Below are 72,089 nucleotides of genomic sequence, written 5' to 3' on the forward strand. Positions count from 1 at the left end.
ATTACGTTAACCTAGGCATTCATAAAACAAGGTACACCTGTAGAAAGGTTTGCTCATGAGCTATCAGAGAGATCTCTCTCTAGCTCAGTGTAGTTTCCGTGTCTGTATCCTACAATTAAGATATCACATAGGGAGTGCATTGTTTTTGAGTCAGTGAAATCATTGACTTACTTTGTGAAGTGGCCCAATGAAGTACAACAATGAGGTAGTAGGAAGCAGAGCCACTGTATAGGATGAGGAAATATAGCAAACTATGTATAGAAATTGTAACATATGAACAGATGCTAAGAACTTCATATTATTAACATCAAGCTTATTTCTTTTCCATGTGTATTTTAAAGCTTTGAAAAGACTATACATTCCCCTTTAAAAAGTAATATGCACATTGTTGCGTTGTTTATGCCCCTTTACCCTGTGTTACTTTTTCAGACTTCTCAGCTCAACGTCTACCTGCCGTGATGTCTCAGTGTTGTTTATGTTTATCTGTAAACTAACAAAAAAAATAAGAGCACAACGAATTTATTAACATCTTTTGTTATATTACACAACAAATTAATCCTTCTACTTATTTGCTGAAAAATGCAGGCTGACCAAAGAATACCAATGGAAAAAAATTGCTGCCAACATCCCTTACGCAGCCAATGACTGTCACCTAGTACAGTCATTTAAATTTTTCAAACTTCTCTCAATTATTGCCAATTACTTGGGAGAACGTTGCTCGAGCGGGTAAGAAAACTCCATAAGAAGCAGTGTTGGAAGCATGTACCTGCGCTTTTTCTCCTCCTCCCCCCTATACTCTGCATTGAAATAATCTTTTTAGGTTGACAACGCTAGCCTTGGAAGTTTTTGGGTAGCTCTGCAGTGCTTAAAAGATTTGAATCATGCATATCCAACCTCTCTCTAAGAGCTCTGGACAGCCCAAGGGATCAGATCCAGATCATCCAAAAGGCAATCTGGTCAGGAGCACAAGACTCAATGGATGTCCAGGGCCCAGCAACAGCCTTTGGGCTTCTGCAATAATCAGAGGAATAATGCAGTTGGTAAAAACTGTGTGCCTGCCTGTCACTTTGTAATGGAGGATGCACTGGAAGGCAACTGGTGTCTGATGGGGCAGGCTATGCCAGTGCAGGCAGTGCAAGTCCCCCTACTTATTTGTGGTTATTACATTCCGTATCAATCTCAAATTAACCTCCCTGGCGGTATGATTATTTCAGATTTTTGGTGCTGAAAGTGGTACCATTATTTTGCATGGAAATTTGGCGTTTTATATTGTAGGCCTGTAATTCTTAGGAATAACTCACTGAAATCTGTCCGAACAAGAGTCTAGTAAACATCCCGGGTAGGATAAAACTTGAAACACGAAATCATAAATTATAATTTAATAAATAATCATAAAAAATAATAATATAATAATAAATTTAATTCAATAATATAATCAAACCAAAAACACTGAAAGTTGAAATATAGCGCCAAGTTCGCACATCACTGAGCAAAGTCGCAAAATCGTTTTCAGTGTCTGATGACGAATTTCCCCACGAATCATTATCACTCAATTCTGCAAGTGGTTCTAATTTACTATCGCTGTTCTCTAGCCGGTCTAAAACCGCTTTTGACCTAAAGGAATGCTTTTCGGATGCCATGGACATTTCTCAGTTTCCAGGTAGAAAGAACAGTAAAAATGAAGGCAGGGCACAGGACAAAGCACTCGGGACAAAATGTATGTGAAATGGTTTGATACAGTAATGTTTTGCTATGTGATATTAGTGATTTTTGTGAATGTCGCTTTTTGTCATTTTCAAATTTCCCGCTGTTCTGTCCCCCGTACGTCCCGACGCTCGCAGGGGACGGAACCCAGATGACAGATGCCGGCATCCGCCGGATTACATTGCCAGGGACACTGCAGGAGGGACATCACGGGAGCGCAGGACAAGGTAAGTGACCGAGGGATTGCGGAGCAGAGCCGCATGGTAAGCCCAAGTGTAGCTCGGGGTTACCGTTTGTGGCGCTGAAACTTTACCCCGAGCTACAGGGGGGTGGGGAGATTTGAATCTGCTGCCTTGGCTTTAGCTCCATTCTACCTTTATCCAACTCTGTAAGGAATATAAGCCAAATGATTTATCCAACCTGGACTTACAGTTAATGAATATATGAAGCATGAGCAGACAGGGATTTAACCTTCCAGAATTGATATTTTGGGCTTTGCAAATGAAGTACTTACTGAATCTTTTGGACAGTTACAATTTTTGTTATTGCATCTGATGCATTTCTCACTGGGCCTACGTTTCTGGGGAGACCAATGAGTCCTCTGAGGATTTAGGAAACCCGTTGTTGAGGTTTCTTCTATATTGTGCTGTTTCATAGCTGGAATCTACCTTGTTACTAGATACTTATATTTACTTATATTTCTGCTGCTTGCACAAAACAGCCCCATTGTGTTTTATCACACCAAGGAGGGTATTCAGTAAACTCTGTCAAGTGGAATTGAGGTATACTAATGTCACTGACCAATCTTACCCAAGAGTTCGTCCGTACTCTTTCTTGTACTCTTTTGTGTTTCTCAGGCGCATCCTCTTCGTTTATGTACCAGCAGTCTGCCATTTGAGAAAGTTTGTGTCTGATAGATATAATGCCTATTCCAAACACACACAGTTCCTGACCTACATTTCTGAAGTCTTGTAATAACTAATTAATGGTTCAGAGAGGGTGGATTGATGCTAGTCTACTGAAGGGACATGAAAAATTAGTTTCCACTTTTTTGTTAAAAGTGGAAAACCTCTTTAAATAAGTTAAAGCTGAATTCCGGATGAACAGCTAAATACAGAGCTAAAATACATACATTGTGTATCAAATGCATTACCTGCCATAATATTTGAAATTCGTTTTGCCCTGTGATCTAGGCACCCTTGCCAAACAGCATAGCCAGGTCGCTGTACTCGCACTACTTCACTGTTGATAAGTAATATAGCTTTGCCATTAACATTTCCCTAATCTGCTGAATGAATAATAAGGGAGCAATGGCACATTTTGTAATTACTTTTCTTTCTCATCTGTCTTCATATGTCAACAAGCTTCCATTCCATTGTTAAGTCACTGCCCAAGGTAACAGAGCTTTGACTGGCTCCTTGTGCTGCCCTTACTTCAGTCTTAAGGCTGCTCCTCGGAGACTTAGAGAGCCAATATGGAAACAGATTTAGGCACTAATAGTAGCTGTAGTATAAATAAAACTCAATTTACCTTTTCTTTCAGGTTTTCATTTTTGTCTGTGACTGCATTGGGAAAAATTACCTTTGCTTCCTATTCCTGTGACACCCATTCAAGAAATTGGGGCAGGGTGCAATTGTCATTGCAACAGCATGGCATGGAGAGCGATGAACACCTTGTTTAGAAGTTCTAAGTCTTCCTCACTATATTAAAAATGTGGTCCTGTTTTTGTCCCCATTGGATATTAGCCATTACTACCTGTTCTGACAGGAAGTGAGGGTAAATCTCCCCAGTAAGACACATAGAGTATTATAAAGCTGCCAGATGATCTAAAATTTTCCAATAAGGAATAAAATATTTGGGCTTGAATTGGAGAAAAATAATTAGATTAAGAAGTGATCTAATATATATATATATATATATATATATATATATATATATATATTAACAATTAGATAAATGAAAACATGGTGTTCATGGAGTTAGAAAATAAAATTCAGTTTTTATTCAAGCACTGTAAGAGCATGGAATTTGCAAAGTAATGTGACAAGACAAAGAATGTGCGAACCCAACATTTAATATTCCTGATATGTGCCTGCTGTACCATATATGTGTATGAACACGTATCCTGTTATCTTTGTATTGCTTCCTTTGTGTGAAATTCCTGGTGTTCAAGCCAGTCCCTTTTGCGTTTCAAAAATTGACCACACTAGGCATGAGGGCACAGTGTAGACAGTTTTCTGGCTGTGCTGGGAGCTAATCCAGTGACCAGGCTTGTGCTGACACACCCCCTCTACTCAGCTATTCACTGGGAAGATCAATGTCTGCTGTTTCTCCTCCCTAAGCTTCTTATGCAGCTGAGAACAGAGGTGATGTGATGATCACTTATAACAAAAAGGGAAAAAAGGTATTTCTATTGATTTTTTTTATATCTTTTCTGTCCAGTATGACTGTGCCTCTGTGCACAAAGCCAGTCCCTAAAGATATGGTTTGATGAGTTTGGTATGGAGGTCAGCACAGAGCCTTGGTCTCAATCCTATTAAACCCCTTTGGAGGAATTAGAACATTGAATGGCACCCAACATTATCTGACCTCAGAAATGCTTCTTTGGCAGTAAAGTACACATGCCCAAAAACACACTTCAAAGTCTTGTGGAAAGCCTTCCCAGAGGATGGAATTTGTTACAACTGCAAAGCAGAAAATCTCATTCCGAAACCATAAACATTGATATGGAATCCCCCTGGTTGTTACAGCCTCCACTCTACGGAGATTTTGGACAGCATCTGTGGAAATGAACGCCCATTTAGCCAAAAAAATCATTTGTAAGGTCAAGGACTGATGTTGGACAAGAAGACCTGGTACACAACCGTCGTTCTGATTCATCCCAATTGTGTTAAATGTGGTTGAGGAGAGGGCTTTGTGCAGTCCACTTGAGGTTCTCCACATCAAACTATGCCTTGGTGGAGCTGACTTTTTGCACTGAGCACACAATGTTGCCACAAGGTTGGAAGTCCTAGATTTTGAAAAATGTCTTTCTATTCTGTAGTGTTAAAAGCACCATTTATTGGAAGCAATAGATTTCCTATGTCACCTGCAAAACTGATATCAGTTAAACCTGGTATAGCCCCTGAACTATTTCTGTTGAATGTACTATTGTGATTGTATAGTTTTACTGAGGCCATTAGTTAACTGATACATTATTAGTGACTTGATCTAAATGATTCAGTGTCTAGAATGTACATCATTATTAGTAGTTTACTTGGAACATTTGCAGGCTTCCGCCGGTGATTTCTTCAGCACTTTATTGGCTCTTTTAGCAAATGGGTTGCCAGATAAAGGTACATTATTCATATAGATCATCCTACTGACCTTCATTTCATCTCTTATACAGTAAATCACTTAATCACATACTACAGAAATTACATACATATATCCAAGCATAGTTTTAGCACAGCAGACACTAAGAGCAAACATGAATTCTATTCACAGGAACAATGTTTTTAAACATTTCATATGCAAATACAAAGCCTCCTCATGAATCTAATAAGGTTGTCTTTGTAAATCCATCATGTTCAATGACTGATGCTCCATACTGTATTGGGATAAGCTGTGAACTTTGTATCATTCAAGGTGGCTACACATAGATGTATTCATCCAAAGCTGTACATTTTTGGATATGTAGGGAGGAATGACTGGTACAAAAGTTCATCTCACTTGAAGGACTTTTTTAAACATTTAAATACAGCCAATGAGTTTCCTAGGGAAAAAAAACTCTCCCTTCTTCATGGCTTGAGCAGTTGATGTTAATAAAATCACGACTGAATGCACTAAGGGTTAAGGCATGATGAAGACTACCGTCTTCTGACAACACTAGTAGCAGCTGGATGAATGTTCATCTAAAATTGAGGAACAGTCATAGAGCAAATGCTTTATAATTTATACATTGTCAGTCAAGAAAGGGTAAGTCATTTGTGATGCTGACCAAACGCTGTCCATAGTTCAGTTAAAACTGCACCCCTTGTCAACCAGGGCTGGATCTAGGGGGGTGCTGGGGTGGGCTGTGCCCACCAAGATTTTAGCTGTGCCCACCCAGGTCTCTGAAAGTGCATCCACTAATGCATGAGGCAGTCTGATGCAGACATTTGATGTAATGAAGCATTATGATGGTAACAATCCATGTAAGGGGGGTACACTGATGGGGACACCTGATATAAGGGGGCAATCTGATTGAGATGATCATATGTAAAGGTCCACTCTGTTGGGGATAATTGATGTAAAAAGGCACTCTGATAGGACACCTGATGTAAGGGGGCACTCTGATGGGGGCTCTGATGTAAAAGGGCACTCTGATTGGACACCTGATATAAGGGAGTACTCTGATAGGGACTATGATATAAGGGGGCACTCTGATAGGACACCTGATGTAAGGGGGCACTCTAGTGGGGACCCTGATGTAAGGGGGTACTCTGGGGACTATGATGTAAGATGGCACTCTGTTGGGGACACCTGAGGTAAGGGGAACTCTGATGTGGCACCTGATGTAAGGGAGCACTCTTCTGGGGACTATTGATGTAAGGGGGCACTCTGCTGGGGACAATTGATGTAAGGGGAAACTCTGATGGATGCACTGTGATGGAGACACCTGATGTAAGGGGGCAAGCAGATGGGAACCCAATGTAAATGGGGACTCTGATGAGGACTCCTGATTTAAAAGGGGATTCTGATAGGGACATCTGATATAAGGACAGGTCCTGTGTCATCCTAATACATACCAGTGTTTTGCTGTCTGTGTGACAGACTCTCAGTGACTCCCACACAGTGTTGGCACTATGCCCCCTGACTTTTTTTTTTACTGCACCCCCAGACCAGATAGGCTAGATCCGGCCCTGTTGTCAACGTGTCCTTTCTCTTTTGGTGAAAGAATTGGGACAGTCCTGCCTAAGGAAGGTAGTTAGGAGGTCTAAATAATGTTTGTGCCAAGAACTATCATAGTAAACAAACAAAAAAATGTATCGGTTACATTAAGAGTTTTCATCTCTTCCTGTGTAAAAAGCACCTGTAATAAAAAAAAATCATCTCATTTACCATTTATTATCCCTTTCATAAGATATAGTATGTGCAGATAATGTGCCAGGCGTATTAAGGAACTCATGACGTTTGGACCATATCTAATGAATAAACACAGTTCTATGTCTATAATCACCTTTACTGCATAGAGGTAAATTTCCCAATACTAGTAATTTTACAAACACAAAAGCATATAGTAGCAATTCCTGCCTAGAATGTTCTACAACATAATTTAAATATATAGACACTAATATCTAAAAATCTATATTTAGTCTAAAAAAACATTTTTTTCTTAATAGGAAGATTTGTAATGCCCAATAGTGATAAAGTGAAAATCTATTTCTGAGTTTTTGTATTATGTGGTCAATTTACAGACTTATTAAAAAAATAAGTAAACGTAATTGTAATGTCTCCAGTTCTTGTCAGCCTCACTAATACCCTCAGTGCAGTACTGTGATGTCCCTGGTGCTTGTTCAGATTAAATTTCAATGTATTTTTTACCTAAATGCAGAGAATGCGTTAAAAACCTTCTGTGTGATCCCCCAACCCCCTCTTACCATACTTACCAGAGCCCGATCTTGATTCAATGTTGTTCCCTAGAGCAGTGGCTCTCTCTGCTCTCTCTCCTCACTGGACATTGAGGCAGCAGTGGGAGCCATTGGCTGTCAATCAAATCCTGTGAGGAGAGAGCTGGGGGGGGGGGGGGAGGGGCTGAGCTGCACTGTGTGTGTGTCAATTGACACACAGAGCACATCTCAGGATCAAGCCCAAACAAATGCCTCCATAGCAAGCTGCTTGCTATAGGGGCACTTAGCAGGGAGGAAGATCCCGGAGCAGTGGCAGGGGGCCCCAAAAAAGGATTGGGGCTGCTCTGTGCAAAACCATTGCAAAGAGCAGGTAAGTATGTCATGTTTGTTATTTAAAAAAAAAATGTTTACAATCATGTTCCTGTACCTAGTGATGTTGTCTGATTTACTAATAGATACATCATTGTAATATCCCTGGTAACTATCAAATTCACTATTAATAAACTGACTACAAAATTGTGCTGTCTCTGCTGACTGTCAGATTTATTATTAATGCCCTCTGCACAGTATTGTACTGTCTCTGTGTTCACTAAGTATATCATTGTGATGTTTCGAAGCTTGATAGATTCATTGATAATGCACTCAGCCATTGTGATGTCTCTTATGATTGCCAGATTCACTATAAATACATTGAGTATAACGTGATGTTTTGGAGCTTTTCAAATTCACTCATAATGTACTCAGTCACTGTGATGTCTCTGGCGATGATCAGATTCACTACAAAAGACACACCATTGTCTCGCCCATGCAGGGTACAGTGATAGTCGCTGCAAAGGGACCTCCACCCCCTTTTACTCAGCTAAGTAGAGTTACCCCACCACTCCTTCCTCCATTGCAGCTGATGACACTACTGGGGCTTTCAAGTTTGGGGGAGAATGTGACCTCCTCCCTGTGACAATACTTGGGCCTTGCAACCAATTGCTATGCCTGAGCACTTTTAAATGACAGAGTAAACTCACTGCTTCCTCTGGTCACCAACACTGGTAATTTCAGTGCTGGCTTAGATGGAGGAAGAAGCGATGAGGGAGTGCAGGCATGGTGAGTATAAGGGGTTTGGGAATGTGGAGGGTCCTTTGCAGGAACACTGTGACTTCGCCCTGCCTGGTCTATTTAATACACTAGGTAAGGCACTGTGGTGTCTCTGGTGCACTGATTATAGCCCTGTGAAATCAGATTTAATAATAATGCGATGTCTTTATTGATTGTGTGATGCACCAATTCCAGCATCTGTGTCTGTGGGATTTTTGTTAATGCACTCATTACAGAATTGTACTATATTTGGTGCTTGTTTAGATTCACTATTAATGCACCCTTTACATCATTGTGATATTGGTGCTTGTCAGATGCACATTTAGTCCACTTGATATAACAGCTGCCTGGCCTGCCATTTTATATATCTTGACACCATAGCAGCTGTAGCATCTAGATCACCATGCATGACATACATTTTAGATGTAATGTCCAAAATGTATTTACATCAACTAGATATGTTTCAAAGCAACAGCGATGATGACCTGTAGTCCAAGGCAACCATATCTTTTTGGGATATTGCTTTTAATAGTCAGAGTCTAGTGATTAGTAACTATTGGTTGACATAAAAGATGAAAAAAAAGATAGTTTTCTTAATTTGCAAATCAGATGTTACATCTATTTTGAAGCGAAAGCTCTGCTGCTACTTAATATCGTTACTTTTTGCTACTTCATCAGTTTTTACATATATTTAAAAAAATAACCAACCACCATATCCCTCATAAAAGTCTAAAAATAAAAATGTACCTGCCATGATACCAAAATCTACATCCATACCTTATGTTAATAACCCAAAATTATCTAAATTCAGCTACCTGAAATGAAAATCTGAACTGATTTCTTGAATGGCTGTGTAAAGTGCAGATGGGTGGACAAGTAATATTTCCATAAAAATTGTACACTGTAGTAGCAAAATATAATTTTGAATATTTAGTAGTTCTGAAAATGTACCTAGTATCAAAGTATATAAAGTATTCCGGATCTATCAACTGCCCTGCCTAAAGCTGTGGATTTGTGTGGAGTATTTTTCTAAGTGTTCATCATTGTCCTCTTCTCCATGTTGTTGCTGGTAATGCTGGTAAAACTTACTGCCACTGCCATCAGAGCCGGTGTCCTGGCCAGCGGGCAAGCTTCTGCTGGACATGTTCAGTATGGTAGCAGTTAATGTGTTGATGTAATTTTTAGCTAAAGTTAGCGTCTCAATTTTGGAGAGTTTCTTTTCTGCTCTGACATGTGGAATGACCTCTCTAAGTGCTTGAAATGCGTTGTTCAGTTTATGCATCCTTTGTCTTTCCCGTTCATTGCTCTCCAGCCTCCGGATGCTATGTTCCTTCCCTTGTGACATCTGCCTTCTTCTCCTTGTGCTCTTCCCGGACTCCGAACTCTTCCCTTTACTCCTCTCTTTATACACAAAACACTTATCATTATCATCCTCACTTGACGTCTGCTGTGCCACACTTTCATCCTCGTCGTCCAGGTCAATCTCCAGCCTTCGTCTTGCTGCTCTTGCCTTTGTCTTCATATTGCCGTAGAAGCAAGAGCGAAATTGACGAAAGCTTTTCTTAGAATGTTTCTGCTGGCTCTATGCATGAAAATTCTGTGGAAAGCAGAATGAGAGAATTAGAAACAGTCTCTTGAAACTTGGTACATTTTGCGAGAATTGTTGCACCTGTTTCAAGATGACAGAAAAGTTTCACAGTTCAGTAGCACAAAATACAATTCTGAAACTAAAACTTATGCATATGTGTGCTTACTAGTTCTGTAACCACTTAATGACCTGGGCTGTTTCATTTTTTTTTTTTCAAAACTGGGACAAATTTGCCATTTTGCAGTATGTAGAATAGATTAAACTTCTTTTTTTTAAGTATTTCTTAAAAAAATGTTTACTTTTTCTTGGGGACAGATGTGGATTTTTTTTGGCAGCATTGTAATGATGTTTACTAATGATATAAAAGTGAACAAAAAAGCAATTTTCATTAAATCTGCCCCTTTAAAGGAGCGACAGTGCCATTTAATAGCTCACCTATTAACCCCATGGCAAGGCATACTCATTGATCTGTGCTCCCTAGTCAGCTCCCTACTCCATTGTGGACCTAGCTCCTTTGCTCTGAGTGGGGTTCCTTGGAATGGAGAAGCACATGATCTGCTCTATGTGGCAGTGTTTGGTCCTGAGTGGTTAATCGCCGGGTCCTAACCCTGCAGGGGTTCCAACCTCCTGAAGTGAAATTTACTGACTTGACACACATTTTACTGACAGAGACTCTTTTTTTTTTACTGACAGTTCAACCCTGTCATGTGGAGGAAGGAGCACCTGACTAAGCTCTGACACCATCCCACATAGGAGATTGACAAAAAGAGCACCAGATACTTGTCTATTGAGACTAATAATGCTCCTCTTTTCATATAGAACACTTTCCAGAAGCGTTTATAGTTCTAAAGAAAGCATTTCTATTTCTTATTCAAGCCCAGATGAAGGGGGATTGTTTGGCTACCATGCTGGTTACCTCTAATCTTTCTGTTGTCTCAATTTCATTATTAATATTATTATACAGGATTTATATAGCACCAACAGTTTGCTCAGCGATTTACAATATAACAGGAGACAATACAGCAACAATACAGTTCAATACAAGAGGGTTAGGAGGGCCCTGCCTCTTGGAGCTTACAATCTAAGAGGGAGGGGCCAGTTGTACAAAAGGTAATAACTGTGGGGGATGGACTGGTAGGACGAATAGATGATTCCATTGTTAGCTGAGGGCAGGATAGGCTTCCCTGAAGAGATAGGTTTTCAGAGATCGCCTAAATGTGAGTAGAGTAGGTGATAGTCTGATAAATTGGGGTAGAGAGTTCCATAGGATGCGGGAAGCTCTGGAGAAGTTCTGGAGACGAGCATGGGAGGAGGAGACAAGGGAGCTAGAGAGCAAGAGGTCATGTGAGGAGCGGAGAGTACGGTCTGGGTGATATTTGGAGACAAGATTGGTGATGTAATTTGGAAAAATAATTTTATGTTCAATAAATGTTTATGAACCCATAAAACAAATGTCAGGTGCTCTATTTGTAAATTTCATGTGAATTTCTCAGTGGAGTCATTTTTTCCTTTTGGGGGTGGGGAGCGCTCTTTGTGATGAAGCTGTCTAGGTTCAGTCATCAAATCCAGCTAATGCTCCCTAACTGACAAACATTCCAAGTCTAGCACCTCATAACCACCTTTTTTCTTTTGGGCTATCCCACTAAGGAGTTTGCTTAGGGTCAACTTTGCTTAGGGTCATACTTTTTCACAGGCTTTGTGCTGCTAGCTAGATTTCCCTTCACTTTTGGTTCTGGAGGCCCAACAGGAAGTTAAAGTTAATTTCTACAAAGCAAGGTAAATTCCCCTCTGAGACCATTGTCACCAGAATATATGTCCCTATTGGAAGATTTGTCCCCGCCTCTTTCTAAATGAATGGATTTCACCTCACCTTGTCTAGCGTAAACACAGACAGCAATAGAAACTTGGAAGAGGGCCTAACCCTTCCCCACTCTATGTAAAACTAAAAAAAAAAAATGTTACTTAAAATACTTTAAGCGTTTTCTTTTGCAGGTTGCTTTTTTTTATCTTATTTTTTGTTTCTGTAGCGACAATGTCACTTTAAAGAATATATAAACCCTAACAACGAACTTCTGTTATTTGCTCCTTTTAGTCTGTTAAGTATACCATTAGAAGTGTTTTGTTTGTTGAAGCGGAGTTCCACTCACCCTGTCAAAAAATAAAACAAAAACTGTAGCTGCTGACTTTTAAAAAACAGCCACTTACCTGTCCCTCGGTCCCATGGTGTGTCTCCTACAGCCCGTTTCACCGGCTGTCCTGTATTCCAGGAGGCTGGTATCTTCAGTGCGGGCACCCGGCTGTGATAGCTTGCGGCTTCACAGCCAGGTACCCATTGCGCATGCGCGAGTAGTGCTGCGTTTCATGAATGGTTCTGTAGTCTTCTGGGACCTGTCACATGTCCCAAAAGACTACAGGGAGGGAGGGAGGACACCTTCCGTTTCCGATCGCCTAGGCGATCGGTCCGGACGTGGGAGCTGGTACCTGTCAAATCTGGGTACACGCTCCCGCCCCTGCCCCCCAAAGGTGCCAATCCTTAATGGGGAGCAGTCCTTAATGCGGAACTTCACCTTTTGGGTGGAGCTCCGCTTTAAGTGCAAAAGTTACCTGTTGAGCCGCTACAAATCCAGTGAGCTGATACCTTCCTGTGTGCTCTGCCTGTACTACACTGTTATGAGTTACATTGTTCCCAGCACTCTCTGTGAACTACGACTACTTCCCCTATTTTATTTAGAAGAGGAGAGTGACAAGGGTGACAACACTGCTCTTCTATAGCTACAGTACAGTGAATGAGCATTGTCACCCTAGGACAGGAAGTGTACTACTGGCAGGATCAGCTGGTGAAAGAAAAAAATGAAACTAATGCAGCCTCCATTTTTAATGACTGTTAAGCAGCACTATAATAAAAGTTTTTGTTATTGGGTTTAGATACACTTTAACCACTTGTCCTCCTGAAGAGTAACCCCCCTTCCTGACCAGGCCATTTTTTGCGTTACGGCACTGTTACTTACAGTAAAAATCAAATTTCATCATAAATTTAGGCCAAAATGTATTCTGCTACATGTCTTTGCTGAAAAAAAAGTCTCAATACATGTAAATTAATTGGTTTATGTGAAAATTTTAGCACTTACAAATGGTATAGACACTAGAATTTTTTTTTTAATCTTTACTAGTAATCGATCAGCGACTTATAGTGGGACTGCTGCGGACATTCTGACACTGGGGGGGAACTGACTTGGGGTCACTGACATCCCCAGTAACACCAATACAGTGATCAGTGCTAAAAAAAAACCACTGAGACTGTACTAATGGCACTGGGCAGGAAGGGGTTAACATGAGGGGCAATTAAAAGGTTAACTGTGAGTGTTTTACATAGGGGGCCGTGTCAGTGTGCGTCACTGTAAGCACACTGCTTTGGATAGCCATCCAAAGCAGTGTGCCCAAGCTGACAGGGAGGAGAACTGTTAGTAAACAAAACAGTTCTCCCCCCCCCCTGTCAGAGATCGTCGGAAATCACTGGGCGCCCTGGAATAGCAGCGCAGGTAGCGCGTGCGCGTGGCTCACGCATGCCCCCATCCCGGAAATGCAAAATCACGTATACATACGTGATTTTGCGCATACGTGCCGCCCTGTAGCAGTATTTCTGCTATAGGGCTGACGGGAAGCCGTTAATGGATAAGTTCATGTCTGCACCTTCTTCCCCCAATTCCCCCCCCCTCCATATGACAGTGGGTGGGGGATCTTCTCCCTGTCACATTTTGAAAACAGTGCTCCCGTGCAGGGCTCCACCCATGTGACTGCATCATATTTTCACAGTTTCCTGTGAATGAATAGACTACTAGCACCATTAACCATTGCAGCCGACAGCTTGTAGTTCTCAATGAACTGCAAGGGCGCTAGTGATCGCTCTCATAGTTCATTGATCTTCCTGCTCTCAAGTGACTGCCTGCCCATATGGGAGATACGAATGGCAGACAGCTATCCTGAAGGTCTGCAGGAGGCCTGACATTGCATCTGTAATCTGCAGATTGTGGGTGCAGTGCTCTGCAGGCTCCTTAGAAAAAAAAATGCAAATTTTTTCACCAGCAAAAAAATGTGCATTTATTTTATATTATTTTTTTCAAGAGGCGAACTTAGCCTTTAATTTATCACCGTGTTTCAACATTGCTGCAAGCTACACAGCAATTATGTATGAGGATATGGTGATACAAAGTAAGTACAGTGCTGTCACATAGTCTATATGGCACTTTAGATCCTTAATGGGACCAAAAGCTACTTGAGAGCCTTTAGAAAATACACACGGAGAGAATAAACAGAACAATGGATGAAAGGCGGCTTCTGTAAAACAAGAAAGGTGAGAAAAATTATTATTTTTACTATTATTATTATTATTAGGCACAATGGTATTTAAGTAGGATGCATTACAAATGTGATGATTCTCTTCTAGTGAATAGCTGTAAATACATGTTTAGGTTTTCTGGCTTTCACTGTGTTGTTTAATAATGATTCTTAATCTGCAGACTGTGTATTCAGCACTGGAGCCTCAAGACTTCAGATAAGAAACATGAGATCCATTGTGACAAGTAAAGTGCAAATATACATCAGTGCGCCGCGTCACTAAGCTTTCACAATATATGTAAAATAGAGAGTGCTAAACTGGCCATACACTTGAAGAATTTCCTTCGAAAATGTTTGTTTCAGAAACTTTTGTTCAGTTTTCATAATATTTCTTTTTTTTTGGCCCATAGTGACTAAATTTGCAAGAGCAGGATGGGAAAATTTTCTTGAATTAACTAATTTCTAACCGTGAATTTGGTTTTGGTTCAGGAAATTCCATTATTCCAAAATGTATGCTAAAAGCAAACGTTTGAACTATTTTCAAATGATGTTCTTTAAGTCATCTAATGCACTGATGAGAGTTTTCACATGAATGTTCATCCCTAAATCTTCTAATGTTTGGCCAGCTTTAAAAAAGAGCCAATGTAAATGTATACTAAAGGTGACATGGCTTGAACAAGAGAAAAACAAAAGATCAGATCATTCTCCTATCTACACGAACAGCATGGATCGAAGAATCGCCATTGCTGGTTTTTGTAAGTAGGCAACTATGACAGATAGTGGTGCTGCTGAAGAGTGATTGCATCTGACATGATACAGAAACCGTTCGCATGATAATTTTCCACCGGGCTCATTCAATTTTTAAATCGACTTTTATCAAGCCATTTAATGCTTGCAGGGCCATTCACGGCTCATATTTCGACTGATTCAGCAGGACCAGCAGCCCACTTGGGACCAGGTGGTATCTAGGGGAGTGTCATGACCCAGGTTGATGCTCCCAGGGCCTTTAAGCTAGGTTCACACTCATGCGGTGCGGTACATCGAATGTGATTTGCACAGGAACTGCACTGCATTCCTGTGCAAATCACATGCGAATTGTGTGCGGTGCGATTTGAGCCATACATTATGCATCCGCACCAAAAAAGTGAAGGACCCTTTTTTTGGTCCGCACTAGAATCGGATCGCATGGGTGTTCAACCTATGTGATCTGATTCTGCACATCGCACTGCGTTTTGTGGACCGATTTCGGAATGTTGTTAACATACACACCCATAGTGGTTCGCATGAACGGGGTGCAATTCTGATGCGGTGCAGAATTTGTACAGAAACCGCTGCGAATTCCTGACCATATCAGTGTGAACCAGGGCTAAAGGCAGGAATACAACAACTTGTGTTAAAGTGATGCATGGCTCTGAAGTAAGCCTATAGCATCTGCCATGGCACAGTTAGGCTCCTTCTACACGGGCAGCAAGGGGGGGCATAAAAGCAGATGGTTGATCCACAGCTTTACTGCCCCCTTACTGCCTACCTACAAGAGGACGTGGTGCCACTTGGGTGAATGATCAGGTCCACAGCAAATGTGGACCACCCTGGCAAAGCAGCTTGTCTCTGTGTTGATGAGGACAATAGCCTCTTCCCCACCATCCTGGCCTAGGCAGGGAAGTTTTCAGAATCTGAAAGCCCCCTTTAACATTAGGGGGGCCTCCAGATACTGCCTCCACCACCATATGAATGAGTAAGCGGTACATAGTACACCCGCTCTATGCTTTGTCCCAATGGTGCTGTGTCCCAAGATCACACTGTTTCAAGTTACTGTGCATGCGCTGTAACTCCAAAAAAAATATTACTGAGTGGATTGTGAGTGAGCAGTTCCTTCATAATAAGGAGCAGGCTGGTCTGGAAAATGGGAGTGATCTGCTCATGTCTTCCCAGAGGGAGGATGTGACAAGTGAAGAAGGATATTTTTTTCTGCCTGGAGTGGCAATTAAAAGTCTCTCTAAAGCTGACATTTTGTTTGGTTTTAGATAGACTATAGAAGTGCCAAAATATCTTTCACATTTTTAATGCCATTTGGATCCCAACTCTGGAGCTTTACACTGTTTACTTGTTCTTGTGTCTATTGTTACTAAAGCAGAAAATTATGAGAAATCCCAAATTTCCCAAAGGTCACGGAAAATATTCCAAGAGTGATACTTGTGGAGAAAACGCACTTTAGAGAGATTTTCTTTCACTTCCTTTTTTGTCTCCAGAACAGGAAGTAAAAGAAATATCTCCAGACAGGTCACAGACAGCAAAATAAAAAAAAGCAGAGACAGATTTTAACCTTCCTAACTCTATCCAAAAGTAATGAAAAAGGTTTGAGTATAGAAATACTTTAAAAAAAACTTGTGTTTTAGAATTGGCAAGACAAAGATGTGATCACAATCTCACCCCAATGTGATCTGAAGCAGGTAATTCAAGCCAGATGTTAGAAATAAATTACATAAACTAATGCTGTTTTATATACTAGAATGTCTTACTGTAGGTATGATCAGTAGCCACACATAAGGAGACAAATAGCTTTAGAACATTCATTAAAAAAAGGAAAAAAACTGTGTATGAGCATTTGCACAAAAGTCACAAATGCTACGCTTGCTTTTTAATATGTTTTTAATATTATGTTCAATAAGTTATTTTCTGTTATTTACATTGTCTTTTCTATGGTGAATGTATTCCCTAATACCCTATGAACATTCAATTCTAAGAGAAAATAGCCTAAAACAATAAACTAAGAACAGTCAGACAAAATCAGTCAAAAACAAAAACCTAAGAACTTTCAACCAGAAGAGAAAATAGCCTAAAACTATAGCCTAAGAACATTTCACTGAAAGAGAAAGTAACCTAAAACAATAGCTTGAGAACATTCAACTGAAATTTGCCTAATGCAGGCCATAGACGGTTCGAAAATCGGCTGATTTTTTGTCTGAAAGAATAATCGGCTGATTTTTGCATTGTTAGTGGGGCAATGGCTTCCGCCGATTTTTGTGATTCCTCCTCATTTCAAATATCGGGCATGCTGGAAAATTCGTGAAAAAACTGCTGATTTTCATCATTGGTGGCAACATCAGATTACAGAACGAACAATGTTTTGTTTTTCGGACAAAAAATCGGCCGATGTTCAAACCGTCTATGGCCTGCATTAAGCTATAGCCTAAGAAGATTCAACCAGAAGAGAAAATAGCCTAAAACAACAGCTCAAGGACATTCAACCAGAAAAGATAGTACCTTAAAAACATTTAATTTGGCAAAACAGCCACAGCTTTGTACATTGGGAGAAATTCCCTTAAACCTAATTAGGGAATGCTGGTTAATCCACATAGAACTGATGCACATGCAGATTCACAGAACAAATAGCTATGCAAAGTTTTTATAAATAGATCCAAAATTATTGAAGTTATTGTCAATGAAGGAGGTTCTACTACTTACCTCCAATAAAAGGGGTCTTACTAAATATCAAATAAGAAAACATGCTCTTTATATCAATGTCTTTTAATTTATATTTTAAATGTACTTTATTTGTTGAGTAAATGTATGCCAATGTAAAATGTTGTGTGTATTATTTGCTATACAAACTGTCTTTTTGTATTGCTATATGGGAAGTTAGGAGAAAATCAGTGGAGCCATTTCTACAGAAAATGAAGGCATTTCAAAAGGTCCATTCATACTTGTGCATTGTGGTAATGTGTGGCAAAATGCTAATTTTAACATGCATTACTAGAACTCACAGGTATATGCATGCTGTGGTGCATTTTGAATGGCACTCCAATGCATATCAGCAAGCAAATTTGCACCTGTACTATAGCATGCCTCAGCACAAAGAGGTCACTGTTCTGTGTGTTGTGTTTTCAAAAAGAGTGCAGGTGTATTTTTTCATGTGTGTTGAGAACCCAATTCAATATGGATTAACTGCTTCCCGACCGCCCGATGGCAGATATACTGCTACAGGGTGGCATGGGTGTGCAAAATTACGTATATATACATGATTTTGAATTTCCGGGTAGGTTGCATGCAGTCTACCTGCGCCGCTATTCGCGGCCGGGGCTGTCAATCACCAGGTCCCAGCCGGTGATTATTCACCAGCACCCGGTGCTTCATGAGCATCTCCAGTGGGGAGGAGAACTGTATGTAAACAATAAAGTTCCCCTCCTTGTCAGCTTGTGCATACTGCCTTGGATGGCTGTGCACAGCACAGCCATTCAAAGCAGTGTGCTTACAGTGAAACACACAGACACAGCACAGAGTAAAACAGCACACAGTTAACCCTTTGATCGCCCCTCATGTTAACCCCTTCCTACCCAGTTCCATTAGTACAGTGGCAGTGCTTTTTTTTAGCACTGATCACTTTATTGGTGTCACTGGGGATGTCAGTGACACCAAGTTAGTTCCCCCCCAGTGTCAGAATGCCCGCCACAGTCACGCTATAATTTGCTGACCACCGCCATTACTAGTAAAAATTAAACAAAAAAATCCCAGTATATAATCCGCCATTTGTAAACGCTATAATTTTCACGTAAACCAATTAATTTACATGTATTGGGATTTTTTTTTTTTAGCAAAGACATATAGCAGAATACCTTTTGGCATAGTTTATAACGAAATATGATTTTTTAATTTTTTTTTTTACTGAACATGTTTAATAGCAAAAAGTAAAAAATATAATTTTTTTCTTAAATTGTCGGCCTTTTCTTCTTATAGCGCAAAAAATAGAAAAACGCACAGGCAATCAAATATGACAAGATGGGAAAAAATGACATAATTTTAATTTGGGTGCAGCGTTGCATGACCGCGCAATTGTCAGTTAAAGTACCGCAGCACCGTAATGCAAAAAATGGCCTGGTCAGGAAGGGGGAAATCCTCTGGAGGGCAAGGGGTTAACACAGCACACAAGTGTGGATGGGCTGTAAGAAACTCATCCTCACAACTGTACATGAACAATGAAGAAAATTATTTCTTTACATTAGTTCCTTTGTTAGATTGAGAAAGGTGCCTGAGAAAAGTCTAAGAACCTATGAATAAAGCTTCTTTCAGGAAATATGAGTCACTGGGCTGATAACGGCACAAAACTTCTCTGATATGGTAAGAGATTGATAAGCTTAACTGCTCTTGGAGACAAGGGACATATACTGCAAAAGTGAATCATGGCAGATATATGTTTTCAGTTTCAAAACTGAATTAGAAATGCAAACTGTTACCGGTAACATCAGTGTATATGATTGTTATGGGTAACAGCAGTTTATAAAAGTTTACATGTCATTAGACAAATACCTGTGCTGCCACTGCTAAGCTCATTCTCGAAAAATGCTCTTTGCCATGCTGTGTTTGGCTTCAGTACCTCTCTGAGTCACTAACCTTGTACAAATCTCCCTTGTATTAAAAGAGGTATGGACTCCAGAGAGAGAGATATCATATTACCCCTGTACAAATCATTAGTAAGACCTCATCTGGAATATGCAGCTCAGTTTTGGGCACCAATTAACAAACAGAACATTGGGGAACTGGAGAAAGTACAGAGAAGGGCAACCAAACTGATACGAGGCATGGAGGAGCTCAGCTATGAGGAAAGATTAGAGAAAATTAATTTATTCTCTCTTGAGAAGAGGAGATTAAGGCGGGATATGATCTCCATGTATAATACATCAGTGGTTCATATAGTGAACTCTGTGTAGAGCTATTCACCCTGAGGTCATCACAGAGGACAAGGGGGCACTCTTTATGTCTGGAGGAAAAGAAATTTAATCTCCAAACATGGAAAGATTTCTTCACAATGAGAGCTGTGAAAATGTGGAATAGACTCCCTGAAGAGTTGGCTCTGGCCAGCTCAGTGGATTGCTTCAAAAAAGTCCTGGATTGTTTCTTAGATACACAGAATATAACTGGATACTAACATTTATAGGTAAAGTTGATCCAGAGAATATCCGATTGCCTCTCGGGGATCAGGAAGGAATTTTTTGACTCAATTGTCTTTCATGTGCAATTTAGCTAATAAAGCATATTTTCATAAATATATGAGTATAGCATTTGTCCTTTATGTAAACGCTTTTTCTTGTGAATTCTTGATTCACGGTTCTTTTGTTGTAGGCTTTTTTGGTTATTGGACAAACTCTGTATTTCAAGCGATACCAATTACTTTTTGAGCGTCTATCTCTATGGTTATTTAGGGTTTTTTTTTTCTACCCAGCAGGAGCAAATTGGATCATGCTTTGCTGGGGTTTTATTGCCTTCCTCTGGATCAACTGTGGGTATAGGATTATAACTTTTTTTTAATGGTTGAACTGGATGGACTTTTGTCTTTTTTCAGCCAGACTAACTATGTAACTATGTAACCGGGAGCAAGCCTCTGGCAGCCTGTGGAATCATTACCATAAAATTCTTCTGCTCATTTTTATTTAGATTAAAAAGTAACTCCATTTTTGCTGAGAGAAAAAAAAAACAATCCCCTCTGGGTGATCAATGTACATTACAAAGACTTTAACACACTTTGTTGCAGATTGCTGCTTATAAAAGAAATAATTGCAGCTCAAAACAAATAACTGTTTATTTGACCAGACTGATTGCATATTTTATTCTGAATAGGAGTGACTGATTCATTATAATGAGCTGATGCATTCTCAGTGTTCTGATGAGAAATGTTTCAGGGTCTGAACCTCTTTAGAAATAATTAACATTAGGAGACCTTTCAGACAGGCATCATAGTTCAATCATGTTTTAGGCCCCTTTCACATTCCGAATTGGAACCTCCATTCTCTACTATGAAGCCTTCTGGGAATGGACATCAGAAGGAAGGGGCGGCCAAAGATGCTGTGTGTGAAAATGCAGCATCTCTCCTGTCAGAACCCCAGGAGTATAATGATAGTGGCACTCCCAAAGCTCCATAAATCTGTCAGATGTAAACTAAAGAGGTACGTCCAGTGGTGGCATCCACCTTGTTAGCCTTAACTCATAGTTTGCCAGCAAAATGGCTGAATTCCTGGAGTTCAGATTTAATTTACAATATGGCTTGTGTAACAATTATTATGCTATATTCATTTTTTAATTTGCTATTTGTTTTTCTGCAAAAGTGGAGTTATCCTTTAGGTGGTAATTAGTTGAGATACATGAAGGAGAGCTGAAGTAAATACCTAGACAGAAAACTTCTCCAGGTCGTTAAGTGGGAGATTTTTGTGCTTTACAAAAAATACCAAGAAATTGTCCGTTTCTTAGCCTGTGTAAGACGTCAAGATATTGTCATATGGTTTTTAGCCTGAGCATTTTCTATCTGACAGTCCGAGGTCCTTGTCCTAGGTATGCTAGGTTATGCAAATTATGTCAAAGGATAAGTCACATTAGGGGACCTGATACTGACAGCAACTCACTTGTTCTTTTGGAGTTACTCCTTTCCCAGCCAAAAAGCTGAAGAATTGGAACAGCAACAGAATGACACCAAACTGAGTAAGCCAGCAAAGAAGTCATAGAAGCAAGTGAGTATTCGCTCTGCACTCTTGCTGTTGGCAAGTTGCTGTAAGGCTACGTTCACACTAGCGTTGTGTGCAGGTGGGAGAGAGGCATTTGGGAAGCGTTTTTACCGCTTCCCAAATGCCTCTGCCAATTCTGCACATTACAGCATATGGTGCTGTTCTATGGGAGCGTTTGCGTCGCGTCGCGGCAAAACGGACACCTCTGGTTGAGTCAGGAGGCATTGAAGCCTCCTATTCTAGTATCTGGTGCTGCTCCGCAAACGCCCGGCCGGCGTTTGCGGTGCGGTTGCGACGCACATGCGGGGCGTTTGCGGAGCGGTAACACCATTCAAACTGCAGTATAGGCGTTTGTGGGGCGTTTTTAACGCTCAGCAAACACCTAGCAACTTCCGCTAAACCGCGCATGGGGCGTTTGCGGAGCATTAAAAAACACTCCGCAAACGCCGGACCAACGCTTGCCAAACGCTATAGGGGCGTTGGTAAAACAGCCAAGTGTGAACGAGCCCTTAGTGTCAAGACAAGTGTTAAAACAACACACATAGGCCAGAAGGTGGTTCCACATGAAACAGATCCTGCTAGTCAGACTGGTCTAAACCCGTTAATCTTAAATGTTAAAACGTGCTCAGACTGTTAAAAGAGCCATTTTCCCTTGATATACATATATCAGCACATATTGTGCAAGTCAAACTGGTCCAAACCCATTAATTTTAGTCATTTAGGCTTAGTTCACACTAGCTTTGAAAGCATGTATTTGAGGGGTGTTTTTAACGCTCCTCAAACACCTATGGAAATGATACTATGGGCAGCACAGTGCTGTTCACATTAGCAAAACATGAAGCATCAGCATTGCGTCGCTTCAAAATTGAAGCCTCATGTCGAGTCAGGAGGAGTTGAAGCCTTATAACGCCTCCCAATCAAGTCTATGGTGAGGCTCCTCAAACGCCTGGCAGGCATTTTCAAGAGTTAGTGGGGCGTTAATACCATTAGAGTTTATTATAGGCATTTGTAGTGTGGTTGTAATGCTTGTAAAACGCCTATAAAATGCCTCAAAACCACGCATAAGGTATTTGGGGAGCTTTTTTAACGCTTGTAGAACGCCCATACTAAAGGTCAATATTACTATTATTATTATTATACATTATACAGATATATTATTATATATCTTTATATAGCGCCAACAGTTTGCTCAGCACTTTACAGTATAAATTAACGCCTGTCTAATGTTATAGGGGCGTTTTTGAAGAATTTAGTCAAGTGTGAACAAGCCCTAACCAGGGGCGGACTGACCATTTGGAAACTCGGGCACTGCCTGAGGGCCTGGGGTCAGTAGGGGGCCCCATGAGATGCCCCTGGCATCTTTTTCATAGGCTTTTTTGAGTTTGGGCAAGGACACAGGGGCCCCATGATCCCCTATTGCCCGTGAGCCCCATGAGTTGTCAGTCCGCCCCTGGCCCCAACATCATATGTTCAGACTGTGGAAAGTGCATTCTTTCCTTAATGTGTACATATAAGCATGTATCCTTTGGTGTGCATATCTATGTAAGGTACTAATATCCTTGTCACTGTCGGGTTCTTATCTCATATACAGAGAACCTAAAGCAATCTATTCAAAAATTTGCAACTTTGCCAATTTCCCTTTACCCTTATGATGGCATTCACCTTGTTTTTACTGGCATCAGATCAGGAGTCAGCCTTGGCACTCCAGCTGTTGTTAAACTACAAGTCCCATGAGAAATTGCAAGACTCTCACAGGCATGACTCCCAGAGACACAGGCATGATGGGATTTGTAGTTTCACCACAGCTGAAGTGTCAAGGTTCCAACAGTAACCAAAAACCAGCGCTCAAATATTCTTGCTGCACTGAGAATACAGAATCTAGCACTCGCTGAGATGCCACCCTTGATAGATCTAGTAATCTTGTTACTAGCAGAAAAGAGCAAAACATTATCATGATAATGAGAAATTTATTATAAAATTACAAATGCATAATCACAAACCAAAAAGGTCATTAAAAAAAAAAAGCAGTTAGGGGATCATGGGGCCCCTGTGTCCTTGCCCAAACTCAAAAAAGCCTATGAAAAAGGTACCAGGGGCATCTCATGGGGCCCCCTACTGACCCCGGGCCCTCGGGCAGTGCCCGAGTTTCCAAATGGTCAGTCCACCCCTGATCGGAACGGCTGACACTTCACCAATACTGGATTTGCCATAGGTGTGATACAATGCTTAAATTTTTTTCCTCCTTTGTGAGTAAGCATTTTGCGTTCATGTTAATTTATTAATAAATCTTTCAATATTGCACTAGGCATTTGCGCCCTCTTGTTTGTTTTTTTCTACATGTTTGAAGTCTAGTTGTAGATAAATCCACGCAGCACTTGACCCAAACATCACTGTGTTGGAGTGTCCGGCTGATGGTGATGCAATATTATGGCTCATGAAACAGAAAAAGGCAGTACTCCATCATGGAAATATATTGAGGGCAAAACAGAATATATTAAAAAATGGTACATTCTGCACTAAGGTTTCGGGATCTCATCAGATCTCTTTTTCAAGGTGATAAACATACAGTATGTTTGAAGTTCAGTTTGTGTGACAACTAAGGCTACTACCCTAAGTACTATGGAAATATTAGTATGGTCACAATGCGATTCGCAGGCCTGCCAGGTAAAAATAAAAGGAAAAAAATCCCGGAAACAGAAAACTATGTTTAAAGGTGAGTTTCAGTCATTTTTTAGTTTATTAAAAGTCAGCAGCTACAAAAACTGTAGCTGCTGACTTTTAATAAACACACACTTACCTGTCCCGGGGTCCAGCAATGTGCTCACGTGCGCCGACCCTTCTCTCTTCTCTGCCCGCCACCAGCATCTCAACTGTGGGCACCAGGTTGCGACAACTTGCGGCTTCACAGCCGGGTGCCCACTGTGCATGTGTTAGTCTCGCTGCGCATTCTGATTGGTCCGGCAGTCTTCTGGGACCTGCGAAGTGTCCCAGAAGACTGCAGAAGGAAAGAGGGGGGCCGAACTTCCGGCTCACTTTGCTGCGGTGAACCGGAAGTGGGAGCAGGTACCTGTCAAAACCAGGTAGCCGCTCCCCTTCAAAAAGTGCCAAATATGGCAGTGGAGGGGGGAGAAGGCAAACAAGTGAAGCTTCCACTTTTGGGTGGAACTCATATGCCTACATATTTACTAACAAAGCCCTGAAGCACTACACTGTGGCAAATCCTCCCTTGCTGAATGCCCATTTCTCATCCAAAACTTTCAAATGTTTATAGGACAACATCATTGGGCTGATCGTAATCTGGAAGCTCTCTTTAACAAGGGGCCCCCAGGTCCCACCCCCCCCAATGTGAATGAGTATGGGGGTATTCATTCACAAAAAAAAGTGTAGCATAATAAAACACAAGAGGCAGTCCTTTTATTAAAAAAAATCTGAAAATAAAATAAAAAAACTGTCCCCTAGTTTCTTAAAAAATGTTGGCGTGGGTTTCCACTTTAAAATCCATACTAAGCCTGCAGGGCCTGGTATTGATGGGAGGTGACCCTACACCATTTTTTTTTTTAATTTTTAATTGCCGATAATTCTTTTTTTACATTCAGCTGTCAGCGCTCCTTAACAACCATGACAGTCACTGGTTGTTAAGGACATTGGCGACCTCCCGCTCCTTAACAACCAGTACATACTCCATGCTTCGACCACTGTTTAATTACCACATGCATTTAATTATTGATTTCCTTCAGTGAATTGACTTTAAGGTCTTTTTATGCATGTATGAATGCGAGTTAGGGGCCTTAGATTGTAAGCTCCTTGAGGGAGGCAGGGACTGATGTGAATGTACAATATATGTGTAAATCGCTGTGTAAATTGATGACGCTATAAAAGTACTTGTAATAAATAATAATAAATATAGAGCAAAGATGATGTGAAACCCACAGCAAGCATCAGAAATAAGAACCCACCTAACCTGTTTAGACAAAACTATACTCAGTGCTTTTTAACATAAGCCCCTTAGCATCAACTTACTGCATAACCCTGAAAGTGCTTCATAGTACCAAAAATTTTCATCTTCTACAGATGTTTGAAACCAACAAACACCTGCTGTATTACTTCATCCTTAATGAAATCTGAAAATGATAGAACAATACATGCAAATTTTCATAGAGGTAAGGGTTTCATGTAGTGTCAAAGGTTTTTGTTGAACAAAGTTGTACATGCAGAAAACATAAAAATAGGACTTACTTAAAGAGGAGTTCCACCCAAAAGTGGAAGCTCCGCTTATCTGCCTCCCCCCCCCCCCCCCCCCCGCTGTCACATTTGGTACCTTTTGGGTTGGAGGGGGGAGCGGGTACCTGGTTTTGATAGGTACCTGCTCCTACTTCCTAAGTTCACCCCCTTGCAGCCCTCTGGTAAACTCAACAGGTAACAGAGAACTGCGGCCCATTCACAAAGCGCAGCTCATTTTGCGCATGCGCAGTCGGAGACCGCCTTTGACTTCTTTGTCGGTTTCCCTTAGTCAAGATGGTGGCGCCAGCACCAGACAGCCGATGAAAGAATCAGCTTGGGGTGAGGATACTGCTGGATCCCTGGACAGGTAAGTTTTGCAATATTAAAAGTCAGCAGCGACAGTATTTGTCGCTGCTGACTTGTACTTTTTTGGGGGGGGGAGGTAAAACTCCGCTTTAATATGGAACTAAGCAAGGGATCAAAATTTGCACAGTTCAGCAGGGACCAGTGGATCTTCCATCAGTGAGTGGCAATCCTTGTTTGACTGTTTGACAGAAGTTGATCGACTTCTGATGAACAAGCAAGTTGGAAAACTTTTCTTGAGCAGCGACAGCAGCCCATCAGCTGCAGACACTTATCTAAGTATTCTGACAGCAGCAAAAGCCTCCATCACAATATAATGTGCTGGCACGTGGGATTCCACCATTCACCTCATTTGTGTGGATGGGGCAATCTGTTTTTTTTTTTTTTTTTTAGCCTATGTTTGTTCTGCAGTTGCCATGGTGCTGAACATGTGTTCAACTATGAAGACACCATATTGGTATGTGGCTCTGAGGAAGAGGCAAGTCCTCGAAACCGTCAGCCTATTGGATGTCTACACTCCCTATTGCGGACTGTTACTCAGCGCGGTGTTGACTAAGCTGTTCTTTTATGATGTGACTTGACTTTATTGTCGTTTGTGAGTACAACACCTATTTTATTTCTTATTAAACATATTTTATGGTAATGCACTAGGCCTGTGCGCCCTCTGTTTGTTCTTTCCTCATTCAGTATATTTGGATTTCCCCGGTCTGTTGAGGGCAGCAAGGTGTGCATGTTCCAGGACATTCTTAATGTGGTTGTAGCCTGCATCCATCCCCAAGTGCAGGAGCATTTGTGTTTGCTGGTTCTTTGGTATATACAATCACCTTGTACAAATGACAAGCATATCCAGTGCTCACAAAATGATGGAATATGGTATAAATATAGATAGTATACTAGTCCACAAGAATAATGACAAAATTAGTCACTGAATTAAACCCAACTTGCGGTATAATAGGAATTAGCATATGTCCAAATAGGAGTGGACATTGGGGATTGAAGCACACATGATGTCGGCAGCTCCTTGCCAAGGATATGGGGTATCCCTCAGAAGCATGCAAAAAAGGAACAGTGAAGCCAAGGATCGCTGGGATAGTAGAGCTGATGATCACTGCATGGCGTGGGGAGAGACCCGCTAAGGTGGACTCCACGGCGTCTCTCCTTGCACTCCCGATGGATGATCGGGAGATATGACAAGTGCCGTGAATGGCGAGTGGGTTGCCACCTCATCCCTTTAAACCCAAACACATATTAATCTATGAACACACCATATAATGGCTTGGCAGTCCAGTTCAGAGCTAACATAGTCACACTAGTAACTGTAACAGTTATTTGGGAAACAGGTAAATTGGGGGATTTAGTTATGTTTAAGCAATGTGAAAAGTTTACCAACCCCAAACAACCTATCAGCAAATTTATTCAATTGTTCTAAGCACTGAAAAATGAAAGCCAATTGGGTGCAGTTGGCTTCTGCCCATGGTACATTTGTACATGGTACAATTGTTCTTTGCTCTATTGTATCACGTAAGCTCAAACATATAACTCAGACTAATCTTAAAATAAAACAGGTCATAACCATGATCATGACAAAAAATCATAATCAATGAAAACCATATGTCAAAATGATCAGTAGATCCAGATATATGGGCATCAGAAGTTACATGCAAATCCCAACTTTTAATTGAAGAACAGAGTTACTTAAAACATTCAAAGTCTTCCTATTGGTCCTTAATTGTGAGCGATGGCCTCACAAACCAATAGTGAGGCTGATGAGGCAGGAAGGAGGCCAAGCTTAATTATGGGGCTGCTTAAAGAGACATTTCAGCTTCAAAAACGTCTGGTCATGAAACATTATTTTGAAGGGGAAGTTAGAGATGGAAACAAAACTTTTTCTATCCTATCTGCTAATAAAAAAGTTCCCTAACATAAACCAGCGTATACTGTACAAAATGTTCTTTTTTTTACATTGATTAAATAATGTAAAAGATCTCTAGTCAATGGAGGGTTAAAAGACTCATAGTAAAATCCCAGGTTGCATTTTTTTTTTCTAAAAAGTGTTTTGGAAGCCTCACACGTGTTTTGATGAAAGAGGATTACAAATAAAATACAGATCACAATGCCCTCCTGTTAGCTCAGCCAACAAACTTACCTGGCAAGCAAAGTCCAAAGCTGAACTACGAAAATACGCTGTGTGTATATCTGCAGGTTAGGATACTAAAATACTAAATTCTAACTGCATATCTCCATGAAATCTAATCATCCTACATGAATGTCAATCAACCACCTAGGTCCTAGGGTGGCCACACATATTACAGTGGGGCAAAAAAGTATTTAGTCAGCCACCAATTGTGCAAGTTCTCCCACTTAAAAAGATGAGAGAGGCCTGTAATTGGCATCATAGGTAGACCTCAACTATGAGAGACAAAATGAGAAAAAAAATCTAGACAATCACATTGGCTGATCTGGAAAGAATTTATTTGCAAATTATGGTGGAAAATAAGTATTTGGTCAATATCAAAAGTTCATCTCAATACTTTGCTATATATCCTTTGTTGGCAATGACAGAGGTCAAACGTTTCCTGTAAGTCTTCACAAGGTTGGCACACACTGTTGCTGGTATGTTGGCCCATTCCTCCATGCAGATCTCCTCTAGAGCAGTGATGTTTTGGGGCTGTCGCTGGGCAACACGGACTTTCAACTCCCTCCAAAGGTTTTCTATGGGGTTGAGATCTGGAGACTGGCTAGGCCACTCCAGGACCTTGAAATGCTTCTTACGAAGCCACTCTTTCGTTGCCCGGGCGGTATGTTTGGGATCATTGTCATGTTGGAAGACCCAGCCACGTTTCATCTTCAATGCCCTTGCTGATGGAAGGAGGTTTGCACTCAAAATCTCACATTACATGGCCCCATTCATTCTGTCCTGTACATGGATCAGTCGTCCTGGTCCCTTTGCGGAGAAACAGCCCCAAAGCATGATGTTGCCACCCCCATGCTTCACAGTAGGTATGGTGTTCTTTGGATGCAACTCAGCATTCTCTCTCCTCCAAACATGACGAGTTGTGTTTCTACCAAACAGTTCTATTTTGGTTTCATCTGACCATATGACATTCTCCCAATCCTCTTCTGGATCATCCAAATGCTCTCTAGCAAACTTCAGACGGGCCCGGACATGTACTGGCTTAAGCAGGGGGACACGTCTGGCACTGCAGGATCTGAGTCCCTGGCGGCGTAGTGTGTTACTGATGGTAGCCTTTGTTACGTTGGTCCCAGCTCTCTGCAGGTCATTCACTAGGTCCCCCCGTGTGGTCCTGGGATTTTTGCTCACCGTTCTTGTGATCATTTTGACCCCACGGGGTGAGATCTTGCGTGGAGCCCTAGATCGAGGGAGATTATCAGTGGTCTTGCATGTCTTCCATTTTCTAATTATTGCTCCCACAGTTGATTTGTTCACACCAAGCTGCTTGCCTATTGCAGATTCAGTCTTCACAGCCTGGTGCAGGTCTACAATTTTGTTTCTGGTGTCCTTCGACAGCTCTTTGGTCTTCACCATAGTGGAGTTTGGAGTGTGACTGTTTGAGGTTGTGGACAGGTGTCTTTTATACTGATAACAAGTTCAAACACGTGCCATTGATACAGGTAATGAGTGCAGGACAGAGGAGCCTCTTAAAGAAGAAGGTACAGGTCTGTGAGAGCCAGAAATCTTGCTTGTTTGTAGGTGACCAAATACTTATTTTCCACCATAATTTGCAAATAAATTCTTTCCAGATCAGCCAATGTGATTGTCTGGATTATTTTTCTCATTTTGTCTCTCATAGTTGAGGTCTACCTATGATGCCAATTACAGGCCTCTCTCATCTTTTTAAGTGGGAGAACTTGCACAATTGGTGGCTGACTAAATATTTTTTGCCCCACTGTATTTCTAATTTGATCACCACTAAAGAAAATAACATATACTATATTATTTAAACTATGAGATTGATAATGATGCAGTTGTGAGATTTTTTGTGTTGAGTCTAGACTTTGAAATTACGCGTTCTGATTTTATTATTACATATTTAACAAGTTTGGTATGATGGAGGGTTATTTTTGCCACTGCAGAACAATTGTGGGATTGAACATGTTGCCTTCTTATATGTGCAGTCTGACATCTGCTCAAGTACCAAGGACAAGCCTGTTAACATTTAAAAACAACTTCTAGGCATGTTGCTGTCCAACAGGTAAATATGTAACCATTAAAGTGTATCTCTAGGTAAAACTTTTTTTAGTTTTGAATTGAGTGGGGGAGGGTTAGAACTCTGTAAAACTGTAAAAGTTTTTATTACTGTCTGCATCCTAATTGGGGAGATTCACCCCTCTATTTGTAATGGTGACAAATGTAATATAAAAAAAAAAAAAAGTCAATGGAAATCCAAAATTTTGGAGTTGTCCCCAGAACAAGAGATAAGGGGAAACCTTCCAATGAGGATAGCTGTTGAGGGGACAACTGTCTGAAGGGGGAATTCCCCTTACTTTGAGACATATCCTCTAGTTTCCTGTTGTTTCTCTGGAGTAGGAAAGAAAGTAAATTTCCCCAGTGGTAGAACAAGAAAATTACCTGGCAAGGGTTTTAGACCAGCAATGGGCAAACTACGGCCCGGCGGACCTTTTAATCCGGCCCGTGGAGCGTGATACTGTCAGGATGGCTGTCAGGATGTGTGTAGGCGGGGCAGCGTGACGAACGTGAGGGGAGCTAGGCTCCTCTCACAGTCCTCCCTGAAGACCGGAACACGGCGAGAGGAACGCGCGGAGCAAAGGTAAGTGAATTGACACAGGAGGGACCTGGCTTACTACTTGGGGGGGGGGGGGGGGGGAATAGTACTATGGGGGATGAATTACTATATGGGGGATTAATTACTATGGGGGATGAATTAATATGGGGAATGAATTACTATAGGGGGGATGAATTACTATAGGGGGGATGAATTACTATGGGGGATGAATTACTATATGGGGGATGAATTACTATGGGGGATGAATTACTATGGGGGATGAATTACTATATGGGGGATGAATTACTATATGGGGGATGAATTACTATGGGGGATGAATTACTATGGGGGATGAATTACTATGCTTACTATGGGGGAATATTACTATACTTACTATGGATGACACATACACATCATTCATCTACTCTTGGTCCGGCCCTCGGGTCCAATATATGAACCCATTGCGGCCCTCAAGTCAAAAAGTTTGCCCACCCCTGGTTTAGACCCTTCCGAACTCAATCCAAAACACTTTAGCTATGTATGCTCTATAGGGAGTAAACATTCAACAGACACAAAAGTATGTCTTTCAACCAGATCTGACCACTGGATAATTTATAGTCTAGCATTCTCTAAACAGATTATGGACAACATGCCACCAATTCAACCTGATCTCTGGACATGACCAACATAGAACGTCTCTACAGGCATAGAACCAGGGGCGGACTGACAACTCATGGGGCCCCTGTGTCCTTGCCCAAACTCAAAAAAGCCTATGAAAAAGGTACCAGGGGCATCTCATGGGGCCCCCTACTGACCCCGGGCCCTTGGGCAGTGCCTGAGTTTTCAAATGGTCAGTCCGCCCCTGCATAGAACATTACATCTCACAAAGTAATGACCACATTTCACGATTACATACTATTCTGATTCTTTTACCCTGTAAAAAATTAAAGCACTACACTTTAGTGACGAATCAGTAGACATGGCCCTCATATATTTCTGGCACAGACTGAAAGTGGTATTAAAGCAAAACATTTTAAATATTGCAGCTTTACAGTTCTTAGATGTGGTGGCTGCATTAGTTAGCTGGAAAGTTGTCTCCATCACTCCTCCAGTGGAGTGTAGACACCCTATGTGTTGGTAATTGGTTCACCTGCTGCTGGCTCTGTGGCTCCTAGACCTGTAGGTTGTAGTTTCAGTGTCCACTAGTGGCTGGTTGCTGAGAGGATATTTAGTCCTTCCTGTGCTACTCATTGCCTTGTTCTCCTGAACTGCGTACCTTGTACTTGTACTCTGTTCCTGGTCCTGATCCTCTGCCTGCCTACCTGCTTGTTCTTGTTACCGTGTACCCTCTCCTTGTCCTGGTTTGCACCCCACTCATTCTCCCTGATCTCCCTAGCTCTGACACTGTCTACATTTCTCAGCCATGTCCTACTGTCTGTATATACAGTTAGGTCCATATATATTAGGATACAGGCACACGTTTCATACTTTTGGCTCTGTATGCCACCAGAATAAATTAAAACAAAACAATCTAAATTAATTTGAAGTGCAGACTTTCATCTTTAATTCAAGGGGTTGAACATAAATATCAAATGCAAATCTTAGGAACTGCAACCATTTTTATACACCGTCCCTCCATTTTCAGGGGCTCAAGTGTAATTGGACAAATTAATATAATCATAAATAAAATGTTCATTTTTAATATTTTGTTGAGAATCCTTTACTAGCAACGACTGCCTGAAGTCTGGAACCCATTGACATTACCCAATACTCAGTTTCCTCCTTTCTTATGCTTTGCCAGGCTCTAACTGCAGCTGTCTTCAGTTGTTCTTTGTAGGTCTTTCTGCCTTTAGTTTTACCTTCAGCAAGTGAAATACATGCTCAACTGGGTCGAGATCAGGTGATTGACTCGGCCATTGCAGAATATTTCACTTTTTTTCCTTCAAAAGCTCCTGGGTTCCTTTTGCAGTGTGTTTTGGATCATTGTCCATCTGTACTGTGAAGCGCTGTCCAATCAACTTTGCTGTATTTGGCTGAATCTGGGCTGACAGTATATCTCTAAACACTGCAGAATTCATCTGGCTCCTTCTGTCACATCATCAATAAACCCCAATGACCCAGTGCCACTGAAAGACATGCATGTCTATGCCATCACACTGCCTCCACCATGTTTTACAGATGACATTGTGTGCTTTGGATCATGAGCTGTTCCAAGCCTTCTCCACACTTTTTTCTTCCCGTCATTCTGGTACATATTAATCTTAGTTTCATCCGTCGAAAGAATGCTTTTCCAGAACTGGTCTGGCTTTTTTAGATGTTTTTTGGCAAAGTCTAACCTGGCTTTTGTATTCTTCAGGCTTATGAATGGTTTGCACCTTGTGGTCAACCCTCTGTATTTGCTCTCATGAAGTCTCCTCTTGATTGTAGACTTTGACAAGGATACGCCCACCACTTGTATAGATGTTGTGAATGGGTTTTTCTTTACCATAGAGAGGATCCTGTGATCATCCACCACTGTTATCCTCCGTGGAAGTCCATACCTTTTCTTGTTGCTGAGCTCACCATTGCGTTCTTTCCTCAGAATGTACCAAACTGTTGATTTGGCCACTCCTAATGTTGCTGCTATCTCTCTGATGGATTTGTTTCATTTTTGAAGCCTTACAATGGCATGTTTCACTTGCATGGACAACTCCTTTGAACACATAATGTAGGTTCACAGCAACAGATTCCAAATGCAAATACCACACAATAAACTCCAGACCTTTTACCTGCTTAATTGATGAAGAAATAATAAAGGAGTAGCCCACACCTGGCCATGAAACAGCTTTTGATTCAATTGTCCAATTGCTTTTGGTCCCTTGAACAAGGGGGGATGGCTACACTTAAGAGCTGTAATTCCTAAACCCTTCCTCCAATTTGGATGTACATACCCTCAAATTAGAGAGTGCACTTTCAGCCCATATCCATATCCATTACATAATTATAGCTTTAATATGTTTTGGTAAATACCTTAAAAAAACTAAAATTGTGCCTGTGTCCAAATATATATGGACCTAACTGTAGTTATTTAGTTAGTTTAGCTAGTATGCTAGCACTTCATTCATTAGTTCCCTGTTTTTTGGTTCATGGGGTTTTGGGATATTGGATGTGTGTTTATATTGTGGTTTTATTTACTTTATCTTTAATAAATCAAATTGTTTATACCATACTTGTGCCTGGTGATCTGTAAGTCCACAGATTTCTGATTATGCCTGTTTTGCAGGATATCGGCACTCGATATCATTGACATTATGCAGGAAGTATGTTACTAGCTGAATTACCAGGTGAAAATAAAGAGAGAAAAATGCAGTAAACACATCTAAGGATTGGTAAGCTGCAATATTTTAAATTTTTCTTTTTGAGTTTAATATCGCTTTAAGGTTCAATTCACAAAGCTAAAACACCAGAAAAGGGATTCATATTTTTTATTTAAAGTGACAGTTATGGTCAGCTGCATACAGTGAGATTTAAAATGAATAGTCATGGCTCGAAATAAAGATTATCATCCTTATGTGAGAAGCATTGTGAAATGGGCCTACAGAAAACCAAGCTTCTCCTCATACATGATTTGACCACAGCACATTTATAATACAGTTTAGTTACAATATGTACAGACCACACAATTACCTGAACCCAATATATATATAAAGTGAAACTAAAGATCCTGCAGTCTGTGAGTATACAGCAGCCTGTAAGGCTACATGTACACTCACAAACTGCTGTGCCTGCCATCCACAGTATCCCTGTTTAGTGCCCCAGTGTCCCTGATCAATGTCCCAGTATATTCATAACAAATAATTCAACCAGCCCCTGCCCCCTGTCTCAGTGCGCTCACAAACACTGCCATACAGCATACCAGTGACCTGATCACTGCCAAACCCCAAACCAATGCCCTGATCATTGTCATACCTCATACCAACACCCTGATCACCGCCATATTCCATACCAGCACCCTGATCACCACCATATATCTTACCTGCACTCTGATAACCGCCATACCAACGCCCTGATCACTGCCATACCCAATACCAGCATCCTGATCACCGCCATACCCCATACCAAAATCCAGATCACTGCCATGCCCTGTACCAGCATCCTGATCACTGCCATGCCCCATACCAGCATCCTTATCACCCCATATGCCATACTAGCGTCCTGATCACCGCCATACCCAATACCAGCATCCTGATCACCACCATTGCCCGTACCAGCATCCTGATCGCTGCCATACCCTGTTCCAGCATCCTGATCACTGCCATGCCCCATACCAGCATCCTGATCACCACATATACCATACCAGCATCCTGATCACCGCCTTACCCCATACCAGTGTCCTGATCACCACCATACACCATACCAGCATCCTGATCACTGTCATGCCCCGTACCAGCATCCTGATCACTGCCATGTCCTGTACCAGCATCCTGATCACCCCGTATGCCATACAAGCGTCCTGATCACTGCCATACCAGTGTCCTGATCACCACCATACCAGCATCCTGATCACTGTCATGCCCCGTACCAGCATCCTGATCACTGCCATGCCCTGTACCAGCATCCTGATTACCCCGTATGCCATACAAGCGTCCTAATCACTGCCATACCCCATACCAGTGTCCTGATCACCGCCAAACACCATACCAGCATCCAGATAACCACCATACCCCATACCAGCATCCTGATCACCACCATGCCCCATACCAGTTGCCTGACAACCGCCACACAAGCGCCCTGATCACCGCCATACCTCATGCTAATATCCTGATTACCACCATACCCAATACCAGTGTCCTGATCACTGTAATACATTATAACAGCATCTGGCATTTTAGGGTCTCAACTGATTAACAACATAGACTGTTTGGGGTTATTTTTACCCCAAAATGTAGCAGAATACATTTTGGTCTAAATTTATGAAGAAAAATGTATTTGCAAAACTGTATAACACAAACTAAACAAAAATTTTTTTTTTCAAAATTTTCTGTATGTTTAAATTTATATAGCAAAAATAATAATAAAAACTCATGGGTGATCAAATACCACCAAAAGAAAGCTCTATCTGTCTCAAAACAATTATAAAAACTTCATATGGGTACAGTGTTGCATGAATGAGTAATTATCACTCAAAGTGTGATAGTGCTGAAAGCTGAAAATTGGCCTGGGCTGGAAGGGAGTGAGAGTGTCCGGACTTGAAGTGGTTAATGTATGTTTACTGTGATTCCTTCAATTTGTCTCGAATCAATAAATCATTGGCAGTGGTAAACATTCTAAGGAGCCGCACAAGTGACTAAAAATTATTTTGCCAAGCAGAAAGGATATACAACTTGCTTAAAACCATTCCGGATTAGTGAGTTTTCCGGATTGTAGTGTACTGGATTAGAGAGTTTCAACATAAATCAACACATACACACACACGCACAAAAATGAATGGGAGAACTATTTAAACTAAAGGAAAAATATATTTCCACTGCCAACTCTCTCATCTCAATTCAGGCAGGTACACACTTTACTTTTACTCAAAACTTTATTTTAAATTTTGATTTGTGTGGGAAAGGCTTAAAAAGTTTTCTCTGTCCCTATTGAATAGATACAGTTGTGTTCAAAATAACAGCAGTCAGACATCACTCACCTGATCAATCACTGTTTTTGGTAGAAATGATATTTCTACATGGCAAATAATTTACTAGCAGGTGTAGTAGAGTAATAGAAATCCAACAGACCCAACAGTCATGACATACATGCTGCTGATTCTGTGTAATTGAATCACTAATTGAAAGGGGCATGTTCAAAATAATAGCAGTGTGGAGTTGTATTAGTGAGGTCATTCATTCTTTGAAAAACAGGTGGTAATTATTGCCCTTATTTAAGGCAGCAAATGTTGTACATGCTGGTTACAGTGCATTTCTCTCTGAAATTCTGAGGAAAATGGGTTGTTCCAGACATTGTTCAGAAGAACAGCATACCTTGATTAAAAGTTGATTGGAGAGGGGAAACATATAAAGAAGTGCAGAAAATGATGGGCTGCTCAGCTAAAATGATCGCAAATGCTTTAAAGTGGCAACCAAAACCTGAAAGACGTGGAAGAAAGCGAAAAACTACCATTTGAATGGATAGAAGAATAGCCAAATGGCAAGGACTCAGCCAATAATCAGCTCCAGGAAGATCAAAGGTCTAAAGTTACCTGTGAGTACTGTTACAATTAGAAGACGCCTATGTGAAGCCAAGCTATCTGCAAGAAGCCCCCGCAAAGTCCCACTGTTGAAAAAAAAGACATGTGCTGAAAAGGTTACAATTTGCCAAAGAGCACATTGACTGGCCTAAAGAGAAATGGCGCAACATTTTGTGGACTGATGAAAGTAAGATTGTTCTTTTTGGGTCTAGTGGCCGGAGACAGTTTGTCAGACGACCCCCAAACACTGAATTCAAGCCACAGGACACTGTGAAGACAGTGAAGCATGGTTGCGCAAGCATCATGATATGGGGATGTTTCTCATACTATGGTGTTGGGCCTATTTATCGCATACCAGGGATCATGGATCAGTTTGAATACATCAGAATACTTGAAGAGGTCATGCTGCCTTATGCTGAAGAGGAAATGCCCTTGAAATGGGTGTTCCAACAAGCAACGACCCCAAACACACCAGTAAATGTGCAACATTTTGGTTCCAGACCAACAAGATTGACGTTATGGAGTGACCAGCCCAATCCCCGGATCTTAATCCAATAGAAAACTTGTGGGGTGACATCAAAAATGCAGTTTATGAGGCAAAACCAAGAAATAGAGAAGAACTGTGGAATGTAGTCCAATCATCGTGGGCTGGAATACCTGTTCACAGGTGCCAGAAGTTGGTTGACTCCATGCAACACAGATGTACAGCAGTTCTCAGAAACAGTGCTTATACAACTAAATATTCATTAAATGATTCAAAGGAAAGCAAAATCTTCAAACATTTTTCAGTTTATATAGTGTATGTTTGAGTTTGTAAAGAAGAATACGAACACTGCTATTTTTTTGAACAGTCTAATATTCACTTTTCTTCAATTTTTTTAGAGGAACAACACAAATTTGATATATTTTTCTTCATGTTTTGATTTGGAATAGAATGTATAGTGTTCCCAATGCATTTGTGTGTATGGAAATAAAAGCTATTAGAAGGATTTAGAGCTTTATTCACTTTTTTCAACACACTGCTATTATTTTGAACACAACTGTATTTCCTTTTACATCCTTTGATGACACCCACAACAAGGAAAGAATATGATGGGAAACTGCCCTAATGTGGATACAAAAAACAAACAAAAATTCAACTGGAAATGTTATCTACTGTAAAATGTTCCCCAAACTTCCTCCTTTAACACCCATCACATAGACAGGAAATGAATGGAAATTTCTCCAGTAGGGAGACAGGAATAAAAACTTAAAACAGGGTTTTATACTTGCTAATCTAAAAAAAAAATATTTTCCACTCCCATTGCATTTTTTTTTTCTTTTTTGTTTTGAGTATTTGCAGTAAACTGTAGATACAGCATTAAGAGAGACTCTGCAGATGGCAATTTCCCAACAACATAACGATAGAGAATTTTGAAACTCTGTCAAGGTTGCTGCCAAACACTGTGCATCGACCTGACCTCCTAATATTACTAACGGTGTGCCCTGTTAAACTGCAGTGACCCACTTCGTATTGACCTTTATTCTTTGCATGTTCTGTTCTTCACAATACCCCACCAATCCGCTGTGTCACTTGTATCATGACCTACAATTCACATTCTATAATCTGTGACTCTGTCATTAAACTAACTGAACCATGAATTAAGCCCTGACACTACTGTATACTAACTCATTATTCCTTATACTCATTTATTTATTTATTTCAGGTACTTATATAGCGCCGTCAATTTACGCAGCGCTTTACATACATGTATTGTACATTCACATCAGTTCACCCTATTCTAGAAGCAACCAATTACACTTCAGCTGAGGGCTCTGCATTCAAAAATACTGTGAGACCAATTAGCACTGGGAAGCCGCAGACTACATATGTGCCACCAGTTACAGTATAATAGTGATTAATCACAACAAAAGCAGCAAAAAGTCACAACTGTTTACTATTCAGGATAATAAAATTCTCTCCGATATTAACAAAGGAAGAAATGTATTTACTTTATGTTTCTAGCAGTACCTTTTTTCTTTTATGGGTAGTAGACTTATAGACCCATGAGTTATGTGCAGGACCTGGTATTGAGATTATATACTCCCTCTAGTAATGGCCACCAAGGGCAGACACTAATCATCATCTGCAGATTAAATCTGCTTCTTTAAGCCACCGTGGCCACTGTGCAGAGGTCAACATGCTAATTGTCTGCTGTATTTCTCAGTGTGTGGGGGATTATTTAATGGGATTGAACCAGCAGTACTACTGCACTCAGTAGTAGAAAGCACAGGTACAGCAGTTTTCATGTAGTGTAGATGTCAGTCACAGATGGCGCAGGTACAAAATACCACTGCAGGGTAGAAGTCAGTGGTAGACAGTACAAATAGAGCAGTGTATATGTCAGTGCTAGACAGTATAAGTACAGCAGTGTATATGTCAGTGGTAGACAGTACAAGTACAGCAGTGTAGATGTCAGTGGAAGACAATACAAGTACAGCAGGAAGGAAATCAGAGGTAGACAGTACAAGTACAGCAGTTTAGATATCAGCAGTAGACAGTACAGGTACAGCAGTGTAATGTCAGTGGAAGCCAATACAAGTACAGCAGGGAGGAAATCAGTGATAGACAGTACAAGTACAGCAGTTTAGATATCAGTGGTAGACAGTACAAGTACAGCAGTTTAGATATCAACGATAGACAGTACAAGTACAGTAGTGTAGATGTCAGTGGTAGACAATACAAGTACAGCAGGGAGGAAATCAGTGGTAGACAGTACAAGTACAGCAGTTTAGATATCAGCAATAGACAGTACAAGTACAACAGTGTAGATGTCAGTGGTAGACAGTACAAGTACAGCAGGGTGGAAGTCAGTGGTGGACAGTACAAGTACAGCAAGGTGGAAGTTAGTGGTAGACAGTACAAGTACAGCAGTGTAGATGGCAGTAGTAGACAGTACAAGTATAGCAGTGTGGAAGTCAATGATAGACAGTACAAGTACAGCAGTGTAGATGTCAGTAGTAGACAGTACAAGTACAACAGTGTGGAAGTCAATGGTAGACAGTACAAGTACAACAGTGTAGATGTCAGTGGTAGACAGTACAAGTACAACAGTGTAGATGTCAGTGGTAGACAGTACAAGTACAGCAGGGTGGAAGTCAGTGGTAGACAGTACAAGTATAGCAGTGTAGATGTCAGTAGCAGACAGTACAAGTACAGTAGGGTGGAAGTCAGTGGTAGACAGTGCAAGGACAGCAGTGTAGATGTTGGTGTTGGTAGGGTTGAAGAGAGAACAAGCACCAACTGAGTGTAGTATATCAGTTAAAAAGTATTTAATGATCAGAAGGAATAACACTCACATACAAAAATTAAAACAAAAAATGTAATTATTGCCGTCATAGATACCAGTCCCAGTCCACCAGATGGAGAAGTGGCTGTGGTCCTGCTGACAGGCTGCTCCGGAGGCTCCCAGGGCTTCTTTCCTGTACTTCAACAGTTGCCACCATCCCAGATGGACTGCCAACACTCCAAAAAGTCAGCTTTGTCGCAGTACATGGGAAATGTGTGCACTCTCCTGTTCCATGTTCCAAACTCCAGGGTTTGTCCCTTTGTGTGCAGCTGCTGGCTTCTCTTTTCACACTGTGCACATGATTGGGTTCCTAAAGCAAACACAGCTTCACCTTATTTACTAAAGTAAGTGACCATTTTTGATATTGGAATGAGGTTACTGATATGATCTCTGCTGTGCTCATGCTTAAAGTTCCAATAGATCCTGTAGTATACCTACTGGGCACTGTTGATGAGGAACTTTTCCCTTTAGCACTTCATATAACTATTATATTACTATTATATGTAGCCCTAAAACATATTGCCCGGTTCTGGATGTCTCCTCATGTCCCTACAACACAACACTGGATTGATCAGGTTCATTCTATTCTGATCAGGGAAAAACTCATTTACCAGCATAGAAATGCCCATTGTACATTTTTTTCTCTTTGGCAGACTTTGCTTGATACTCCAGAGCTTGCCGCTGCCCAGTTCGTTATGGAATGTTTCAGACGTATGAGTTATTACGTTCCTTGCACATTACATTCCACATAACATTTCTGTTGCTCATTTCTTGGTACGATAGGCAGTAAACCACGCTCACCATTGCACGCTGTATGCTACCACTCTAGTTTACGATAGCCAATTTTATATTATCATTAGACAGCAGGCGGTAGGGCTGTGACCGGATTAACTGTCTGCCTTTTCAAAGTTCTTCTTTTTTTTCTTAATTTTGCCTCATGTGTAATTGTCACTTGTTTTTACTATACACTAAGGTGTCCTTTTATAAAACTGAGATCAGCGGCGATCCTGAGGATCGTTGCTGATCTCAGATCATTAGTGGTTTAGGAAACAGAGCTGATCAGCGGAGAACATGTTCTCCACTGATCATCTCAGCACACAGAGAATCTGGCAGAAACAGCCAATGTATAAAGGAGCGATGTCAGCCCTTCACTGGCGATCTGTGTGAAAATTCTCCCTCCAGATTCTCTAGCCCAGAGGTGGAGAATCGGGGGAGCTGCAAACGAAGCAGCGGTAATTTACTGTGTTGTGTTTGACTGATCTCTTATTGTAATCTTGCCGTTTTATAGAGTTCAAAGCATTATTATTATTATTATTATACAGTATTTATAAAGCGCCAATAGTTCGCTCAGCGCTGTACATTACAAAGGGGGACAGAACATGTGACAGAACAATACCAATACAATGCAAAACATGAGGGGATTGAGGGCCCTGCTCTTTCGAGCTTACAATCTAGGAGGGAGGGGATGGTGGCACAGGAGGAGATAGCTGTGGGGGATGGAGTGGTAGGAAGAGTGGAGGAGGTCGACAAGTTAGCAGGGGGTGGGGTAGGCTTCCCTGAAGAGATGGGTTTTCAGGGTGCGCCTAAAGGAGAGGAGAGTAGGTGATAATCTGATGGGTTGGGGCAGGGAGTTCCAGAGGATGGGTGACACCCTGGAGAAGTCCTGGAGGCGGGCATGGGAGGAGGAGACCAGGGAACTAGAGAGAAGGAGGTCTTGTGAGGAGCGGAGTGTGGGTGTTGGGCGGTACTTGGATATTAGGTCAGTGATGTAGTTCGGGGCAGTATGGTGGACAGCTTTGTACGTCAGTGTTAGGATTTTGAATTTGATCCGTTGCGCAATCGGAAGCCAGTGGAGGGATTGGCAGAGGGGGGTGGCGGAGATGGAGCGGTTGGAAAGGTGAATGAGTCTGGCAGCCGTATTCAGGATGGACTGAAGCGGGGATAGCCAGTGGCGAGGTAGGCCAGTAAGGAGGGAGTTGCAGTAGTCGAGTCGTGATATGATGAGGGAGTGGATGAGCTGTTAAGTGGTTTCTGGGGTTAGGAACGTGCGGATTTTGGCGATGTTGCGGAGGTGGAGTCTGCACGAGTTTGTTAAAGATTGGACTTGGGGCTGGAAGGATAGGTTGGAGTCCAGAATGACACCAAGTACTCTGGCCTGCGGGGCGGGTTTGATGGTAGCGTTGTTCGATGTGATAGAGAAGTCAATGGGGGGGGGGTGTCCGGGCTGGGGGAAGACAAGAAACTCGGTTTTGGAGAGGTTCAGTTTAAGGAAGTGGAGCGACATCCAGTCTGATATGTCATTAGGAGAAGCGATCTACATCGCTTCATGAACAGGCATTCAAAGAACTGTCTCCTCTAAGAATGCCGGGGAACTGAGCAGCTGTCATTTATAATAGGACACCTTTATTGTTAATATTATCTCTGGAGAGCTACCTGAGACACTGGACTGCTATGCAGCCAGTCTGATAACCATACTATGATCTGTATCTCTGTCACACATTGGTGAATTTAATAGTGTAATTTCTTTAAAATTTTTTTTGATGATTGAAATTAATTTTAACGCATATCAAAATCTCACCATTTCAAACCACTCATGAAGAGGCTGTTCGCCCTTTAACTACACTTGGATCCTTAGCACAAAGAGCTGATGGCTGATCAAAGTGTAATTATTAAGACATCATTTGACCATCCTTTCTCTATTACAAATAAGATGTTGTCCACTGATATAGGCTGACAACCTTTGGAATGAATTATATCAAAATGACCATAGGAAAGGTAAAAACTAAAGTGTTTCACGTAACTTGTAAATGTAGGGGAAACCATTATACAAGGACAGTGGCTAAATGGCTAGCACTTCCGCCTGGCAGTACTAGGGTCGCTGGTTCGTATCCCAACCACAGCACCACCTGCCTGGAGTTTGCATGTTCTCCCTGTGCCTGTGTGGGTTTCATTAGGGAACTCTGGTTTCCTCCCACACTCCAAAGACATGCTGGTAGGTTAATTGGTTCCTGTTTAAATTGGCCATTGTATGAATGTGAGTTAGGTCCCTACCTCTTAGACTATAAGCTCCAAGGAGCAGGGCCCTCTTGTATTTAACTCTATTGTTGCTGTATTGTCTCCCGTTATATTGTAAAGCGCTGAGCAAACTGTTGGCGCTATATAAATCCTGTATAATAATAATAGGGACCTTAGATTGTATGCCCCTTGGGGGTTAAGGACTTATGGGAATGTGCAACATATATATATATATATATATATATATATATACCCACATGGAAGAAAAATATATTTGAAATATATTTTAAAAATGTTCTTCCCAAATATATTGACATATATTTGAAATACTACAAGATGGCCGCCACGTTCTGGTGCATGCTGACGTCATGCTTTCTGACTCCTTCCAACGCGTTTGGTGTCATCTGAAGACGTCACAGGTGATGGAACGCATTTGGTGGAGTCAGAACGCATGACGTCAGCACGCACTGGAAGCTGGCAGCCATCTTGGTTACAAACGTACCATTTGGTTATATGGTGACATGCTGTTTTTAATATCTCTTGATGTACGTATAATACTACATTGTAAGGCAATAAATCCTGCTAATCATACTACACTATGAGGATTCTTTTGCTTTTTGGATGACTTTGTCCTCTTTGAGGTTAATTCATTGTTTTAGGTCTATATTTGGCAATTTATCTGAAGTATCAATTTGGGAGCTAATGCCTTGATTTGGAAATCTAATGAGAGGGATCCTATTGGCGTCTACAACCAGTATTTGGAGTGTACCGTATCCCCCCAGAGTCAGCAGTAACGGAGTTCGTCATCCTAATTTAGTATCCGCACTATGCTTTTCTTGACCGTCACTTAATTGTGGGGTCACTCAAGTCTGGTAAGCGGCAGTATTTTTTGAGGTGCTGGTGATGGTAGATCTCCAAGATGTTTTTTTTTTATTTTTTGAACTTTTATTTGTCACTTGAGACTTTATGTTTAACTTTTTTCTTTTTTTTGCACATCAATGGACATTATAATTTTTATTATTTATTTTTTGTCTAGTTGTAGTTTTGTATTTGTAGCGCCGTCCTTTTTTTGTTTTAAAAGCTTTATGTATTGATGCCTGCGATACTGTGCTGGCTGCGTCTTTTTTTATACTTAATGACATCTAAACACATATAGCGCGGAAGTGTCAAATTTTTAATACATTCATTTGGTTTCACTGTGTGTTTGAATCACCATTTTCTGTTTTTTACTACTTGCACTCTATATATGTTTGCCACATTTATTTATGATTTTTATTGTCACTTATTAGTCGTTTTATGTCACATGGCCTTTTGATGCATGTTGTGTTATGATCCTTTGGTCGCATGATCACATTTTTTGGCCTTACTGTGCGTTGTTATTGTCATTCTTCTGTGATAAGTGGTTTGTCCACTTTTAATAATTAAGCACTTCATTTTGTATTTTTCACATTCTGCTCCACTTTTTCATTAGTTGTATTCACGTTATTTCATTTATTTTATGACGGACTCTAATGTCCCACTATTACTGTGATTTAGTTAATATTTTATTTTTCTCCCTGATCATTTCCGTGTGTTTTGCCCACGGTCACAGTTTATTGTCTGTTATACCTTTTTAGTCCTCATTTTGGATCTTTATTATTTCACTTTTCCCTTCACTCCCATATTCCTTCCATTTACGGATTATGTTATATTATCTATTGTTTTCTCATCTCACTGTTTGGTTTGGAATGTCTGCGGCATTATTTTGATTAGCGCAACATCAATTTTCTGTTAGTTGTTTTTTGCTAGTGGTATAGCCAGGTGTGTGCTGCTGTCCCAATAGTCCCATCTTTTCTAGTTGCGGCGCGAAAAGTTTTTTACGTATTTTTTACCATTTTTACCATCTCTGTCTTTAAGCTGGCTAATGAGAAGTCAGTTGACTCCTCATGTAACTGGCCAAATTTTGATCCATTTATGGCCAGCTTAACTGTTCCTTACTCTATCAAAAAAAAAGAAATTGGCTAGTGATACACTTGAAAGTAATTGAAGAGAACTTGTGTGGTTATCTGTGCTGACTGATCAGACAACTTTACTTATTAACTGGCTCATCATGCCAGGCCCTACATCTCTCAACATTCTAATCCCTGTCACTCAGAAAGTATACCTAGATTGCCTCAATTATATGACTCCAACTGACAAAAGGCACTATACAGATTTATAGTATTGGCCAGATGATAGAAACATATATTGTCTTTCCCTTTCATAACATACATACTTCTTATGCTTTTTAGACAACTTTAATTTAAAATGTATGGAAAATCCCCAAAAATATATTGCAGTGTACCAGTCCTTAGTTGAGGTAGCTTCATTCATTTTCTTTTTTCAGAATTTTTCCTTGTTTGCACCTAGTGATTCTGCGAATAACATACTAAGCCCTCGTGCACACTTGACGTTTTTACTGCGGCTGTTTTTGGCTTTTGACCTTTTTTTCTACAGCTAGTAAACCCCCCCCCCCCCCCCCGCATTTTATCCTATGTGTCCATGTACACATAGGCTGTAATCAATGTTTTTTGGCAGGAAAAAACCCCCGAGGACTAGTGGGTTTCTAGAGGAGTTTTTTAGCTGTTAAAAAAAAAACGCTAGAAAACCTTGCTAAACGCTAATGCAAAAATGCTAAAGAAAAAGCTGAAAAACTCACATTTTAAATGTGATTTTACACAGCTAACGTTAACAGCGTTATTAAAACGTCCCGTGTGCATGGAACTTTCCTGTATGACTAAACTTACTGCTCTGCATTATCTATGGAAGGAGCCATGGTTGTTACCCAGATTGGACTTTAACCACTTCCCAACCGCGCTAGCTCTGGGAGGGCGTGATCTGTGATCGATGTGTCCTTCGAACACAGCTTATCATGTGTCTGAGTAAAAGGCCAATCAGAGTTTCCTTTTACCATGTGACCAGCTGTGTCCAATCACAGTGTAAATAGGAAACGCTGGTTATCAGCAGTCCCCTCCTCATGCTGACAGAGCGAGATGAGAGGAGAGCCGGTAAGCGGAATTTCTCAGGTGGACATCTACACTGATCATCAGTGCCTTGATGATCAGTGTAGCCCCATCAGTGCAGCCAATACTGCCCATCAGTGCCCATCTGTGCTGGCTTTCAGTGCACTTCTGTGGTGGCTATCAGTGCCCATCTGTGTTGGCTATCAGTGCCCATCTGTGTTGGCTATCAGTGCCCATCTGTGTTGGCTATCAGTGCCTATCTTTGCTGGCTTTCAGTGCCTCCTCAGTGATGCCTGCCAGTGCCTCCTCCGTGATGCCTGTCAGTGCCCATCAGTGCCACCTAGCAATGCCCATCAGTACCGCCTATCAGTGCCCATCAGTGCCTTTTCAGTGATATCTGTCAGTGCCTCCTCAGTGATGGCTGTCAGTGCCCATCAGTGCCGTCTTGTATTGCCCATCAGTGCCGCCTATCAGTGCCTATCAGTGGAGCCTCATCAGTGCACATCAGTGAAGGAGAAAAATCACTTACTTACAAAACATCCCTCCCAGTAACAACCCCCCTACCCACAACAATAGACCTCTACAGCAACAATAGACCCCCCAAAGACAAAAGACAACAGCCGCCAGCATCAATAGACCCTCCAGCAACCAGCAACAATCGCCCCTCCCTCAACAGTAGATCATGCAAATGTACCAGCAATACAATTACATATGAGACCCCAGCAGGAATTCCCGCTATTAGCTGCCAGAGGCAGCCCCATTGAATGGGAGGCTGCCGGCTCCAGCATTGAGTTGCGCCCACTCACGCATAATCGATCATGCAGAGATCACATGCGAGTGATTGGCCATGCACGCACACTGCAACCACTCCTCAAATGATCCCGGCTGTGCGAAATTGACAGGATCACCAGGAACATATAGGCACCCTGTGCAAAATGTGATCCATTTTCAGTTTAAAGTGATAGTGTTGTGCAGGGGCTGACTGGCAACGTTTGGCCCAGGGGGCAAGTACAACCCAGAGGCCCTCTTCCCTACCTCCTCCCAACCCCATCCCAGACTGAAGCTCTGCTCTAGGTACTCTTTGCTCCTTGAGCGAGACCAACTCCGGGTTCCCGAACTGGCCGTCAGGGTGTGGCCTGGGGCTGCAAGGGGGAGGCTGGGGCACCTCAGCCAGGGATTGCTGGGGCACAGAGCTGGCCTCTGCTTGGATATGGTGTACATCATCCATGCCGGAGGGGGGGGGGGGCTGCCTGCTCTCCTTGTTCTGCACTTGGTAGGACACCGGTGGGGACTTTTTTTACTCTTCTTTACCAGAAAGCCTTTAGGCATGTTTGCAGGGCCGGTACAAGGATTTTTGTATACTCTGGTGAAGGTGCCCCCCCTCCACAATGTAATCCTCCCCACCACTATATGGCATACACTTTATTTGCACTCCAGTGTGTAATAAGGGGATGGGGTTATGCATTCCCTGCTTCCCCTCACTGGTTACAGCCAGTTGGCATGTAAGACAAACTAAAACTTCCACACTTCCAGTGTGCGGTAGGAGAGAGAGTGCAGAGATATGCTGGGTACGCAAGTTTTTTTTGTTCAACCCATCAGGCTGAATGAAAAAAAACTTAGATTGCTGTACTAACTCATCCATCCGGTGTTAGTGTGGCGATCCCCCCTTTGAGCTATTGTGTTTTGACAGTGGGATGCCCCCCCCGCCAGAACACACTGATTGGATACTGGTTTTCCAGCATGCTCGATCAATAGATGCTGGTCCTGAGACCAGTTTCTATTGGACAGGGAGCTGTACACATGGGCTAAAAGTCGGATGGTTCCTGCCGATCTGACCGCTTTCGGCTGATTTTTGGCCCATGTGTGCCCGGCTTAAGGGAATGGAAGACAGATATTTTAAAAAGTCGAATCCCCAGCAAGTGGCTGGGGATTCGGATTTTACCACCCCAAAAATATACAAAAAAATTCCATGCGCTCAGACCCACTGGGATAAAACCAGAGTAAAGGAATTCTCTATAAAATATATAAACCCAAAGGTTACCAATCTGCGAAAGCAGCAAACACGGTATCGGGTCAGTTGATTAGGACACAGGTAGCCTCAGCAGAGAACCACAGTGAGTAAGAAGCCTTTCACATTAGGAACTGCATGTGAATCGCACATGAATGCCATATGATTCACATGCAGTTCTGTGCAGTGCGATTTCAGCCTATTCATTTTGAATGAGCTGAAATCATAATGCACCAAAAGTGGCGCATGCACTACTTTTTTTGAAATGCACAACAACTGGATCGCATGGTACTTTTGTACCAAGTGATCCAGTGCAGGCAAACGCACTGTGATTGGGGTGTCGTTAACTTTGCACTGACACCCACAGAAGAGCACATGGGAACATGGCTTTCAAGCACTGCATTCTAGTGTGAAAGACCTTAAAACTGTGAGCAATCCTATGCAGTCTGGGATGGTTTAGTAGGAAACTCTCTGAGGACCTGTTCACATTGCAACACGTTCCAAATGCACTGCCCTTGTGATCTTCAGTGGGTGTCAATGCAAAGTTCAGGACAGTAATTGCAGTGCGTTTGCCCGTACCAGATCACATGGTACAGAAGCAGGAGCGGACTGACAACTCATGGGGCCCCCCCCGGCAATAGGAAATCATGGGTCCCCTGTGTCCTCGCCCACACTCAAAAAATACTATGAAGGGTACCAGGGGAATCTCATGGGGCCCCCTACTGACCCCGGGCCCTCGGGCAGTGCCCGAATGCCTAAATGGTCAGTCCGCCCCTGTACAGAAGTACCATGCAACCCAGTTGCAGAGCATTTTCAAAAGTAGTGCATGTGAATGGGCTGAAATCGCACAGCACTGCACTGCTCCGGATCACATCGCACAGGAATGCACAGCATGTTCTTGTGAAATTCATAGTGAACCTTCAAGCAGTGAAACATAAAGAACTCAGTGCAAAATAACCTCTAAATGTAGCATAACACAAATCATTTTTTATAAAAACAAAATGAAATGCACTCACAAAAGGAGAAGCGGTCAGTCATTAAACAAAACTGTGGGGAAGATGACACACTGCTCCGGGATCACAACCTGAATGGGGAGAAGAGCCGGCTGGAGCAGACAGAGAGAGGATCTCCTGCTGTGACTTACAATGCTTGGAGCTGTCAAACAAGGTGTCTGCTCCTGGATCATCTCCTATGATAGATATCACAATGGACCAATTTCAGAGCATTGGACCGTCTATCATAGGAGATAATCCAGGAGCAGAGACCTTGTTTTAGATCACGTGCACACTTTTTTACAGCTGCTGTTTTTGGCATTTGACGTTTTTTTCTACAGCAGTAAACCCCCCAGCATGTTATCCTATGTGTCCATGTACACAGACTGTAATCAACGTTTTTTGGCTGGGACTTTTTTTTGGGTTTGGACTAGTGGGTTTCTAGAGGAGTTTTTTAGCTATAAAAACACTCTAATGCTGAAAAACACTCTAAGCCTCCGGTCACACTGCCGTGATTTCAGGTGCGATATTGGGAATTGAAATCATACCTGAAATCAGATCTAATGAATGTCAGTGTCTTAACATACGTGACTTGCTGCAGCGCGATTTCAAAAGTAGTTCTTGTATTACTTTTTCGGCAGTTTGTTGTAATTTCATACAGACTACAATATACATTGCACTGCAAAATGCAATCGAAAATGCAAGAAATCATTTGGAAATCTTCAGAAATTGCGACAAACAAAATATGCGATTTTAAATCGCATCCAGTGTGACCGGGGACTAAGCCCTGGTTCACACCAGTGCGACTTCAGCTGCGACATAAGATTTACAAATCGCACCTGAAGTTGCATCTAATGTATTTCTATGGCACTGATTTACCCCTGGTTCACATATATGCGGCCGTGCGGGCCGTGTTTCGCGCGGACACAAGAGCCCATTCATTTGAATGGACTCCCGTGCCCCGTGACACGCAGGGAAGAAGTCCCTGTACTACTTCTGAAAACGCAGCCCACATGGGAACCTCGGTTCCCAGCACAGTTGCGTCTTCCAGTGCGGGTGGCGTGCCATTAGAACTAATGGCACCCGCCCTCGGGTCCGCATTCCTCTGTGTGGGTGGTGCGGCTACAACGGATTTTTGTGCGGATCCGCAGCGGCACCACCTGCACACATGTGAACCTAGCCTTAATCTGTGCGATTTGAAGTAGCGCAATTTCAAAAATAGTTCCTGCACTACTTTTTCCTGATTTCATTGCAACTTGCATTGACTCCTTTTAAATGAAGTTGCAAGCCACAGTGAAATTGGAGGAATAAATCGCACTGATCTGCAGCTTTGAAATTGTGCTACTTCAAGTGGCATTTGGGGGTAGAAAAAAACCCAAGTGCCAGCGTGTTCAGCAGAGGAGCTTTGTGCTGCAAAAAAAGCCAGATGCAGCTATGCACGTGTAAATGCGTCTAAACACGCTTAAGCCCTAGGCATGTTCAGCGCTTGAATGTTCATTCATTCCAATGGCCAGAATAGGTTAAAGAATATGTAAACCCAACATTTCATATTACTGATATACGCCTGCTGTACCATGTACTTGTATGAAAAAGTATCCTGTTATCTTTGCATTGCTTCCCTTGTGTTAAATACTTGGTGTTCCTGCCAGTCCCTCTGCTTTCCAATTAAAAACTGACTACTTCTGCTGACACGCCCCCCCAGTACACAGCCATTCACTGGGAAGACCATTGAGCTACTTCTTCTCCCCCGTCTCTCTGAGCTACTTATACAGCTGAGACCAGAGGGTATGTGATCACTTATAAAAAAAGGTAAAAAAGGGTATTTATAATGTTTTTCATGTGTACACATAAATGTTTTGCCTTGCATTTCTATTTCAAGCTCCCATTCACACTTGTGCGACTTGTCATGCGACTCTTGGGGTCTAAAATTGCATGCCATGTTTCCCAATGAGCACCATTAATTTGCAGCGACTTCAAAGTAATTCCTGCTCTACTTTGTTCTGACTTTCATGCGACTTGAGGACCATAGACTTTAATGTAACCCCCCCCCACTTTCGCACCTGAATGATATACATGCAACTTGTGTGCGACTTTCTAGAGCAGAAACAATCCACCTTGGTCAAACCAAAGTCATGTCAAAGTGGCACTGTAAAGTCGCAATGAAAATCTCACTATTTTGAAGTTGCACAAGTGTGAATGGAGCCTAAACTGAATGGGTTGTTGTTTAAGGTGAAGGTTCACATACTGTATCCTTAAACATTCCAGCCAATGGAATAAATGAACGCCCAGATGCTTGACGTGCCTAAACTAATTTGTAAAATGTAGCTTTAGGCATCCAGGGGAGGAAAATAAACCCCCATCCTATGTTCATGAGGCCATAGGCAAATTTTTCCAACTTGCCAGATCTAGGTCCTGATGATCAAAATCTGTTGCAGTTGTTTTTGCTCCATACTCTGTCATATTATTATAATCTGTTTGATTGGCAAACGTTGTTTGGTGTGAAATTTCAACTGCATCTATAGGTAAATTAACAGAGATCTTGGGACATGGTACTGCACATCTTTTACATAACCATCTTACACTAGTGACAACACTAAAGAAATATTCATAGAGATACCTGCAGCATTTTTAAAGGGATAAAACAAAGATGAATCACCATTTCAGTCTTTGCAGATGACACCAAGCTGTGCAGTGGAATAACGTCCTTACAGGATGTCTCCAATTTACAAGCCGACCTCAATGCACTGTTTAATTGGGCAACTATGTGGCAAATGAGGTTTAATGTTGATAAATGTAAGATTATGTACTTGGGGGCAAAGAATATGCATGCATCATACATACTAGGGGGAGTACAACTGGAGGAATCAATGGTGGAGAAGGATCTGGGAGTTCTGGTAGATCATAAGCTTAATAATGGCATGCAATCAGGAGCGGACTGACAACTCATGGGGCCCCCGGGCAATAGAGGATCATGGGGCCCCTGTGTCCTTGCCCAAACTCAAAAAAGCCTATGAAAAAGGTACCAGGGACATCTCATGGGGCCCCCTACTGACCCCGGGTCCTTGGGCAGTGCCCGAGTTTCCAAATGGTCAGTCCGCCCCTGCATGCAATGCCAAGCTGCAGTTTCTAAAGCGAGCAAAATCCTCTCTTGTAATAACAGAGGTATAGACCCCAGAGAGAGAGATATCATTTTACCCCTGTACAAATCATTATTAACACCTCATCTGGAATATGCAGTTCAGTTTTGGGCACCAATTCACAAAAAGAACATTGGGGAACTGGAGAAAATACAGAGAAGGGAAACCAAACTGATAAGAGGCATGGAGGAGATCAGCTATGAGGAAAGATTAGAGGAACTGAATGTATTCTCTTTTGAGAAGAGGAGATTAAGGGGGATATGATCAACATGTATAAATACATCAGTGGTTCATATAGTGAACTCGGTGTAGAGTTATTCACCCTGAGGTCATCACAGAGGACAAGGGGGCACTCTTTACGTCTGGAGGAAAAGAGATGTAATCTTCAAACACGGAAAGGTTTCTTCACAGTAAGAGCTGTGAAAATGTGGAATAGACTCCCTGAAGAGTTGGTTCTGGCCAGCTCAGTGGATTTCTTCAAAAAGGGCCTGGATTCTTTCCTAGATACACAGAATATAACTGGATACTAACATTTATAGGTAAAGTTGACCCAGGGAATATCCGATTGCCTCTCGGGGGATCAGGAAAGAGTTGTTTCCTTGCAGGAGCAAATTGTTTCATGCTTTGCTGGGTTTTTTTGCCTTCCTCTAGATCAACTGTGGGTGTAGGATTATAACTTTTTTTTTTTTTAATAGTTGAACTGGATGGATGTTTGTCCTTTTTCAGCCGGACTAACTATGTAACTATGAATGTACATGTATTGGAGAGATATGCTGAACGTGTTTCGTCCGGACATACATTTCTGTCCCACAATTTGCCCACTGAAGTTCGTTCATTATGTTCCACTGCTGCTCTCCTGTAAACAGTGAAGTATTGCTGAGATGATTTATATTTGCTGTTTGTATAACTAATTCTCAGTACACTTGTTCTATACACACAGATGAGTCATAACCAAAAATTCATCCTTAGAAATTGCATAAGGTTCTTTAATAACACAATACCCAATTTATGAATGTGTTTCCCACAGTCACAAGTCTGGCCCTTCCAAACTAACAGTTGGGAGCTGAAAGCTTGAATGTGATAGTGGCATGTGATAAAGGGACTTTAAAGCAGAACATAAGGCTGTATAGTAGAATAGAAGAAGTGTGGGCAGAGGTAGGAACCAATAAGGTGTACTACATGTACTGAGAAGGAGCATACTGACAGTAGGATACAGCAGAGGCATGGCCAGGGCCATGGATAAGTGGGTACCACCAGTCCTGTACGGGGCCCAAGCAGCTGGGTGAATCAGATGTGGATAGGGAGGGTGATCGGTACAGCAGGGAGGAAATTACTGGAAATGATCCCCTGTATTGCTCTCTCTGCAGTAGCTGAAAGTTGGCTTCTTCTCCTCTCCCTGCCGCCGGCTTTCAGCTACTGCAGAGAGAGCCATACAGGGGATCAGTTCAAGTAATTTCCCCCCCACCGCACCCATCACCCTCCCTGTGTACCATACGTTTCCCCCTGCTGCCCAGGCCCCCCTGTGTGCCCCCACCCCACACAGTGCTGCCGCTTTCCTGCTCTCCTTCCGACCCGCAGCTGCAATAGGATCCTTCAGGATGGAAAGAGAGGAAAGGGTCCAGTAAATACATTACTAGTTCCGTCCTTTCCTGAATGAACACAATAAGTGACTAATACCGATTACTCACTGTGTTCATTCATAATTGAAGCATAGTAAATAGTTTTTTTTTGGAGGGTGGGGGCCCTGTCAGGTTGGCTGCATGGGGCCCGTGGTTTCTAATAGCACCCCCCAGAGATGGCAAACTCAGTAGTCTACTGCTCCTTTACTGTGGGCTGGGGGCAGGGAGGTCCCTGATCAGTATTGCTTTACGGCAATGGTGACTAGTCCGGTCACCAACCTGGTTTTGCAGTCAGCCTGAACTGGCTGAACAAAATTACTTTGGCAGGTAAAACAGAAACCATGCCATGCTTTTCAACTGTGTATTTAGCTGTTTGCCTATAGTTCAGCATTAACCACTTGCTTTCCAGAGAATTTACCCACCTTCCTGACCAGGCCATTTTTTGCGATATGGCGCTACGTTAGATTAACTGACAATTGCATGGTCATGCAACGCTGCACCCAAATGAAATTTATGTCCTTTTTTTCCCCCCACAAATAGAGCTTTCTTTTGGTGGTATTTAATCGCCACTGGGTGGTTTACTGCTTGCTCTATAAAAAAAAAAAAGAGACCGACAATTTTGAGAAAAAACTATAATTTTGACTTTTTGCTATTAAACACGTCCAGTAAAAAGATTTTAAAAAATCAAATTTAGTCATAAATTTAGGCCAAAATGTATTCTGCTACATGTCTTTGCTAAAAAAAATCCCAATACGTGTAAATTAATTGGTTTACGTGAAAGTTATAGCGTTTACAAATGGTGGTTTATATACTGGTATTTTTTTTTTACTAGTAATGGCAGCGATCAGCGACCTATAGCGGGACTGCGGTGGGCATTCTCACACTGGGGGGAACTGACTTGGTGTCACTGACAGCCCCTAATAAAATGCACTGACACTGTACTAATGGCACTGGGCAGGAAGGGGTTAATATCTGGGGCGATCAAAGGGTTAACTGTGTGCTGTTTTACTATGTGGGCTGTGTGTCTGTTTCACTGTAAGTACAATGCACAGCAGAGCCATACAAAGCAGTGTGCAGGAGCTGACCGGAGAGATCTGCATTGCTTACATACCGGTCTCTCCCCTGTCGGAAATCCTCGAAGATCTCTGAGTGTCGGCTGGGAATCACCGGCCGGGACCCAGTGATTGACAGCCGAGGCCGTGAATAGCGCCCTCTACCCGGAACTGCAAAATCACACATATATAAATATATATATATACAGTATATAATGTGTGTGTGATTTTGCACACCCGTGCAGCCCTGTAGCAGTATTTCTGCTATAGGGTGGTGCAGAAGTGGTTAAAGTGACACTAAAGTCTTATTAAAAAAATTCCAACTCCAATTTTTTTTTTTTACTGCAGTGATCTGACTTCCTGTTTGAAGATGGCTACCTTGGTTCTCCCTGGTCCCACTGTGTGTGGCCACCCTCTCTTGCTCATTTCCAGGATGAACTATGTACTATGGGATTTGTAGTGTGCATAGAGCAGCTATGACCTCAACTAACATGCACTACTTCAAACAAACGGAAGTGAGCTGGAAAAGGTGAGATTTGGGAGCTCACACAGGATGGTACAAAAAAGCAGAAAAACACAGTAAGAAACAATTTAATGAAAAATTGCTTACAGGGCAATTAAGTAGTGCATGTATATGGATTATTTTTGGGGAAGAAAGATATATTTCAGGTCTCATTCACAAAAGATGCAGTGGGATGCATGTTTGACTCACTCAAAAAATTAAAAAGCTCCTATTCACACTTGTTTGTTTTGATACAGCAAAACTCTTACAAACGCATGTCAAGTGAAAATCCTATTATTATTAGTGCCTGCTTCACCTCCATACACTGCAGTTTATAGAGATCCTCTCGGACCCCATTCACACCTGCACATGTGCATTACCATGCATGATACATGCACACAGAACACTGTACAGTACATGATATACTTAACCGCTTCCTGACCGCCCTATAGCAGGACTACTGGTACAGGGCGGTAGGGTTGCGCAAAGTCATGTATATATCCATGATCAGGGGCGGACTGACAACTCATGGGGCTCCCAGGCAATAGGGGATCATGGGGCCTCTGTGTCCTTGCCCACACTCAAAAAAGCCTATAAAAAAGGTATCAGGGGCATTTCATGTGCCCCCCTACTGACCCCGGGCCCTCGGACAGTGCCCGAGTGCTCTAATGGTCAGTCCGCCCCTGTCCGTGATGTTGTATTTCCGGGAAGGGGGCGCGAATACAGCTGTCAGTCACCGAGTCCCGGCCGGAGATTCCCCACTGGCACCTGGTGATCGCCGATTATCATTGATGGGGAGAGGTCTGTATGTAAACAATACAGATCTCTCCCCTGTCAGCTCCAGCACATTGCTTTGTATGGCTCTGCACAGCAGAGCCATACAAAGCAGCATGTCTCCCAAGTAAAACACACACAGCATACAGTTAACCCCTTGATCGTCCACATGTGCTTTTTATTAGTACTGATCACTGTATGTCACTGGGGATGTCAGTTAGTCAGTTCACCCCAGTGTCAGAATTCGCTGGTCGCTGTCATTACTAGAAAAAAAAAATTACAAACATTCCAGTATATATACCACCATTTGTAAACGCTATAACTTTCACGTAAACCATTTAATTTACACATATTTGGATTTGTTTTAGCAAAGACATCACAGAATACATTTTGGATTAAATTTCTGCCGAAATTAGATTTTTTTAATTTTTTTTACTGGACATGTTTTATAGCAAAAAGTCAAAAATATTGTTTTTTTTTATTAAATTGGCAGATTTTTTTGTTTATAGCGCAAAAAATAAAAAATGCAGAGGCGCTCAAATACCACCGAAAGAAAGCTCCATTTGTGGGGAAAAAAGGACATAAATTTCATTTGGGTACAGCATTGCATGACCGCTCAATTGTCATTTAAAATAACGCAGTATCGCAAAAAAAAAAGGCCTGGTGAGGAAGGGGGGGTAAATTCTCTGGAGGGCAAGTGGTTAAAAAAGACTAAAAGCTTTTGATGGACTAGTGCAGTTCTAGGTTTTCAGGACGCATCCCCGGAAATATCTCTGGTTCGTATCAGATACAACATTATCATTCTCTGATACTTTTTTAAATGATTCTTGACATATCAACTTAGAACACCCAGTAAAAATGCTAAAACATATTTATGTTTGCGTTTCATAAATGTAAGGGCCAGTTCATGCGTGTGCAGTGCGTTTTTTGCACTCCGCATTTTTACATCCGTCTTTAGCTGTGCTATCCATGAAGTCTGTTATTTATTTCAGGTACTTTTATAGCACCGTCAATTTACGCAGCACTTTTACATATATATTGTACATTCACATCAGTCCCTGTCCTCAAGGAGCTTAAAATCTAAGGTCCCTAACTTACATTCATTCATACACATACTAGGGCCAATTTAGACAGGATCCTACCAGCATGTCTTTGGAGTGTGGGAGGAAACCCACACAGGCACAGGGAGAACATGCAAACTCCAGGCAGGAGGTGCCATGGTTGGGATTCGAACCAATGACCCTAGTGCTGCCAGGCGGAAGTGCTAACCATTTAGCCACTGTGCTACCCATTAGAACATGTGTTTTGACTACGTCCTTGAAGCAGTCATGGCAAGCAATTCTTTTCTTTAAGACCCAGTTATGAATCAATCATGCTATAGTATCGGCAGGTTTAATTGAGCTGGAATAATCTGTGCATAGTGTTGGGAGTCCCTGTATTTGTGCAGGTGGAGGGAAGGAGAGTTGCAGTGAATACACACACATTACCTGCTCTCTGTCTTTCTGCAGTCTGTTTCAGGATGGAATTATCCGGTGTCAGGGTCCAGTAGGTCAGGTGCAGCTCAGTGAGATGCAGGGAGGTTGCAGGCGTCTGCGTCTATTGCTGTGAGCCTGGGGATAGTACACGTAGCTTTAGTGCACAGTTGGGGAAGGGGTGGGGTCTGGCAGCATCTCACATGCAAAAACTAAACAAGCCCTAGAAGCTCTTCCAGCTGTGGCACATGCTCAGCTCTGCCACTTGTCACATTGGAGCTCTGTAAGTAAATGTTCCCATTCTTATTTAGAAAGAACACCTAGGTAAATACGCATATCTGCGCAGCGTTCCTGAAACAATGTGCTTTATTGCGATAAGAGCAGTCAGGGAGACATTCTGTTTTTCAAACCTCGTAGACTAGTGACCATTCTTAAGGTCATTGCTTTTCTTTTTCTTTTGCATAATCAATCTTTATGAACATTTGCTCCAATGTTACCCAGGAACTCCATCACACCAAAAAAAGGAGAAAAAAAAGAAAAAAAAGGGTAGGAAATAGGAATAGGGGAAAAAAGGCAGATTAAAACAAACCCCCTGCCCGAAAAACAATAAACACCCGGGTAAGTAAGTAAATGTTCCCATTCTTATTTACAAAGAACCTCAAAACCTCGTAGACTAGTGACCATTCCTATGATCATTGCTTTTCTTTTTTTTTTTTCATAATCAATCTTTATGAACGTTTGTTCTAATGTTATCCAGGAACTCCATTACACCAAAAAAAGGAAAAAAAAGAGAAAAGAAAGGGTAGGGAATAGGGGAAAAAGGCAGATTATAACAAACTCCCTGCCCGAAAAACAATAAACAACACCCGGGTAAGTAAGTAAGTGTTCCGATTCTTATTTACAAACAACCTCAAATCTAGTAGACTAGTGACCAGGGGTGGACTGACCATTTAGAAACTCGGGCACTGCCCGAGGGCCCGGGGTCAGTAGGGGGCGCCATGAGATGCCCCTGGTACCTTTTTCATAGGCTTTTTTTAAATTCTGGGCAAGGACACAGGGGCCTCATGATCCCCTATTGCCCGGGGGCCCCATGAGTTGGCAGTCCACCCCTGCTAGTGACCATTCCTAAGATCATTGCTTTTCTTTTTTTTTTTTCATAATCAATCTTTATGAGCATTTGTTCCAATGTTATCCAGGAACTCCATCACACCAAAAAAAGGGAAAGAAAGAGAAAAGAAAGGGTAGGGAATAGGGGAAAAAAGGCAGATTATAACAAACCCCCTGCCCGAAAAACACTAAACAACACCCGGGTAAGTAAGCAAATGATTCCATTCTTATTTACAAAGAACCTCAAACCTCGTAGACTAGTGACCATTCCTAAGGTCATTGCTTTTCTTTTTTTTTCTTTCATAATCAATCTTTATGAACGTTTGTTCTAATGTTATCCAGGAACTCCAGCACACCAAAAAAAGAGAAAAGAAAGGGTAGGGAATAGAGGAAAAATGAAGATTATAACAAACCCCCTGCCCGAAAAACAAACAACACCCGGGTAAGTAAGTAAATGTTCCCATTCTTATTTACAAAGAACCTCAAACCTAGTAGACTAGTGACCAGGGGTGGACTGACCATTTGGAAACTCGGGCACTGTCCGAGGGCCCGGGGTCAGTAGGGGGCCCCAAGAGATTCCCCTGGTACCTTTTTCATAGGCTTTTTTTTAATTCTGGGCAAGGACACAGGGGCCCCATGATCCCCTATTGCCCGGGGGCCCCATGAGTTTTCAGTCCGCCCCTGCTAGTAACCTTTGCTAAGGTCATTGCTTTTCTTTTTTTTTTTCATAATCAATCTTTATGAGCATTTGTTCCAATGTTATCCAGGAACTCCATCACACCAAAAAAGAGAAAAGAAAGGGTAGGGAATAGGAATAGGGGGAAAAGGCAGATTATAACAAACTCCCTGCCCGAAAAACAATAAAGAACACCCAGGTAAGTAAATAAATTTTCTCATTCTTATTTAGAATGAACAACTAGGTAAATACGCATATCTGCACAGCGTTCCTGAAACAATGTGCTTTATTGCGACAAGAGCAATCAGGGAGACATTCTGTTTTTCAAACCTCGTTGACTAGTGACCATTCCTAAGGTCATTGCTTTTCTTTTTTTTTTTACATAATCAATCTTTATGAACATTTTCAGATCATACAAAATTGTCATCAAACACGTTCACATTGGCCAGGCAAACAGGCAAAAAAAAAGGCATCAATTATAAACTAAAAAATTTGACCGTAGGCCTTACATAACCTGGATACCAATGTTACCCAGGAACTCCCATTACACCAAAAAAATGGGAAAAAAGAGAAAAGAAAGGGTATGGAATAGCAATAGGGGAAATAAGACAGGTTAAAACAAACCCCCTGCCCGAAAAACAAAAAACAACACTCGAGTGGGTATAAACAACGACTTAGGGATATACTATGTATCAAATCTACAAAAAAAAAGAATCCATTGCTTTTCTAAGGCTGGCTATACACTAGTAGATTTTCTAACAATTGTTCCCATGAAAAATCTCAGAACATTGTATAACTTGAAGAATTTTGTTCAAAAGTACTGTAACACTGCATTGGCTTTTAACATTCTCTCGAACATTTAACTCGAACCCCTCGTGTATCGCATTGTATTGTTATTGTACTGTCACATGTTCTGTCTCCCATTGTAATGTACAGCACTGAGCGAACTGTTGGCGCTTTATAAATACTGTATAATATTAATAATAATAATAACATTTAATTTTAGAACAAAAGGACTTTCCTGAATGAAAACCACATTCACTGTTAGAAATTAGTATGTTTGAGAAAAAATCTCCATCTAATTTTCTCCTCACTGGAGTTAAAATTGAAGTTTGAGTTGACCGCTTTAGAAAATCAAACGAACATTGTTAGGCCTCTATCACACGGGCGTTCCATATGTCCATTTTTTCATCTATCTGTTTATGGATAAAAAATAGACACCCATGTATTTCTACGGACTAGTGGATGTAAACGGATGATCATCTGTTTACATCTGTTAATGTCCGCATCCGTTAACCGCTTCCTGTCCACCCTATAGCAGTAATACTGCTACAGGGCGGGATGGGTGTGCAAAATCACGTATATATATGTGATTTTGCATGTCCAGGTAGGGGGCGCTATTCTCGGCCTTGTCTGTCAATCACCGGGTCCCGGCTGGTGATTACTCGCCGGCTCCCGGTGATCGAGGAGCATTACCGACAGAGGGAGAGAACTGTATGTAAAAAATACAGTTCTCTCCACTGTCAGCTCCTGCACACTTCTATGTATGGCTTTGCATAGATGAGCCATGCAAAGCAGTGTGCTTACAGTGAAACACAGACACACAGCAGTTAGTAAAACAGCACACAGTTAACCCTTTGATTGCCCCAGATGTTAACCCCTTCCTACCCAGTGCAGTCCAAACTCCTGGGAACCGAAGGAGGACAAGAGGTGCCCAAACATCAGGGTTGTAGCTGGAGAGAGGATCCTGGCGCAGCCGGCCGCCGCAGGGAACCAGCTTGGAACGCAAATGGCGTTCCAGCCGCTCCAGGATCCTCTCTTCAGCTACAACCCTGACACTTGGACACCTCTTGTCCTCCTTCGGTTCCTGGGAGTCTGGACCACGTCATTGATGACATGCCTATCTCTTTTTTAATTCGTGTAAGTTACCAATTGTCATTGTGCTAATAAACTGTACACCTAATGCTGCACTTTGTCCGGCGCCCCTTTCTTTTCTTTCCTTTGCATACAGAGTCCAGCTTTGCTCTGAGGGTGCTGCCACTGATGCTGCCGTTCACCAATTTGCCATTGTGAACACTCATAGCCCCCCCCCTTTTTTTTGGACTTTGTTGATGGACATTTTGGACTTCCTTGTAGCTCTATCATGCCCCTCAAGTGCCAAATCTGTATGTATTGTGGAACTAAAATGTGAACCTAGCCTTACTGATCGCCAATACATTATCGGAGAGTGGGCACTCCAATCTTGTTGCATTGCAAGTATTCATGGTCCCCATGCCATTTGGTTTGAAGAAGACTACTATGCATCACGTTTCATTAGATAATTGGTTGTGAGATGCCTTCCCAATCTTAGATGTATTACTGTGACATTGAAAGCTCCCACAATCTTCTCGTTGACTCAACAGATAGGTGAATGTGGTGTACAGTACATTAAGATAAATTCTCTCTTTGGAAAATGAAAATAAATTGGAGAAAATTGACCAATTGCTGTTAACAAGCCAGGGAAGTTCTGCAAGGTCCACCTGACCATTGCTAATGATGTTAACATGGAAGCATTATATGCAAAGATTAGGTCACGCATGACATTCTAAAGCTGGTCATACACATGGAAATTAATTTTCTATATCTCAGTTTGACTTTTACATCAAAGTTGAAAAGAATCAAATGAACACTCCACTGTTTTCAAAGGACCAGTGGATTGAGGAGACCCCATTGAAATGTGTTGCAAAATCTGACTGCTTTTTCCCAGATTGCTTAAAAAGGTTTCATTTTTTGATTGATTTCTATTCAATTCTTCTTTGATCTGAAATATGATATATTTCAGATCATATAATTGAAATTTGCTAGTTGGTCATAATTGTTAATGGTAAACTCTGCTTTTTCTTTGAAACATTTTAGATTGTAACAGAGATTAAAATCTGGTTTAGGCTGGGTTCACACATATGTGCGGTGCGGTATATTGCATGTGATTCACACAGGAACCGCACCGCATTCCTGTGCAAATCACGTGCAAATTGTGTGCGGTGCGATTAGTGCCATACATTTTGTATGGCCCAAATCGCACCGCATCCGCACCAAAAAGGACCCTTTTTTTGGTCCGCACTAGAATCGGATCCAATTCTGCACATCGCACCACGTTTTGCTGACCGATTTCAGGGTGTTGTTAAGTTCACATACACACCTCGAGCAGTTTGCCCCATGAATGGGGTGCGGTTGTGATGCGGTGCAGAATTTGCACAGAAAACACTGCGAATTCGGCACCGCATCAGTGTAAAGCCATCTTGAAAGTGATTGAAATTGGGTGCAGATGCACGGCAGCTCCAGACTGGACATGTATGTCTGAGGCTCCGCAACACAGCGGGAGAAGAAGCCTCCTGGATGCTGCTCCTGGCCCGCCTCCGCTCCAAAAACATATTGACCCCCTCAGCGACACCCCCGGCACCAATAGCAATGGTCCGGGGAGCCGCTAAACACCAGCCCCAGGCGAAACCAATTAAAGAAGCCCTGGCATGGGCCTCATCCAAGATGACCGCTGGCACTACAGCCACACTCTTATGCAGCTCTGTAGGCAGCACATCCACGCTGTACATCTGATGGTGAGTCAGACTCTTTGTGGACACCTCTTTCTGCTCCTATCTCTGAACCTACGCATCCTGACCTTCTCAAACAATTGAGTAGAGAAAATGCTACACAAAGCCTTGAAACAGACCTCTGACCATATCACGGGTAAACTGTCTAAAGAAATCTGTGACCTGGGGCAACACAACTTAGACACCACCATTCACAACCACTCTGATGCCCTATATGATGAAAACCTGATGCTACAATCCTGACTGGAGGACTTTGAAAACGGAGCCCGCCGCTCAAATATCCGTATTCGTGGCCTTCCAGAGTCCATAACGGATGTCCTCTCCACAGTCACGGCCCTTTTCCAAGAACTGGCCCCCGCCATACTGATTGAATGTCTTGAACTAGACAGAGTACACAGGGCTTTGGCTCCCTGTCATCCACATGGCCCGCCGCGCGATACTATCGCCAAGTTCCATTATGTTCGTACAAAGGAACAACTACTACAGGGGGCTCACAAAGCAGGGACATTAACCTTCCAAGGTAACAACTACCAGCTATTCCAAGACCTGTGCCCTGCTACAATCACCAAACACAGAGCCATGAAGCCCCACCTGCAGGTCCTCCAACAACAGGGTATAGCCTACCAATGGAACTTCCCTTTCGCAGTTCATTTTTCCCACCAGTCTTGTGACTATACCTGCAGGTCTTCAAAGGAGCTGCTCGACAGGCTACACCACCTTCAACTCCAGCCCCTTATGGCTTCTCCAGATGGATCGTGCAGAAGGTCGGCATCATGTTCCCCACAGAAAAGTAGCTCCCCAATCTCCGCTCCAGGTCAGCTCAGCGCCCACAAACATGGACGATACTCGTCCCCAGCTCCTGCCTCCGGGACTCTATGGACTGAAGCTCTCATGCACAAACCACACCACTCCACCGCCCTGTACCGGGCCGTGCCTGTTACTGGGACCATTCAATCTGGTCTCCTCACTATAACACACCATGGCTGATTTTTACCCCTCTTGTTGCCACACTCGAAGAACATCTTCTTTAGCCTTGACACCCCAGCTGGACACCAAGCAATCACCACTTCCTGTAGTCTGGTCTTGCGGATGTCCACCCTGGATCACCAGCTCTTTCCCATCCTTACGTGAAGCTACTTTGGATCCCACTTTCTTTGTAGCAACATGGACCTGTTGCCCACTTACTCGAAACTGGGCTTCCCCCAATCCTTTTGTTCAGTTTATACATCACTGTTGTCTTATATCTTAACATGTCTCCAGATGTCCTGCCGAAGTTGCTAAGATATATAATGTTTTATGTTGTCTTGCCTTTTCTCTTTAGTTTAGCCAGCCATGTTAGTCCTGTTTGTTGAGATGCTATCCTGAACGCTTGGCAGCCCTGGGCCTGGTTGCAACCGCAGTACGAAAGAAGCTCCGAACCTCTTAGTCCTCATGCGGCTACACTGGCGGGTGCAGCCTGGACCTCGGACTCCCTTGACATCCAGGGAGCCACATGCGCTTGTTCTTACACTCACGTCTGTTCACGTGTTTATATTTGGGCTGTCTTCTCCCCTATGTCTGCCAGTGCTCACCCACCACTATCCCATGTGGTACAGGCTTCTTATACTACCCAGGCTATTTCTGTACCCCCGGACTGTTCATGGAACGTATGTCCCGGGGGCAAGACCATTGACTTTTGTTGCTCTCCTACCCCACCTGCTTCTGCCTTCTACTTTTTTCACCTCTCTCTCTCTCCTGTGTGATTCTCCTTCCGCTCTCACCCTTTCCCTCTCTCTCCCTCCTGTTCCACATGCGCTCAATCGTGGACTCACCACCTATTTACAGATCACATGATTCCACCATGGGACCCCTGAACGTACTCACCCAAAACGTACAGGGTCTCAACGTCCCACAAAAGTGCAACAAGGCCTTCCGCTCATTTGCATCCTAAAAGGCATATGTTGTCTGCCTAGAAGAAAACACACTTTACCCCTACTTCCACACCTAAATTCTTTGGCCCTCACTATCCACAATTCTTCACCGCTTCCACGAAATCCAAAACGTACAGGAGTCCCTATTGCCTTCCATCGCACAGTCCCTTTTACGCTATATACTGAGATTGGAGACCCAGAGGGACGTTACCTCATCCTGTCAGGACTTCTCCTTGATTCTGAAGTCACCATAGTCTCTTACTATGCTTCCAACCAGGGCCCTCTTCCATTCCTCTCCCACCTACTGACTCTCGTTGATTACCATAAGCAAGGCACCTTGCTTATCTGTGGAGACTCCAACTGCACCCTATACCCCTTCCTTGATAAGTCCCCCCAACCACTCCTCCCATCCGCCTCCAAAATCTCTTTCCAACAACTTCTGAACCGTCACTCCTTAGTGGACTCTTGGAGAGAACTTCACCCAGTGAAACGCAGATACACTAATTATTCCCATCCACACAAAATGTTCTCATGCATTGACCATATCCTCACGACCATCAGTTCCTCGTCTAGACTTCTTGCCTCAGATATCCTCCCCATTCCATGGTCAGATCACAGCGCTGAATCCGACGACGAACTGCGCACAGATATATCTCCTCTCCTCTTATAGGAAGCACACAAACCAGTCCTTATGGGGGTCTGTATTAGTAAATCATCCTTCCTTAACAGAGAAAAGCGTCAGACATGTTTCCATCTTGAGGCGGCCTATAATCTGTTTCATCAAGCGTTTCAAACTACTCCCCCTCCTCGTAACCGCAAAGCTCTAGAACAGTACCGCTTGGAACTTGACCTCTTTTTAACGATCCAATCAGAACTCTCCCTCCACAGGTCTCGACACAAATAGTACACCAAAGCAAACAAACCCGATACATTCCTGGCCCTTTCACTCTGCAGACTATACCGAGTCGCTAAATCGATCCGCCTGAAAATATCTCAAGGTTGTGCTACCAGCAACCCTACACGAATCTTGCAAATCTTCCGTAAGCCCTTAGCCTTGTTATATTCTCAGGTGGAGCCCTTCAACCAATTCCCGACCTTGTCCGCTCATCACCTGGAAGTCCTTGAAAAGCCGAGCACACCAACTGAAACCCTGCACGCAATTAAAGACCTGAAGCTACGTTAGCGCCCTGGCCCGGGTGGCTTCTCTGCCTCCTATTACAAGAAATTTGCCCACCTTATGTATCGGCTACTATAACCATGCTCCCAAAATCTAACTCTGATGACTCTGCCTGGTCCAACTACAGCCCTATTTCCTTCCTCAATATCGACATTAACCTTCTCGCGAAAATCCTCTCTACTCGCCTGAACCCGATAATAGGCTCTCTAATCCATAACGATCAGGTGGGTTTTATTCCCTCGCAAGGAAGCCCATGACAATGTGCGTCGCATGGTCCTCCTTTAACACATTGCTCGTACCCGCAAAATCCTCACTTGCTACCTGTCCCTGAACATGAAGAAAGCCTTTGACACAGTTTGATGGTCCTACCTCAATATTATCCTGCAACGTTGGGGTTTCGGAACCCACTTCTTAATCTGGATCTCTTCTGTATACTGCAACCCCTCAGCTAGTGTTCGCTACCTGGGCCACAAATCGGCCTCTTTCCCCATATCACGAGGTACCCACCAAGGATGCCCGATTTCATCATTGCTTTTCGCCCTAACAATTGAACCTCTAGCACTTTTGATCAGAGCAGATCCTGATATACGTGGACTTGAGATAGGTGGGGCTCACCACAAACTTTGTCTTTTTGCGGACGACGTACTCCTCTTTTTGATCTCTCCGCTGACTTCAGCCCCCTCCTTACTTCGGCTTCTACAAGACTTTGGTCGCATCTCCAGCCTACACGTTAACCCCCAAAAGTCAAAGATATTAAATATATCTTTCCCCTCAGGAGATTTCACACTTACAAGAGGTTCTCCCATTCTCGTGGTCCCACCAGTCTATTCCCCACTTAAGCATTAAACTGACAAAGATACTGAATATCTCTTTCCCCTCAGGAGATTTCACACTTACAACAGGTTCTCCCATTCTCGTGGTCCCACCAGTCTATTCCCTACTTAGGCATTAAACTGACGACCGACCTGTCTAATTTATATTTCGCCAACTATTTGCCAATGCTTACTCATCTTACTAGCCTTATGCACAACTGGTCTTCACTGCCACTGGCATGGATGGGGAGAATCACAGTGGTGTGAATCTTGGATGGGGAGAATCACAGGACCCCAAAATCCAATAAGCACCTTCAGGCTTTTAAAGGGCTTTATTTCCTCATTACACGTCATGACTACCTACCACAGTTTTGGAGACCCTGAAATGCCATAATAGTACAAAACAAAAAATCCTGGCATTTCAGAGCCTCTGAAACTGTGATAGGCAATGAGGAAGTGAAATGAGGATGTTACGCACCATAAGGCTTTCAAAGGGGTCATTGGATTTCAAGCTCCTATATGCAGCTAGGCTGCCAAAAAGTCTCAAAGATGTGGTATCCCCACACTCAGGAGAAGTAGCAGAATATATTTAGGGGTGTAATCCAAATATACCCATGGCATGTGTGAGTAATACACCATTCTGACAACCTGTGTAAAAAAACAAATTTGTAATTTTCCAATACCTTGTGGGAAGAAAAATCTTACATGGACTCAACATGCGGATAGCTTAGGGTGTCTAGTTTCCAAAAAGGGTCATTTGGGGTTGTTTGTACTGCCCTGGCATTATAGCACCTCAAGAAATGTGATAGGCAGTCAAAAAGTAAAAGCTGTGTAAATTCCAGTATATATCCCATAGTTTGTAGACGTTATAACTTTCACATAAACTATTTGATATACACTTATTGGAATTTTTTTTCACCAAAGACATGTAGAAAAATACATTTTGGCCTAAATTTATGATGAAATTTGAGTTTATTGGATATTTTTTATAACAGAAATGAGAAAATATTGTTTTCCTATTATATTTTCTGTATTTTTTTGTTTATAGCGCAAAAAATAAAAAACCCAGAGGTGATCAAATAACACCAAAAGAAGGCTCTATTATACTGCAGTGCTGGTATGAAAATTACCAGGATGTACTAGGCCATTGGTGCTTGCCAGTTCACCAAAAGGTAGAGCGGCACTAGTACTGGCACTCTGCTGCATATGAGAATCACCATACAATTGTAACACCTCAGGGACTTATTCTTAATCCGTAAAAAAAAAAAAAAAAGTTTTAACTATACATACACAATAAACAAAAACTGTGGCCAGGCTATGGGCATTCAGATATTGTAAGTAAGCAGTATATATATTTAAAGAAAAAAGCTCTCACTAACCTTTGTAGCTATGGGCACTATGGAGCAATTCATCCCCAATTTTAAAAGCAGTGAAGTCAATCAAGTTGGGTCTCAGCACTTTTCTCTCTCCCCTCTCCTGTGCCTTTGCTCTGTGTTTACCTTACAGATAAGAAGATGGGCAGTGGGAAGCTGAGCTACAGAGAGAAAGAGAAAAACTGTGAGTTTCATCTGTATAGGATGAATTACTGTAGGGTGCCTACAGCTAGAAAGGTTAATAGGTGCTTATTTTAGGGCCCAATAACACTTCTATTGTTCAGTTGCACCAATGCATATTGTGATAAGGCAGCCTGTGCATTATGAATGGCCTGCCTACACACCACTTCCAGTTCTACTTTCAGTGTTTATACCGGAGTGATGCCTGCCATTGCATCACCCTAGTTCCGTTTCTTAAAGCCGGCAGTCGGCTCTTTTGTAATAGCAATTGAAGCAGCTTTTCAGCCGCTCGATTGCTATTACAAGCAGCAGGAGGGGACATGCCCCCTCCCACTGCTCTTCGCTGATCTCTAAAGAGTACCTGTCATGTGCCTGTTGCTGTTACAAGGATGTTTACATTGCTTGTGACAGTAATAATAGTGATAACAAAAATTAAAGAAACTGTGTAAAAATAAAAAAATACATTATTAATAAAAAAAAAAAAAATTAAAGAGCCCCATCCTCCTGTGCTCACACGTAAAGATGTATGGGCACATCAGTCTAGCACACATGCAAACAGCGATCAACCCACACATGTGAGGTATCACCGCAAATATCAAATCATGGGCAGTAATTCAAGCACTAGATCTCCTCTGTAATTCTAAAGTGGTAACCTGTAAAGTATTTTAAAGCATTGCCTATGGATAGATGGATTGATAAATGTACAGTTGTGGCCAAAATTATTCAACCCCCACTGAAATTGAGTGTTTTGGCCAGTTTGACATTGCTTTTGATCATTCAGTCATCTTGCTTACATTTACATTAAAGAGGCACTTGTAGGTCAGACAAATATAACATAACAGTTATAATGAAATAACCACAAATGTCTTTTCTGTGCTCACAGCATTATCAGTTTTATTCAACCCCCAAGTGACATTCAATCTTAGTACTTAGTACAGCATCCTTTTACAGTTATAACAGCTTTTAAACGTGAAGCATAGCTTGACACAAGTGTCTTGCAGCGATCTACGGGTATCTTCGCCCATTCTTCATGGGCAAAGGCCTCCAGTTCAGTCACATTCTTAGGCTTGCGCACTGCAACTGCTTTCTTTAAGTCCCACCAGAGGTTCTCAATCGGATTTAAGTCTGGTGACTGCGATGGCCACTCCAAAATGTTCCAGCCTTTCCTCTGCAACCATGCTCTAGTGGACTTGGAGGTATGCTTGGGATCATTGTCCTGTTGAAAGGTCCAACGTCTCCCAAGCCTCAGGTGTGTGACGGACTGCATCACGTTTCCATCCAATATCTCCTGGTACTGAAGAGAATTCATGGTACCTTGCACACGCTGAAGCTTCCCTGTACCTGCAGAAGCAAAACAGCCCCAAAGCATGATTGACCCTCCACCATGCTTCACAGTAGGCAAGGTGTTCTTTTCATCATAGGCCTTGTTCTTCCTCCTCCAAACATAGCGTTGATCCATGGGCCCAAACAGTTCTAATTTTGTTTCATCAGTCCACAGAACACTATCCCACAACTTTTGTGGTTTGTCCACATGGCTTTTGGCATACTGCAGTCGACTCTTCTTATTCTTTGGAGACAGCAAGGGGGTACGCCTGGGAGTTCTGGCACGGAGGCCTTCATTACGCAGTGTGCGTCTTATTGTCTGGGCTGAAACTTCTGTACCCACATCTGACAAATCTTTTCTCAGTTCCTCAGCAGTCACACGGGGACTTCTCTCCACTCTACGCTTCAGGTAGCGCACAGCAGTCGAAGTCAGCATCTTCTTTCTGCCACGACCAGGTAGCGTTTCAACAGTGCCCTTTGCCTTGAATTTGCGAATGATGCTTCCTAAGGTGTCTCTTGGTATGTTTAACATCTTTGCAATCTTCTTATAGCCATTGCCCTTCCTGTGAAGAGAAATCACCTCTTCTCTTGTCTTCCTGGACCATTCTCTTGCCTTCACCATGTTTGTAACCACACCAGTAAATGTCTAGAAGGAGCTGAGTATCACAGTCATTTTAAAGCTGCCTAATTGGTGCTTATTATGCTTGATTGCTGCTCGGTGACATCCACAGGTGTTTTCAATACCTGATGGAAAGCACCTGTATGAACCTCTGTTCTTCAGAGTGGTAGTCTTTAAGGGGTTGAATAATTGTGGCAATGAAGAAACCACATAAGAACCATTTACTACTGTATTACATAAACAATTGATGTCATTTTAGTTGCATTTGGGTAGTTACAACGTCCTTGTAGGATTTGATTCTGAATACAATTCCAAATGTACACTATAGTCCCTAAACCCCTTTACAGCATTGGGGGTTGAATAATTTTGGCCACAACTGTATGTTGTTTGTTGCCATAGCACGGGCATGGGCAGTTTTAAAGAATGACATGTTTGGTATCTATTTACTCCGTGTAACATAATTTTTTATATTATACAAGAATATGGGATATGTTTTTTTGCAATAAAAATCAAAAAGTGTATTCTCACAAAATTCCTTTTGAAAAACTGCTGCGCAAATATCGTGTAACAAATTTCAAAACCCCCCAATTTATCCTCTAGGGCAGGGGTAGGCAACCTGAGGCTCTCTAGCTGTTGTGGAACTACATTTCCGATGAGGCATTGCAATATTACAAAACTGACAGTTACAGCTATGACTTGCAGAGGCACGATGGAACTTGTAGTCCTGAAACAGCTGGAGAGCCGCAGGTTGCCTACCCCTGCTCTAGGGCCTCTGCTTTCAACAATATATAATGTTTGGGGGTTCTCAGTAATTTTCTAGCAAAAAAAACCTGATTGTTACATGTGAACAAAAAGTGCCAGAAATGGCCCAGACTGGAAGTAGTTAAAGTACAGATTAATAGACATACTTCTTTTTTGCCAAACCATTGCCTCACAGTGTACCACAATGCATAGTATATTCAGCTTCTTTAGAGTGTGGTGGTGTGCGATTCATAATGAATGGCAAACAAACAAGATATACCTGTGCTCAAATCCCAATAGCTTGTACATGCATTTATCCATCAGGTGCTAAAGGGATAAATAAATATGTGGTTACACCCCTTTAGCACC

At 42.1% G+C, this 72,089-nt stretch overlaps 1 protein-coding gene across 1 annotated transcript; it reads right to left on the reverse strand.

The window, feature by feature from the left end:
- Positions 1–3,683: 3,683 nt before the first annotated feature.
- BHLHA15 (basic helix-loop-helix family member a15) lies at positions 3,684–58,348 on the reverse strand. Its single transcript, XM_089682744.1, has 2 exons — positions 58,231–58,348; positions 3,684–9,981 (listed from the first exon to the last, which is right to left on the reverse strand). Exon 2 carries the CDS (start codon positions 9,904–9,906, stop codon positions 9,370–9,372), a length of 537 nt encoding a protein of 178 aa, XP_089538870.1. The 5' UTR covers positions 9,907–9,981; positions 58,231–58,348; the 3' UTR covers positions 3,684–9,369.
- Between the last annotated feature and the right edge of the window lie 13,741 nt (positions 58,349–72,089).

This window comes from Staurois parvus, unplaced genomic scaffold (assembly GCF_062004578.1).
Source record: "Staurois parvus isolate SC_StPar_1 unplaced genomic scaffold, SC_StPar_1.0 ptg000297l, whole genome shotgun sequence".
Taxonomy (NCBI): Eukaryota; Metazoa; Chordata; class Amphibia; order Anura; family Ranidae; genus Staurois; species Staurois parvus.

What these genes read in the sequence shown, in the direction of transcription:
- BHLHA15 (XM_089682744.1), bottom strand. Translation starts at nt 9,906, where the DNA reads ATGAAGACAAAGGCAAGAGCAGCAAGACGAAGGCTGGAGATTGACCTG.